General features: G+C 32.0%; 6 protein-coding genes, 1 long non-coding RNA gene and 1 pseudogene across 9 annotated transcripts in view; 6 read left to right on the top strand and 2 right to left on the bottom strand.

The window, feature by feature from the left end:
• Positions 1-52, top strand: part of LOC133784936 (rab GTPase-activating protein 22) — a 4,224-nt gene extending 4,172 nt beyond the window's left edge. For both annotated transcript variants that reach the window (XM_062224204.1, XM_062224212.1), the window contains exon 12: positions 1-52. This exon is cut by the window's left edge and continues 213 nt beyond it. The gene's annotated coding sequence lies outside the window, so the exon portion shown is untranslated.
• A 3,688-nt stretch (positions 53-3,740) lies between these two features.
• On the top strand, positions 3,741-6,154 carry LOC133784926 (trans-cinnamate:CoA ligase, peroxisomal-like). The gene is made up of 2 exons (XM_062224195.1): positions 3,741-4,041; positions 4,126-6,154. The coding sequence occupies exons 1-2, from the start codon at positions 3,844-3,846 to the stop codon at positions 5,623-5,625; spliced, it is 1,698 nt and encodes a 565-aa protein (XP_062080179.1). The 5' UTR covers positions 3,741-3,843; the 3' UTR covers positions 5,626-6,154.
• A 14,532-nt stretch (positions 6,155-20,686) lies between these two features.
• LOC133830768 (tyrosine/DOPA decarboxylase 2-like) lies at positions 20,687-22,242 on the bottom strand (annotated as a pseudogene).
• Positions 22,243-31,570: 9,328 nt separating this feature from the next.
• On the top strand, positions 31,571-32,558 carry LOC133830698 (CRIB domain-containing protein RIC7). The gene is made up of 3 exons (XM_062260773.1): positions 31,571-31,666; positions 31,844-31,946; positions 32,041-32,558. Exons 1-3 carry the CDS (start codon positions 31,586-31,588, stop codon positions 32,556-32,558), a joined length of 702 nt encoding a protein of 233 aa, XP_062116757.1. The 5' UTR covers positions 31,571-31,585.
• A 1,690-nt stretch (positions 32,559-34,248) lies between these two features.
• LOC133784854 (piriformospora indica-insensitive protein 2) lies at positions 34,249-36,057 on the bottom strand. Its single transcript, XM_062224130.1, has one exon. The coding sequence runs from the start codon at positions 35,832-35,834 to the stop codon at positions 34,458-34,460; it is 1,377 nt and encodes a 458-aa protein (XP_062080114.1). The 5' UTR covers positions 35,835-36,057; the 3' UTR covers positions 34,249-34,457.
• Positions 36,058-44,108: 8,051 nt separating this feature from the next.
• LOC133784845 (glutathione gamma-glutamylcysteinyltransferase 1-like) lies at positions 44,109-48,212 on the top strand. Of its 2 annotated transcripts, none has more exons than XM_062224119.1 (8): positions 44,109-44,391; positions 44,842-44,998; positions 45,192-45,430; positions 45,798-45,961; positions 46,217-46,268; positions 46,786-47,037; positions 47,190-47,699; positions 47,837-48,212. In XM_062224119.1, exons 1-8 carry the CDS (start codon positions 44,317-44,319, stop codon positions 47,921-47,923), a joined length of 1,536 nt encoding a protein of 511 aa, XP_062080103.1. In that variant the 5' UTR covers positions 44,109-44,316; the 3' UTR covers positions 47,924-48,212. The 2 variants fall into 2 exon arrangements, with proteins under 2 accessions (XP_062080103.1, XP_062080109.1); XM_062224125.1 differs by having other exon boundaries at positions 44,111-44,391; positions 46,810-47,037.
• Positions 48,213-50,383: 2,171 nt separating this feature from the next.
• On the top strand, positions 50,384-54,003 carry LOC133784838 (glutathione gamma-glutamylcysteinyltransferase 3-like). The gene is made up of 8 exons (XM_062224111.1): positions 50,384-50,573; positions 50,715-50,871; positions 51,037-51,275; positions 51,428-51,591; positions 51,670-51,721; positions 52,287-52,514; positions 52,671-53,183; positions 53,393-54,003. Exons 1-8 carry the CDS (start codon positions 50,499-50,501, stop codon positions 53,447-53,449), a joined length of 1,485 nt encoding a protein of 494 aa, XP_062080095.1. The 5' UTR covers positions 50,384-50,498; the 3' UTR covers positions 53,450-54,003.
• A 12,500-nt stretch (positions 54,004-66,503) lies between these two features.
• LOC133799689 (uncharacterized) lies at positions 66,504-67,060 on the top strand. Its single transcript, XR_009876436.1, has 2 exons — positions 66,504-66,773; positions 66,903-67,060. It is a non-coding gene; the product is annotated as an uncharacterized LOC133799689 (long non-coding RNA).
• The last annotated feature ends 5,029 nt before the right edge of the window (positions 67,061-72,089 follow it).

Genomic DNA, 72,089 nt, shown 5'->3' with positions numbered 1-72,089 from the left:
ATTTGTATAGATAATCTTAATTAAGATTAATTTGCAGCATTATTTTGATTGATTGATTGATTTGAAGTTGATAATCAGCAGCATTATTAGGTGCATCAATTAGTAAGTGAAGCCTTTATTTTTCTGTCTTTCTTTACAGTTATTTTTCTAATTGAATTTAATAACCAACTGTCCAAAGCCATTTCTGGGTTTAATTTAGTAAATGTTTTTAGTTATCTCTTTACCAACTTCATTTATTATATCAAAAGTGAGGCTTTTAGTTAAATCTATATGTTTATCATGATGATGTTAAAATGAAAAGACAAACTCAGATCAGTACAGTACAGGCTTCTATTAATTTTATCTAATTAGATAGTTAAAGAAAAGATATAAACTCTGATCTTACAGTATGGTTTGCCTGAATTGAGATTGTAATGGAATGAAGATTCTTATTTATATATGATTTGGTTTGATTTGGAGTTTGAAGCTTTGCTAATAATAGAATAGGTGAAAACTTAATATATAGCCTGTTGATATTTAAATTAATCATTTATACCCATATAAATAATTCTACCCATTTTTAGTATGAAACTGACTGAATTACCCTTTCTACATTCTTCATAATTCATCATTTTCTCATAAATACAAATAAAACAGATAAATTTTAAAGATTAATATAATGAAGAAAATAATTTTTATTTAGAAACAAAACAAAAATAAAATAAAATAATAAATTACGTAGAGGGCATAATAGGGATGTTAAACAAAAAAGTGGCTATTTTTATAATATTTTTGGACAGGAGTTATTCTTCAACTTGAAATCTAAAAATTGGGTATAGAATCTAATTTCCACAATGGAAGTCTATAAGAATAATAATTCCCAAATTTAGTGGAACTTTAATTTTACTCCGAAATCATTGGAAATTATTGATTGGGAAACTTTTCCAAAATAATAGTAGGAAGAAAAAAAGTGAAATGATCATTTTGATTTTGTTGCATATCTTTTTATTGAATATTTAAACAAAATAAAGTAGGGTTATTTATGTCAATGTACCACCTATTTTATTACATTCTTACGCCAAACCAAATAAAATCATTATAATTCCAATGTTCATTCCAAAACTAAACAAAACATCATAATATTATTCCTATTACCATTCCATAATCATTCTATTTCACCGAACCAAATACCACCATAACACACTAAAGAAAATGCGAAAGAGCATTTTAAGGTGCTCGACATTCTATAATTTTATTGATGCAAATAAATATCGAGTCCTGTACATTTTAATTTAAATTAAAATATACGTAATTCGCTACTAAATTACACGAAAAGAGCCTCGTAGCCCTACACATATTATATTACTGAATTGCTAGTTGCTAGGATGAAAGTTGTCAGCTAACCTATTTTAATACATCTAGGATGATTATAATTACCATAACAACTTGCCAAAAAAAAACATATTTTAAAGAAAAATATATCTTTTGCCAAAAAAATTTAGGTGACACTCCACCTTGAAAGAAGCATGGTACCTTCAAATGAGTTGGCAACTAAAGATTGACAACAACTATCTCAAATACCTTATGACAACAGTTCATGCCAAGAATATTTAAAACAGAGAACTTGGGATATATTTTTCCAAATTTATTTCATTAATTCATTAGTTACAAGAATTATGTGAAATGTATTTATTATAATTGATATATATGTAACAAGTTGAGTAATTATCCTTAATTTTAGAAATTTGATTAATGTTTTTTTTTTATTTATAACATACCAAAACTTTGCTGAATTGTGTACATAAATAAGATTGGAGAAGACGTTCCCATAAATAATATTATTATTTATTTTTATGTAGATGTAGAGTTCATTAACACCTGGAGACACGTTATTATTATTATTATTATTATTATTATTATTATTATTATTATTATTATTATTATTATTAGGGTTTATATTTTTATGGACTCTGTATTTTGTCTTATTAATTGTTTGGACCATGTATTTTGATAAATTACTTTTTGGATCCTATGTTTTGTAAAATGGTTAAAATAGAACCCTAAACTTAATTTTGATGAAGAAAAAATTGAATATAATAACACAGTTTTTAAGCAGAATAATTTTATTTTTGTTATAAATTGTTCGTTTGGTAAATTATTTGTAATTTTAAATGAGAAGACATTGACCAAAATTGAGTTTAGGGTTTTATTTTAACTATTTTATAAAATATAGAGTCTAAAAAATAATTTATCAAAACACAAAGTCTAAATAGATAGTGAGACAAAATACAGGATCTAAAAAAGTATAAACCCTTATTATTTGCTTTTATATTTCACTTTCTGATTTCTTCAAGTTTCCCCATAAAATTAAATTTTAAATAACAAATAAAAATTAATTGATTTTGGATTGTATTAATATTAAAGCTAATCACCATAATATACCCTATTGTTTGTGATGTGAAAAATTATTAATAGAATATATTTTCATAATTAACACATGTGAAAATTGCAAATCACTTACACGAGACTAAATTGTGTGACTATATTTATACATAGTATTATTGAGTAATAAACTTTTAGACACAAAATGCACACATAATATCCAAAATTTTAGTTAAGTGGGGGCTTGAAATAGAAAAAAATATACACTAGTTAGAATTAAGAACCAAAAAAATTACAATTGTCAACTTCAAACAAAAATTACAATTACTTTTAGTAAATTTATTTATTTATGTAGGGGCTTAATTGTTATAAAACATATTTGTGAGGGCCTTTTCTAGTATTTTGGTAAATAATTATCAATTTAAACTAAAATATATAAGCCCCCACTGAATGATCACTATAAGATCCACTGTGATAATAATGTGATACTCTTTTTAACCCCACAATTGATTAAAAGTGAGATTATATTATTTATAAGAAAATGGTCAATCATGACTCATTATTAACCCATAAAAAGCTCACCTTCTACAGTAATAGCTCCCTCTCACACACTCAGTGGTGACATTAAATTTGCTTCTTTTATTTTAGTAAAGTTTGGTGCACCATTGTGACTAGGAAGTTTTTAATGTTGTAGCATATGCTTTAATTAATTTATCATTCATTCGTACCTTCTTACTTCCTATCCATCTCACACCAATTCTTAATAAACAAAAGACAATTTCCTCGTTGGTTCGGTATCTTGTGTTTTGGCAATGTATCATTTTGATATTTTTTTTTTCAATAATACTTATATGATAGTTTATATTTTAAAATGAATAATGAATATGTGCACCCTAAATCTGCAACTAAACATTATACACAGTTACGTGATAGTATTTTTTAAAACAGTGAATCTCAATTTTAATAAATTTGATTGGCTAAACGAGTCTAACACGTTACTGTGTGTAATGGTTATGTATATATTTTGAGTGCACGTATCATTACTTTTTAAAAATTATACATTTTTGGTATCTCATACTCAAATTTAATTAAGAAAGTTTGATTAAATTGGGAAATTTTATTAATTAAACTTAAATTTAGATAACCAAATATATACGATTTTAAAATACAAATTACCAAATAAGCATTATTGTAAACACATACTACTAAAATAATAATTTACAAAAATAGCGATACCAAATGATTACTTAACCTAAACAAAAACACTTTTTCAAAAATAAAATAAGAAACCACTAGTTCAAGGATCCCAAAATATCTCACACACACTCATTTCAATTCCCATCTTTTTGTTAGTAGTTTTGCCATTACACACGTACAACTCATCTCATTACACACTTAAAACATTTCTCTCCACCCCTCCTACTATTATATAAACACAAAAATATTTTACCTAGCTAGTTAACCCCAAAACAATAGCTAGTAATGGATAAACTGCAGAAATGTGAGGCAAATTACTTGCCTCTAAGCCCTATAACGTTCTTAAAAAGAGCAGCAACCTCCTATTCCAACCGTACCTCTTTGATTTACGAAGGCACTCGCTTTACATGGCGCCAAACCTACCACCGCTGCCTCCGCCTAGCCTCCTCTCTTCGTTCACTTAACGTTGTCAAGAACAATGTCGTAAGTATTTTACTTTTTTTTTTTAACTATTTTTAGCTTCATACCATATGATGTGACATACGATAGTTGATGTAATTTATTCAGGTTTCGGTTTTAGCTCCGAACATTCCTGCCATGTACGAGATGCACTTTGCAGTCGCCATGGCAGGAGGTGTCATCAACACTATAAACACCCGTCTCGATGCCAAGAACATAGCTATGATTCTCAAGCATTCCGAGGCGAAGGTGTTCTTTGTCGATTACCAGTTCGTCCAGGTGGCGCATGAGGCTCTCCGGGCTATGGTGGAGGCCGATGAGCCGTCTAGTATGCCTTTGGTGGTTGTGATCGACGACATTGATGCCCCGAGCGGAACCCGCCTCGGCGAGCTCGAGTACGAGGAGTTAGTCCACAAGGGGAACCCTGAGTTCATCCCCGTCGAGGTGGACGACGAGTGGGACGCGATCGCGCTCAATTACACCTCCGGAACGACGTCGTCTCCCAAAGGAGTCGTTTACAGTCACAGAGGCGCGTATTTGAGCACTCTCAGCTTGGTACTCGGCTGGGAAATGAGGACTCACCCTGTTTACCTCTGGACCCTACCCATGTTCCACTGCAACGGGTGGACTTTCACCTGGGGTGTGGTGGCGCGTGGCGGAACCAACGTCTGCCTCCGTAACACAACCGCCTACGACATCTACCGAAACATCTCTCTCCACAACGTCACACACATGTGCTGTGCACCGATCATCTTCAACATTCTTCTCGAGGCCAAACCTGTAGAGCGTCGGAAAATATCTTACCCGGTGGAGATTCTCACCGGCGGCGCTCCTCCTCCGGCGATGTTGCTGGAGAAGATTGAGCCGCTCGGGTTCCACGTGACACACGCTTATGGCTTGACGGAGGCGACTGGGCCGGCTTTGGTGTGCGAGTGGCAGGCCCAATGGAACAGCCTCCCGAAAGAGGATCAGGCCCAAATCAAGGCCCGTCAAGGAATTGGAATTCTTGGCCTGGCTGACGTGGACGTGAAGGACTTGAGTACCATGCAAAGCGTGCCACGTGACGGGAAATCATTGGGGGAGATCGTACTGAGAGGAAGTACGATAATGAAAGGGTATTTGAAGGACCCCAAAACGACGTCGGAGGCGTTCAGAGACGGGTGGTTTCTGACCGGAGACGTCGGAGTAGTCCACTCCGATGGGTACTTGGAAATAAAGGACCGATCAAAGGACGTGATCATATCGGGGGGCGAGAACATCAGCAGCGTGGAGGTGGAGAGCGTGCTCTACAGACACCCAAAGATTTTGGAGGCGGCGGTGGTGGCGATGCCGCACCCCAAGTGGGGCGAGAGCCCCTGCGCTTTTGTGGCGGTGAACGGCGGCGGAGGCGATGCGACTGAGGCTGAGATCTTGAGCTATTGCCGGAGGAATATGCCGCACTATATGGTTCCGAAGAAGGTGGTGTTTGTGACGGAGCTACCCAAGACTTCAACCGGGAAGATTCAGAAGTTTGAGCTGAGAGCCATGGCCAAAACCTTTGCTGTTGTCACCGAGAAAGAGACTCGTCAAAACGACGACCTGCAAGTCATGGCCTTGTCCCGTTTATGAATATGTCTTTTTATGAAATATTAATATATAATTTATTATTTTGTTAATATAAACGGGGAACGACTACAAAATCATTTTTTTTTACAATGCATTATTTGGATTATATAATCCTAAATTTTTTTATACGACGGTATACATTATAGGCATTTAGAATATCCCGCAAATTTTCAAGAACTTCTGAATAGTTTACACAGCCAAAAACAGAGTTTAAACTGTCAAATTTTATACGCGTATACAAAAAAACAAGTACGCGTACAACAGACAGTTTAGACCCTGTTTCGGTACTATAATTTATTTAGAATTTTTTAAAAATTTGTAGGATGTTCTAGATATCTATAATGTACACCATCATATAAAAAAAATTATGATTATAACTATTCAGGTGCCGAAATAGAAAAAAAATGTACCGGTGTTGTAAAAAAAAGATATATTGTAATCGCTCCCTATATATATTATAAGGAAGATCAAGGAACATCCTTTATTTTTTGTTTTTTTTTTCTACGTACCAAACTGATGTTAATATTGTTAATTATTGTTATAATTGTAGTTTATTATTAGAAACAACTAAACTACTAGTTAGTTCTTCTGATCCATATGCATGGCTTATTTTACTGAAAAGGAAAATTAATTAAGAAAAAGAGTAAAAAAGAAAGTATACATTGTAACGGGGGACCAGAACGTGTGAAAAATATCTATAACAATGTAATTAATAAGTGTCCTGCTGAAGTAAATAACGGTGTCAGAGTATTAACTAACTAAGAGCATCTCCACCGCCTTTATGGTTTATGGTTGGTTACGATGTTAATATTGAAAAAATACAAAATCTAATATTTTATTTAATTAATATAATTTTTAATTAAAAATAACAAAAGAAAAACAAGGCAACGTTGCCGACAGAGGGTAACGTTGCCAAAATTTAAAGTTGAATATGCATTCTTTTGTTGACTGTAAGACCCACTTTAACATGAGCATCCTTTTTTGCTACGCCCATTAATGATGCTCTAAGGGGCTGATTGGCAAGGGATCCGATTGGATTTTATCATTTTGGAATCTTAAAGTTTGTGGATCCCACGTAAATAGCTGATTGGTAGCTTATTTTTCAAAACAAAATTAAAATCTGTTTCCAAATTCTCAGTTTTAAAATAGAAAACGATATAATGATGTTTTCTTTATTTTGTGATTTTTATTTCAAAAACCCAAAAAACTCTCTCCACATTCGTATCTCATTTTTTTTAACAGCTGACCATACCACAACCACACCACCACACCATTGTTGCATCTATCTGCAAAATCTCAGGTGAGCCATCTCTCTTTTTCTTCTTTTTCTCTCTCTGCCCTCTTTTACATCTTTGAAATTTTTTGGTTTGAATGCTTGATCTTGAAGATTTGGCTTTGAATATAGTTTTTGAAAGCATTGTTTCCAGTAGAAATCTCTCTGTCTTCTTATCTATCGTCATCGGTTTAGTCACAGAAGCTCTCTGTTTGGATTTTATTAGATCGTGGCTCTTTTAACTTAATAATTTAATTTTTTGCGAGTTTGTTGAAATTTTTTCTTTAGCATTCTCTGTCTTATTTTGTTGATTGTTTATCATGGTTTTGAATTTAAATCTGATTATTTTGAGTTATTTTTCTTCTTCTCGAACATGGAGTCGATCACTGTTTTTAGAAAACTCAAATCAATTATTGTAAATTACTCAGCTGAGTTTAATATTCTTTTGATCAATTGTTTTCCTTTCAGAGTGGCAGGTGGCTAGTTTTATTAGATGATTATATTAGATAGATAAGTCAGCTAGGGGTTAAGGTGTCACATGACTAACTAATGAGGGGTATTAGTGGGATGAGAAAGAAAGAGGGAGAGAGAAATGGGATAAGGGGTAATCAAACATTCTAAAAAAAAGAAGAGGGGGACTTGCACGTACAAGCTAAGCTAAGTTGAAGGTAAAGAAGGAAGTAAGTTTTTAGAGTTTGTGTGATTTAATGATTGTTCTTCTTAAGAAAGATAATGGATTAATATTATTTGTCTATGCTTGGGTATGTTTTGAAGGGCACACAAGGTTTGGAAGATATCAAGAGCTTAAGGAACACCATTCACAAAGTTTAAACATAATAAATAAAGGTATTAAGATATCATTTTAAGTTATGGAAAGTTTGAGTTTAAGGGTTGAGTTTATGTAATATTTCTTTGAGAGTTTGAGTATTTTAATCTGTTATAATCTTTTTGTAGTACTTGATGATGTATGCGTATGGTTAGAAACCCAAAGGGATGTGAGGAGGAACAAAATATTTCATAGCTTAGGATAAAGAAGGATCAATTTCATCATATGGTATCTATTATAATAAATAAGATATGTCTTAATTTTTTTTTTAGAAATTTTGATATATGGTTTTGAACTAATTAAATCGTTGTATAGATTAAAGTGATAAATGTAATCACAAATAGAGCTAAAATGGTTCCAATTGATGAACAAGGCAAAAACTAGGAATAGAAATTGTAAAGCAAATCTTTACGGTTGATAGAATTTACACAGAATGATTACACCACTTTAATTTCACTTCTTGTTCTTAAATATCCTTTTTAACTGTCTAGTAACGGTTGGTCCAAAATTTTCTTTCTGTTTTATCAGTTGCCAAGAAGATCAATTCCCTTATATAAAATCACAATGTTCAGAGAGTTCCCTTATATAATCTTTTAAGATTTTCTCTATGTCACTTTCTTTTAAGATTTCCTTGATGCCACTTTGGAAAGTTGAGAGAGTTCATAATAACAAGAGACAAGCTTTCAACAAATCCAGTAAAGACAACTTTCAGTACATACATCATCAATATGATCATACAGAAAATTCTTACCTATTTTCAATTTTGGATTAGATGGTATGTATTTCTTTCTTGTTCAATCCATTTTCAACTTTCTCTTGTTAGGCCAATTCATTTCAACTTTCTTTTTCTCTTATCTAGTAGTACTACTATACCCTTTTGTTTCAAGATTAATTAGAGTTTTGAGATACCTATGTAAACTTAATATCAGTCCCAATACTAAGAGTCTAGACTTATCAACACTGATAGATACAATAATAATAATAATGATTATGTAACTCTGAGTTTTTCAGGTGAAACTAACAGAAGTAAGAAGTTCTGTACATATATCCACTCTTATAATCTAAACTGATATAATATGTATTAATAATTAATTGTCTCTTGTTAGGTGAAGAGCAAAGGAAAAGAATCATTACAATGGGTGTGTGTGAAAGCAGCTTCATCATTAGATCAATGCTTTTAATTACTTGAAGTTATATTCTTGCTTTTGTATATGTTGGTTTGGTGGCAGGCATGGCAGGACTGGCTGCTGGAGTGTATTCAATTATACACGGTGCAGAAAAACAGTGCAGTTGTAGGAGCACTGACTGGGGTGGCGGTGGCAGTGGTGCTCATGGTGGAGGAGTCGTCACACGAGCAAGTAGTCCAATGTGCCATAACCGGAGCTGTTGTCTCTGCTGCTGCAAATCTGTCTGGCATCTTTTAATTCAAATTTGTGAGGAGCCTATATGCCTGCCTTCCTACTTGATTTTTCTTAGCTTAGAAAACATGCTTCTCTTTCAGTAGAGCAAGAAATGTTCTCAATACCTCTTTTGAATTTTGGATGATACGGTCTTTATTTCTTGTTCAATCCTCTCAGCTTTTGAAGATTTTCCTTGGTTTCTGGGGTATTTTCATAAAGAGAATCTTGAAGACTTTCCTCTTCCAAAGGGATTTTGAGAACTTTCCTGTAAAAGATCACTTATGTGTTGATATATCCAAGTTACATTCATTCATAATGCTGGGACCAAAATGAGTTAAGTCATAAATAGTTTGAAACCAAATCTATAGCCACATGCCTTGGCCAAGTACACAGAACTAAGCCAAGTGATTTAACATTGACATCTTACCATTGAGAGTTCAACTCTTTAAGATGACTCCTTTTAGACTCTTATCTTCTCCTCGAAAATTCAACAGAGTGCTGGTCATCAATTACCATGGTCGCAGCCGCCTTTGACAAGTCCAACTCTTCAACGAGATGCTCTAATTCTACAGTCACCTCCTCCAAGAAAATCATCAGTCTAAACCATCCACATTGACTATCCAAGCATTCTTAATTCTACACAAGCATACCTTAGAAGAAGCTAAGATCTTATCAGAAGCCGAGTGAGCTCGGTCCTCTCTTCCAATATCCAAAGCTTCTCCTTTCACAATATTCAGTTCATTTATGTTGAATTATCTAGTGCTGGAGCTAGCTATGCCATCAATGTCAACATCCCTGGACCTTCTGAAAGAGGCATCTAATCTAAAGCCTTTTGTTAAGATATTCTGCTGTTTTATTCAATTGAGGTTTAATTTTCTGATTATCAATATCCACTCCATTATCATCAGAATTCTCTATCAATGGAATTCTATCAATGCAAGTGTTTATATCACCAATTATTCCTCCACCAACTTTGGACGATTCAGAAAGCTTCTCCACCAAAACTCTAATCCTCTTCAATCATATGTAGCAAGTATAGATCCTTATTCAAATTATTCAAAGTTAATCAAAACAGATGTGTATATACATATATAGCAGTATCGACACTTATAAGGGTAAGAAAAGAAAGTCACATTTTTTGTAACAAAATTAATGACAATGCAATATTGTTATGAATTTAATCAATGTACTATTATTAAATTTTAATTTATTAATATAATTAAATTTGTCGATAAATCAAAATTTAATATTATACAACCTATGTATATAAAATATAAAAATAAAAATAATATTTAGATTCAGCTGAACCAATCACGTTTTCAGTTTCTGTTATATTTTCAAATTTAATACCAATCACAGATTCAGTTTTTTAAAACTCAAAAACAGTTTCCTGACATTGAACCAATCACATTTTCAGAAACATGTTTTTAGTCACTAAATTCAGATTTTCATTTCAGAATCTCACTTTTCAAAAATACAGTTTTCTAATCGCGAACCAATCAGACCCAACTAACTGAGGAGTCTTATAATTAAGGTTTAAGGTACTAAAATTCTATTAGAAGAGATTAGAAGACTAGTTTCCAATTGAGTAGAGTAATTGTTACTTATACAATTAGAAGAGATTGAAAAAGTATCATAATTATTCATCTTTAAATCCGATTGGAATTTTCTATCCCTATATTTATATAGAATTGTTAAGGGACATCACTAGTGTCCAACACACAAGAAAGTGACATACTGTTATTGGTGCAATTTAATATCGGTACCTATATATTTGAATTTAATAAGTATTCACTACAAAAAACAAGGCTTATACTGAGAACAAATGTCGTCGGCATAAGCCTGAATGTTCTCGGTATAGCTTCTACCGAGAATATGTTCTCGGCACTAAGTCTTCGGTACAGCCGCGTCGGTAGAGGTAAACTTCTACCAACGACATACAATATGTTCTCGGTATAAGTTGTACCGAGGACATGTCGTCGGCAGAGAGTGACCAATGTCCTCGGCACACCCAGCCCAAATTTTTCATATTGGTGGGCTATACCGAGGACAATGTCCTCAGTATAGAATTAACCAATAATTTTTTTTATATATTTGTAATGTTTATTCACTTATTTATTTATTTATTTAATTTGAATTAAATATAAAACAATAGAATCAAATTAAAACACTTATATTTAACATATAAATCAAAACATAAGAGTACATTTACTGAATCAAAATAAAGACTTGTCCTAAACATGAAAATGTAATAATCCATAGTAATAAAATTCACACATAAGTCCTACTGACTCGGTGCTCCAACATCGGGATCATCAGGTGGTGGTGGGGCACATTGAGATCCCAGGGTGATACACTGAGTCCGAATGTGCTTCTCTAATTGCCGAATACGCTCTCTCATCTCAGACATCTCTTCATCTCTAGTTTGTGGAGGATCAATAGTAAATGGAGTTCGATCCCTTATGTTAAGGATACGTCCATATCCTTTCTGATGGCCCCGTCATTTTCCAAAGACAATTTGTACCAAAGATATGTCTTCATCTTCAGGCGCACTCGAAACTGGTGTGGAACTCTCAGTATCAATTGTTTGTGTCTGCTGTGTGTCGCGATATGCACGCAATTCCTCCTATGATACAATATATAATGTAATTATGTATTGTAAACAAACAATTAAAATTTTGAAAAATGTTTAAAAAAACTTAACGTACCCAAGTATTTTTGGCTGTCTCTGTCACCCACCCTGTGCCTGATTTATGGTGAGTATCCATCCAGCTATCCGAGATGGGCTCAAGTTGCCCAGTCTCTAAATTGCGTTGTCACGTACATATATTTTTATAAAATTAATAATTAAACGTAAATAAGAAAAACAAACTAAAAAATAATTAATTAACTAACTTTTTTATAGCGCAGCGCTGGGATTGACTAAGAACCTCCATAGCTAAGCTCTTTTAGTTTCTTCCTATTTTCCTTGTTGACCACAGAACGTTTCTGCAAAAAGTTATCGTTAGTAATATATTTAATTAAGATAGTTAAGTTTAGCAAGAAATTAATACCGTAATTTCTGGGCGTCGGAAAAATTCAATGGCTTTTTGCCACTGCGTATCCGTGCAACCACCATAACGATTTTGTGGCCCATTAATCGTTAAATGCTCTTTAATATCGTACTTCCAGTCAGAATACTTTTTAGCACACGAAGTATCAATTCCTCTCAAGATCCCAGGCATGTGCCCTTGTCCATATCTAGTACGCCCAATATCAAACAAATCATCCTAATTTACAAACATTTATTAGTAAATATGATATATAACATAAAATGAGAATTAACATAAAAATACATAAACAATTTACCTCCAGATGTGCAAGTATTCTTTGTTTCGAGGCATTTGGTACTTTTGACCATTGAGGATAGTCTGGATCTGTGTACTGTCGAACAAGTAATCCGAGCTCTTTTGAGAAATTTGAGCTGTAATCTCCGATCTCTTTATATGTTCTCCCCCGCACATCCCACTCGAGAGGGAGAGGACGCCCCAACTGTTCCCTTTTTTCCCGCGTGTTCAATCCTTTATGGCATCCACGTTTGTTTGGAGGCGTTATTGTATGCAAATTCAATATTTTAAAATTAATATGGATTAATTGTTAAAATTTAAGGAGTATATCAATGTGTAAAGTATTACCTTGTTCACAATCCACTGGGATATCTGACGGTCCACGTGGAGGATCGCATCCTCCACCATCACCTCCGTGAGATCGAGTAATAACATCAGTCATATCTGTCAAATTAATCGATATTAAAATTACATTTATCGGTTAAAAATAACTATATAAAATTAATTATTGTTAAAAATAATTACTTCAACATATTATAAAATTACCACTTAATAATCACTATAATAATCTTCACTATCATCATCGGTTTCTATGTGTTCATCTTCCTCTTCATCATCTTCATATTCAACTTCCTCCTCCTCCTCCACTTCCTCTTCCTCCTCCTTCTCTTCCTCTTCCATTTCCTCCTCCCTCTCCTCCTCAATTGCAACATTATCTATCTCAACAAATTGTAATAGAGCCCTCGTACGTTCAAAGCTGATTTGTGGCAACGGTCCAAGATCAACGAATAATTGGAAATTAGAGGAACTAGTGTCGTGCATAACATCTACTTCTACATCCTCCGCTTGTTCTTCAACTAGTGGGATGTCCCACACATTTATGTGATGCACTTCTTGGACGACTTTCCAATGAGATTTATTTTTAAGGTCATCAATGTAGAAAACTTAGTTAGCATGAGTTGCTAAGATAAATTTATCATCTTTGAAGGCCTTTGAACTGGTTTTGATACTCGTTATGTTTTGCTCAAACTTTAATCCTGAAGACCGATAAGTGTCAAACCATTTGTACTTAAATAATACAACAGAACAACCAGAAAGATATGACATCACTAAAACTTCTTCCAACTGGCCGTAATACGTATTATTTTCGACTCCCGCTACAGAGACTCCACTATTTTGAGTTTTGCGATTCTTGTCCCTGTCATAACACAAAAATCTTACTCCATTTACGACACACCCAGGGTACGACGCAATGATAACTCTACAAAATAGAGTTATTTTACCACTTTTTATGTGCTAATTGTTGCTTAATTCTTGAGTTTTTAATTGATTTATTAAGTTTTAAAGTAATTTTGAATTTATTGGGTTTATTTTGATTTTATATATTTTTGTGTGTTTTTATAGTTATTTTGTTGTAAAATGTTATAGTTAATTATTTGAATTATTGTTGTTTAGTTTGAGGTAAAAAAAAAATGTTGTATTATTGAAATTAAATGTTAAATATAAATTAAGTTTTAATTAATATTTTCAAAGAATTAAATTGATTTATTTTATAGTTGAAAATATTTTATTATGATTTATTTTATATTTATTTTGTAGGGAATTTATGACACTTTTGTTCTTGAAAAGAAGCTAAAAAAGAGAAAGAAATTGTGGCATTTTTCAAAAGCCATAAGCCTCATGGGCCCTGCCACCTTCTAGGCCCAACAGCCACTTGGCCCACGAAGCACTCCATCAGCCACGTGAGGACCATTTCTCTCCTCCAATCTGCTCCATTTCACTGAGCACCAAAGCAATCACATATGATGCTCTCCCAGCTCCTTTCCACGTGACCCATCTGCAGCTGCCACCAGCCCAGCAGGCCCAACAGCCTCCTCACGCCAGTGCACACAACCAGCCGCCTGCCACACCTACCAAGCCACCAACATTTCTTCTCAAAAGTAGCTTGTCCCCTTGTCTATTTTGTTTAAAAATACCACATTTTTACCCCACTTTCTACACATTTTATCACAAAACATCATTATTACACCCTATAATTTACCCCTATTTATCATATTATAATCAATTAAATTAATTTAATCAATTTAATTAATTTTAAATTGATTATTTTAATACCTCTTTTTGGCTATAAATAAGGGATTTAGGGTGTCCATTTTAGGGAGAGGTTACCATACCAAAAACTCTACACATTTCAAAACATCTCTATTCTCTTCATCTTCTTCTTCTTTTTATTTTTTTTTTCTATGTATTTTTAGAGGAAAAATTTGGGGGTTCATCCTCCAAATTTTCCTATTTATGTTTGTAATTTTTAGTTTGTATTTGCTATTTTAGTAATGTGTTTCTAATCTTTTTAAGATTATTAAGGTGATGATGAAACATTATGTAACTAGATAGTATTTATTTTGTATGTTGATTTCCCATTTTGTGCAACAAAGTTTATGGAATTTTCTTCTTCAAATATCTTCTTTCATCTTAAATATCATGTATTTTGGATTGTTAGCACATATTTACACTTTTTTCTTCATTAGTGCAAAAACATAATATTCTTTGTGTAAGATGTGTCATTAAATTGTACACATCCATGCTTAGAACAAAAATATTATGTTTTGCCTTATAAATAATGTTCATTAATTTATTTGTTATTTCATTATATTGATTTACACTAAATGCTTTAAAATTATAATTTTGAAAAGTGAAGAAAAATCTTATCTTTTTAGAAGTAATTTGTGCTTAAAATTATAAATCTATTTGGAAAATGATAGTTTGATTTATTTTAACTATCACTAAAACTTGGGAATCAATGTACTTATAAATATTATTAAATTTATATTTTTTGGATTCTAATCCTTAATAATCTTATTTACTATCTTGAGTACAATTATTAATTTAGTAATATATATTGTCTTTAATTTCTTTATTATTATCTTTTATTTTATTTTTATTGTTACAAAAATCTCATCAATCTTGGAACTAGGTTAGAATTTATTAATTTTGGTTTAAAATAGTTTTCTCTTTTCGATTTTAGACAACTCCTTTGGGTTCGACATCCTTGCTTACACGATCACTATTCTATATGAACGATTCGTGCGCTTGCGATTTATAAATTTTTAAACATACCCGTTTTGGGTCCATCACGCAACGCGAGTTGAAGAACCGTTTGCTAAAGAGATTAATTTTTCATGTACTTCCCAGGAACCTGTTTGTCGAAGATGATAAATCTTATTATAAAACCAATTAGGAAATTCCTCTCTATGTAATTGGTCTAGGTTTTCAACACCTCTAGTCTGTAGAGTTTCCCTATGCTCTCTGCAACAAACAAAAACAACTAATTTAAGAGCTACTAATAAGTGTTATAATGAACATGCAATGAAATGATGAACTACTTTAATTACTTACTGAAGATATAGCAATATCTCATTGTAGTTGTTTAGAATATACTAATCTGCTGTTTTCTTCACTTCATCTTCCAAAATTGTCAAGGATTTCTTACCAATTGGCCGACCCTGAGATCGAAAGACCGACATCTTTTTAAGTGATGGACCAACATCTACATTTCGGTCTGGACGATTGAACTTTGTCTCAACACCTTTCAAGTACATGGAGCAAAATGTTAATGCCTCATCAACCACATATCTTTCTGCTATTGAACCCTTTGGACGTGCTTTATTACGGACATAATTCTTCAATTTTTTCATATACCTTTCAAAAGGATACATCTACTTCATGTGAACCGATCACCCATAATTATTTTAACTCATCAATCAATGGTCTTAAGAAAACATCAAAATCTTTTCCTGGCGAATGAGGTCCCGGAATTAATAAGCTCAACATGAAATTAGTTTCTCTCATGCACAACTATGGTGGCAAGTTATATGTCGTCAACACAACCGACCACATACTATAAGAAAGACTCATATTACCAAAGGGATTGAATCCATTTGCAGCCAATCTAAGCCGCACATTCCTGTGTTCCATTGCAAATGTTGGATTATTTCGGTCAAAGTCCTTCCAAGCTTTCCCATCAGCAGGATGACGCAATACACCATCTTCTTTTATACGTTTCTCGTGATGCCATCTCATATGTTGAGCAATGTGCCTCGATGCATATTTTTGCATTAACCTAGGGGTTAAAGGAAAATAACGCATCACTTTATGAGGCACTTTTTTTCCCTTGGTGTTCTTGTCCACCCATCGATCCACCCCACAAAAATGACATTTTTTTTTCCAGCATGTTCTTTCCAAAACAGTGCGCAACCATGCTTGCAGACATGGATTGACTCGTAGCCCAATCCAAGTTTCCGCAACAACCTTTTCGCTGCATAATGCGATTTTGGAAGCTTATTTGGGGTTGGAAATGCATCATGTAACAACTCCAGCATTCCATCAAATATTTTGTTGGGAATTTTTCCCAACACTTTGAAATGGATTAACTTCACTAGGAAATTCAATGATGTGTAATTTTGACACCCGGGGAATAATGGAGCCTCGATCTCAGCAAACAAATCGTTATAATGTTGCCCACCCCTGTAGTCTGTTGTAGGTATCTCTTGATCGCGTTCATTCTCTTCATATTTGTCATTGTCATTTTGCATAACATCATTGAGAACATCCATCATTTCATCTTCATCATTTTGATCTATCACTTTCCTCATTGGTATTATTTCATCCTCTCCATGCCAATGCCAATTTCCATAGAAAACCATTTACAAAGAGATGATTTTCTAATACATCAATCGTTTGAAATTCAACGTTGACACACCTCCTACACGGACATTTCACCAATCCCCTTGAGTCAACGCACTGCCGGGCTCTCTGGAGAAAATCCATCACACCAGCCTCATACTCATCGGATAATCGATCTGTTAAATTAATCCAGCTCTTGTCGATTGACATTGTATGAATGTAGCACTGCATGGAATACTAATCATCAAACTTACAATCAATTTGTGTGTGTGTGTCCTAATTCAGAGAGAGGCAAATTTAAGAGTCTTCAATGACTCACCCTCTCTGAACGGGTCTAAGGCTTCTTGTGATGAACACTAAAAAAATAAAAAATTATCACTAGGTGATAATAACACACTATCATATCTTTGGTAATAATTTCTTATTACCAAAGAAAAAAACAAATAAAATTAAATATTGTTTTTATAATGTCTTATGCTCTTTGAAGTTAATTATGATGTTTTATGATATCTAACTATAATATATTTGAGTGTAAATATTATTAAAATTATTTAAATTTGACATATTTTTTTCTAACTTCAAATATTAATTTTAATTTTAATAATGATTAAGATTATGTTTAAAATTGGTTTTCTAATAATATATTTGTTAATTTTATTTAATCAAAACTAACAAATATTTTTTTTTTACATATTAATTCAGTATTTATTAAATTACATATTTACTTATGCTTTATTGAATAGTTTTATTAATTTACACAAAATTTCTAAGATTTGTTTAAAAGTTATTTAATTACTTTAGGATTTAATTATTACTTAAAAAATATATTATTTTACTTATCAATTCACTATTTATTAAATTAGAAATTTTATTGAATACTTCTACTAATATTCACAATATCTCTAAATTTTACAATTCTATAAAAAATTCGGCAGCATAACGACTATATTTTCATCTATTCCAAAATTTAAAACCCTGCAAATAACACATAAAAAATATCCAGACCCAGAACAGTACACAGAACAGTGCAAAATATCGTAATTTCACTAAAAAATAACAACACCAAAAACAAAAACAAAGTATCAATATTTATCAACACTAAGATTAAAAAAATTAACAACAACAACAAATACCAATTTTATCAAAATAAAAAAAACCAATCTATTAATCTAACTTTATTAACCCAATCTCTATAGTAATGTAACACTCAAATTAATTATCCCAAACTAAAAAATTAACTCTCAAATATTATATTTTCATTTATAATTATACAGCACATTTTCATACATATTAATTAAACTCAAATCTGATTTTTTAATTAAATTATTTAAATAACAAATATATTTATATATATATATATACACATACACAAAAACAAAAATGGTGAAAAAAAAACCAAAAAAAAAAAAAAAATCGAAATCTTACCAATAGGAGCCGGGTCAATATTGGAATGGTTTTGTAGACACCAAATCAACCAAAAACACTTCATAAAAACAAAAAAATACACATAAATCTCGGATTCAAAATAACACAATAACAAAAAAAATTCAAAGAAAAACACAAATTTACCTTCAAATCTTGGAATGAAACTCAAAATCCAACCATAGGAGAGCCGAAATTGGGGATAAATTGGTTTTATAATGAGAGAGTGGGAGGTTTTTGAGAGAGAAAACGGAAAAAAAAAAAAGGGTTTGGGGGTTTTCGGGTTTCAGAGAAAATGACCTCTGCTCGGAGAAGAAGACAGTATATATAGGACCTATACCGAGAACATGTTCTCGGTATAGCAACTAAAATAAAAAAAATACCGCATACTCTTGGCGCGGTTCTGAAATGATTTTACCGAGAACCTGTTCTCGGTATAGGGTTCTCGGTAAAATCCATATTTTTTGTAGTGATTATAGAGTATTGCTAACCAATCAAAAAATATGTCATCTCATGCGGTGTTGTATAAGTTAAGTTGTCAAATAACAACACTCGTATATTTATACGTTTCCCCTTATTCCTAACAAAAAAAAATTGAGACAAACTTATTAATTAAAATATCATGTCACATTGTAATTGACTTGTTGTGTATTGAGATGACATTCTAATTGAGTTGTCTAATTTTTATTAATTGATGACATATATGGAACCATAAAAATGGGACTACAGTTAATTAGTCCTGTTAAACCATATTCCAACAGCAGCATATGAAAATTCCACTGTGTAGCCAAAAATTTTGAAAATAAAAATATTAAGAAAATCCTTATTTCTGTTAAAATTTATGTGTTTGGCCCTTCTCTATTTGGTTCTAAAATGATTTAGGATGACTAAATCTCATTAGAGACATATTAAATTATAGATTAATTAAGGCAAATATATATTCATTATTTTTGTGGGTTGATGAGAAATTAATTCAAATATTATTAGTTAGAGACAAGATATATATCATTCATGAAAACAAATGGCTTATATATGATTGTGCCATTATATCAATTGTAACATTTTCTACAACTTAAGTTGAATCTCAGTAAATTAGATACGAAACTAATAACACAAATCAGTAAAACTAATTATCAAACAGTTAAACAACTACATAAATCAATACACATATATATAATAGTTTAAAACAAGATTAATGCAATCTTGAATTTAATCTAGTTTTAGAAACTGTTTTCTCTTTTTTATTCAATCAACGAAATGAGTACAAAACTTCTATAGAACTTCTTGAAATAATCTTGGATTAAACACTCTAAACACTCGATCTCACAGTTGTTTTCCTCTTAATCCTTGAGCAAACACTTTTCCAACAGTTATGATTCTCAATACATCTCCCCAAACCCAACTTTGACACACTTTCTCTCAATACTTGATCTCCATACTTGAGCTCTTTCTTTTGATCTAGTGTGTTGTTCTAACGAGTGGAATGAAGTTATCATTTTATAGACAAAAACTAAATTAACACAAGTCAATGCGAATGTTAAGATCCTAAAAGCTCACTGATAGAATCAGTTGAGATTTGGAGGAAAGTACTACTCCCACATCAACTCACATTATTTCAAGTACTAATTAAGACTAATATCATTATGCCATTTTCAATAAAAAAAACAAACTAACTAATATTGGGCTTGTTCGGTAACCATTATTTAAACAGTTTTTTATTTTTATAATTAAAAATCTGACAATAAAATTGAAAAATTTGTTTGGTAAGTCTATTTTCATTTTTTACTTATTTTAATTTTTATTAAATATTATCAAATTTCGAAAACACATTTTTCTTACTACTTTTAATTATTTTTTAAACAATTTCTCATTTCTTTTTCTTTTCACCCAGGTAACTTTGGACATCTTTCCTCCCCGGCATTAATGACTTCCAAAACCATTTACCAAATTTATTTGGTAAGTTACCAAATGCATTTTTTATTTTTTTTATTTTAAAAATAAAAAACAAAAGTAGTTAAGAAACACATTTTTATTTTTAAAAAATCAAAAAACAAAAATGAAAACAATATTTCTATTATTATGTTTAAGAAAATAAAAAATAAAAACTTTTACCAAACTTTTACGAAACACAGCCTTATGTATAATTAGCTAATATTGCGTCTGCATGCTCTTTCAAGACACTCCAAGCCCTAACAATGTGAGACTCCTCGGTCAACGTTGACCCCACAGCCAACCGGAGCGCAAACACTCCACCCACAATGCAATGGCTCAAGTACACCCGACCCGACCCGTTTATCGACTCCAGCAACTCTTTGTTCACCTCGTTTGTGCATGAGTCCCTTAAATCTGCGTTACCATTAATAACATAACATTCTTTGTTCTTACGAACGACGCCGTTTCCCATCTTTAGATGATGGTGATGATTATTACAAATGAGTTTAACTTTAGTAATGGCAAACGGAGAAACCCTGAAACAGACCAATGAAAAGCTCCTCGGAACGACAACCTCAAACCTGTCGTCCGAGCTTCAAACTGCTTCGCCATCTTCACGTGGCTTCGGATAAACCCTTGGAGGCCCTCGATGCCGTAGCTACGAAGCACGAGCCAGAGTTTAAGGGATCGGAACCTCCGGCTCAGGGAAATCTGCCAGTCCTTGTAGTCAACCACCTTCTTTGACTCGGTGGCCTTGTTCTTCAAAAACTCCGGGCTGGTCGATAGCGATTTGGTCAGAGCATCCGGATCTTTGACCCACAAGCAGCAGCAGTCGAGTGTGGTGAAGAGCCACTTGTGCGCGTTGAAGCTGAACGAGTTCACGCCCTCAACGCCGTCGATGAAGTGCCGGAACTCCGGGCAAATGCAGGCGCCTCCGGCATAAGCAGCGTCGACGTGAACCCACATGTCGTAATCCTTCGCCACGTCAGATATCGGTCCTAGAGGATCAACGGCTGTGGTTGAAGTCGTTCCCACCGTGGCACAAACAAAGAGCGGCACTAACCCGGATTCCATGTCGGTGATAATCTTTCGTCGTAGAATCTTCGACGACATGGAAAAGGATGTATTTTTATTCGTCTCGACGATCCGGCAGTTACTCGGATGGATCCCAGCGATCGTGGAGGCCTTTTGAAATGCACTGTGGGTTTGATCCGACCCGTAAACAACAAGCTTTCCAATATTTTCTCGTCCGATAGCGCTAAGTTTTCGATCCCTCGCCGCTACGAGTGTGCAAATAATAGCCTCGCACGTGGTGCCCTGCAGAACGCCACCACCGGTGCCGGAGAAGAGGAAGGATTTAGGGAGTTTGAGCATGTGTCCGAGCCAGTCCATGACTGTGGTCTCCAGCTCAGTGGCGGTGGGAGAAGAGACCCAGTTAAGGCCGACGACGTTAAATCCGGCAGCTAGTGTTTCGCCAAGGAAGCCGGCTGTGCTGGCAGTGTTGGGGAAGAGTGCAAAGTGATTCGGGCTCTGCCAATGGGTTAAGCCCGGAATTATGTGTTGATTGATATCGTTGAGGATGGTTTCGATGGGTTCCGGGTTGTTTGGAGCGGATTCCGGTAAACGTGATCGGAGATAACCTGGTTCGACTTTGCTTAGAACAGGGTATGTTTCGATATGCTTGTAGTAATCTGCTATGAAGTCGACTACCATATGGCCTTGTCTTCTGAGCTCTTCGGAGTATAGAGGCTTATTCATGTTTATGTTTGGAATGTGATATTGTTTTGGAATTAGAGCATGGAGATTTGAACAAAATCTCTTTGCACTAATGTTGTTTTCTTTGATCTCTCTACACATATACTTGTATGTATATATATATATATATATATAAATTAAAGAGTGTCAAGTTCTACAATACTCTTATCACACACTCCCCAAGGTCATCTCTTTCATTTTAGTCTGTATTATTTTTCTTTTTTTTTTAGCCAATGGGTGATTTAGAAAATAATTCAATTTTTACGGTAATTAGAAATAATTACATTATTTCGGTTAACTCAGTTCCTTATCCCTGTCATGCACAACATGCCAATCAAAGCAAAGTCTCCACCTCCGTCTACAAAGGTGAATGGATTAGTTTGATAGGATATTTGTTTCTGCAATTATTATAAATCAGTTTCATCAATGAATTAGCATAGCGACAAATAAGATAAGATGTCATCTTAAAATATATACTAAAACAAAAAATTAAATAAATGGATAAAACTATATAAAAAAAATTATATTTTTATTGTAGTGTTCAAACATTATAATTTAGAGTTATAAATATAGTAAAATTTAGTTATTGGTTTAGTAATTATATTGTTACAATATAGTTAACGATGTTCACAATACAGTAAACAATAGTTACTGGTTTGGTATCCATATGTTACAATATGTGAGACAAACTTGTAAATGTGAGTTACAGCATATATATATATATATATATATGTAAATATGATTACTAATTTGGTAGTTATGAGTTATAATATAGCAAAACTTAGTTATTTGTTTAATAATTATATATTACAAAATAGTTAACGATGATTACAATCTGATAACATTGGTTATTAGTTTGGTATTTATATGCTACAATAGGTGTTACAAACTTAGTTATACATTTGTCAATGTTGTTTACATAAATATTTTTCAGGTTTTTGTAAATACTATTTACAAATTTATAACAGATGTTTACAAATAAACACAATTTATTGTCATTCCATATTTACACTTTTTTATTTTCGTGTTTTTCATAAAACTTCATATTTTTGTAATTTACCGTATTTTTCATATATTTTTTAAATGTTACTATATTTTTGTGAATTTTTCATATATAACGAATATTTATTTTTAAGTTGTTTTATATAACTATGAGGATTTTCGTAACTTTTGGTTACAATATTGTAATAATATAGAAAAGTAAATATTTTTCTGTAAACTTTGGTTACAATTTTGTAACTACACAGAAAAGTCTTACTATAAACTTTATATAATTTAAATATTTTTACAAGGAGGAGTTACTAACATTATAACAATGAGTTATGAGGCCGTAAAAATAAGTTCCAAATTAATGACAACGAGTTTCCAATTTCGTAACAATTAATTATAAGTTTGTAACAATGAGTTATCAATTTGGTAACAATGAGTTAAGCTTGTAATGATGAATTACCAAATGATTACTAAAATGTTAATTATGATTAGATTAGTTGCTAACAATTTTGTAAACATGAGTTATTAATAATTTTAAAGGGTTATTGAAGTAATCACTAATAATTTTGTGACATGTGTTATAAATATATTGCTCAATTACAAGATTAATTACTAGCAATTTTGTAAATTTAGGTTAGTAATACTTTTAAAATTTGATAGGATTTATTATCAACAATTATGTTATTGCTTGTTCATATTTTTGTAACTACTTATTTATAATTTGATTTTCCATTCATTTTGTTATATTTATTTTTTGTTACAACTTATTTCCATTTTAATTATTATCTTACAAAGTTTTTATTACTTTATATATAAGAAAATATTTATTATCATTAAATGGTTTTTTTTAAATATAACTAATTTCATAAAAAATTATTTAATTAATATATTTAAATTCATATCATTATATATTTACAATTTTTTTTATTAATGTTAGTAATTATATTTTATTGAAAAACAAAAATACATTTCTTTGTTTTTATTTTGTGTAGCAAGCTTGGAGTATATAGCCAATTAATGTAGAATTATTTTTCAGCTGAGCTACTTTTTTGGATTAACATCTCTTGTATGTACAATTTTCTACCGTATATATATAAATATTTTCATTCACCGTATTTTTTGAATTTTTTCCCGTATTGAGTATATAGTTGTAAGTTTCCCAATTATTAAGTCCAATTTAATTTCAAGTAACAAGTTAACTAATTAATTATATGGTGTCAGCTCATAATAGTATTGGGTACCTTAAGACGTGAAATAAAAACACTCTTATTTTAGTCTGTGAAACATATGCACCACTCACTCTATCTAAGGCTAAGTTAATTAATTAATGTGATATTTGTTGCGAAAGTACACAATTTATTATGTTTTTCAGCATTTTTTTAGCTGTGAAAGTACCTTTCATCTATGTTTTTGTGCAGTTTAGTACATTTGTCAATTCACACTGTTAAATTCGATTGTAACACGTAGTCAGAAGTACCAAATTAAATAGATATTTGCAGCAAAAATATATAATTAAAGAGATATATTTGTGGCGAAAGTTCCAAATTTAAGAAATATATTTGTGGTAAAAATACCAAAGTTATAAGTAAATTTCACGCTATGGTGGTAGACTTAACGACGAAACTAACGAATGTACTAAACTGCACCAAAACATGAACAGAAGTTATTTTCGTTGCCAAAAAATAACTTAGTTACTTAAGTGCTACAAACACAATAATTTAGTGAGGAATTTACATGAAATATGGGAAAATTTAATAAAATTTGATATATATGACTTTTTTTTTGTGTGCATTTTTTATGGCTTTTTTTGTTGTTTTCCTTTTTTATGGGTTTTGTTTTCCCATATTTATCAAAATATTTGTTTTATATCCCATATTTTTTTGTATAAGTTTATTTATTCTATATGGGCATTTTTGTGAGGGAATTTCTGTCTTTTTTATTATTATTATTTTTTATTATTTTGGTAAACATTTTTGTAAGAAAATTTTAATTCAGTAGTTTTTTATAATGCATTTATGTGAATTTTTGTGAGGGCTTTTCAGTCATTTTACGTATTATTATTATTATTATTATTATTTTTTTTTTAAATTTGTAAGAAAATCAATTCCCATTATGCATGCAGGTACTTGAGTACATATACTCTCTATCACATTTTTATCTGCATCACGTTTTAATTAAACTTAAAGCCTAAAATGAAAATCAATTTGTGATTCCTTTTCCACGTTTCTTTCTTGTACGCCTTTTCCTCCTCTTCTTCTTCTTCTTCTTCTTTTTCTTCTTCTTGCATCGTCAATATTGCAGCAAGCTCCAAGGCAGATGTTGATCTCCGTCGCTCAGGCATGGTCATGGTATCGTGATGCTCGCGATGCAAAAATCTGGGGAGGTTGGCGAAGGGCAAGGCTAGATCTGGGGCTGGAGCTTATCATATACCCAGAAAGAAGAACTTCACTGAGTACTGGAGACATCTTCAGCTACTGGTTTTGGTTGTTAGTAACATCTAGCTAAGATTAGATTAAATCTATCTGTGGAAAAAAATATATGTATATATATGTATATATTGAACTGAGTAAAAAGAAATGAATTTTAATGGAGGTTTTGTGAAGAGGATGGGGGATAAATTAAACTACTGAAGAATGAGGAGAAGAAAAAATGGCTGAGAGGCTCAAAGCTTAGTAGGAAGATATGGTAACTGGTTACAGCGAGGTTTGAAAAAAAAAATCAAATCTAAAAAAAAAACCAATTGCTATGGTACCTGGTTACTTAGTAAAGTGTAAAAACAAAATCAAATCTAAACAAAAGAATATAAATTAATCATTATCTTAACTGGTTACTCATAGGTCTAAAAAAAATCAGATATGAATAAAATGAATCAGGCGTCATGGTACCTGGTTATTTAAACAGATTTGGAAAAAAAAAACTGATATGAAAAAAAATAAACTAAATTGATCTTGAAAGTAACTGGTTACAACTAGGTCTGAAAAAAAAACAGAGACAGTTGCAATGGCAAACGATTACTTAGCCAGTCTTGGAAAAAATATAAGATTCAAACAAAAAATCTAAACTAATCATAATCGTAACTGGTTACAGCGAGGTTTGAAAAAAAAATCAAATCTAAAAAAAATAACCAATTGCTATGGTACCTGGTTACTTAGTCAGGTGTGAAAACAAAATCAAATCTAAACAAAAAATTCTAAATTAATTGCTACTGTAACTGGTTACACCTAGGTCTAAAAAAAATCTGATATGAATAAAATGATTCAGGCGTCATGGTACCTGGTTACTTAAACAGATTTGGAAAAAAAAAACCCAGAAAAATCAAAAGTTTTGTTTGCTTGTTTTTTTATTTCTTGTACTTGTATTCTGAATAAATTTTGTAAACCTATCGATACATTTTTTAAGCAAACGTTCTAGTTCTATTTCTTTAAATAATCAATAAACACATAAATATTTACGTTATAACCTTATTTGATGAATGTTTGGCTGCTAAACCTATTGATCTAAACATCACAGAGAATAACCTTTTGACAACTTTTGCCCTTTTCAACCAAAAAAACTAATGAGCTAACCTAACTTTTATATGTTAAAAGTACCTTAAAATATTCAACTACCTAGCTTCTTTTACTACCCTAGTCTACACTAAATAATAGCAGTCAACTTTTCTTAAGTACATTTCTTAAATCAAATCAAATATGAAGTCAAGTACCTGGTTACTTAAAAAGATTTAGAAAAAAAAAACCCAGAAAAATCAAATATGAAGTCAAGTACCTGGTTACTTAAACAGGTTTAGAAAAAAAAAAACCCAGAAAAATCAAATATGAAGTTCAAAATCAGATGTGAAAAAGAAGAAAACTAGATTTGAAGAAAGAAAAAGAAGAATAAGAAAGACCAAATAAGAAGAATAAGAAGAAGAATAAGAAGAAGAAAGAAAGAAGACGAAGAAAAAGAAGAAAGAAAGAAGAAGAAGAAGAAAATCAGTTCTTCGTCGTCTTCGTCGTCGGAGGCGGCAGTGGAGGTAGCAACGCCAGAAGAAATCTGAGATGGCCATTAAATTGAGGAAGAGAAAGAAAGAAATGAGAAGAGAGAAGAGAAGAAAAAACAAGAAAATTAAGTTTATGGTAATTTATTTACCATATTTTAAACTTTTTTTCCAAAACTTATCATATTTTGTACAATTATTTTTTTTCTCATAAATTTAAAAACTATATATATTTTTCCCATATTTATCTAAACTTCTCTAATTTAGTTAGTGTGACCCAAATATCCTTAATTAATTATAAGATTCTTTTATATAAAGTGCGGAGGAGCCAAATGTCCACTCAAATGATATCATAATAACTACACATGTACCATTGTAATATAATATTATCAGTACAGAGAGCATTCGCATTCAGATATGAAATTATTTTATTCTATTCTTTGTAGTTATATCGTCTCATTATCAATATTATATTGAATTTTATTTAATTATATTATGATTTACTTTATTTTGATTGTGTAATCGATTCTTTATAATATTCTCACTGAAAAAGTAAAATCAAGAAGAATAAACAGGTACAATTTTTTTCTTCTATCCCAGTCATCATTTTTGAAAATCACAACTAAGATTCTTAGACTTTATTATGATAACGTAACCAGTTACTTAATTGATTTTTCAAAGTTATGTAAAAAAAATCCTACAACTAGGTTAAATAACATTTATCCAGAGGAGTAACCAGTTATTTTTTACTTTTCACAGTTATGTAGAAAATAGTCTTAGAGGTTAAATAACATGTATCAAGAGGGGTAACCAGATATAGTGAGATTAGTAACTTACTGCCATAAGAGGGGTAACCAGTTACCATAAGAGGGGTGACGAGTCACTCATATTAGAAATGAAAAGAAACATCACATTTGAAGGAAAAAAAGAAGAAGAGTAAGTATGATTTAGTAACCAAGGTAACCAGTTACCATAAAGAACCCACAAATATACACACACATCAGAATGTGAAGGTAACCAATTACCTCCTGAAATATACACACAAATAACGTGAAGGTAACCAGTTACCACATATCTGAAGATAGAAAAAAAAAAAAAACAGATCTGACCACGAACCAACCTTCTCCCTCGCCTCCGACCACCACCAGAAACCCCCATCCCCTGCGCGCAAAACCCCGTCGCAAACCCAGCCATCCCTGTCGTTTTGCGCAGCTCTGAGCACCACGAATCGCACTCAGCCCAGGTGCCACCCTTCTTCCTCGCCTCCGACCACCACCAGCACATCCTTCTCCTCAGCCTATCCCCGTCGTTTTGGATTTGGGGGCTCGCAAATGGAATCGCGCAGAGATGCGCGGATTGAGGTTGTGTTCGTTGATGGTGCGACTGGGGTGTTCTTGGCTAGGTTTCACAGAGGTGCGCGCCTAAGGTGGTGAGGGTGGCTGGGTTTCACGGAGGTGCGGCTGGGGTGTTCTTAGCAAGTGGTGAGGGTGGGTGGGTGGGTGGCCGGAGATGATGGTGGAGATGGTGAGGCAGGCGAGTGGAGGACAGGGAGGTGGCAGCTAGGGCAAAATGAAAGAGGAGATGTGGCTTGGCTGAAGGAGTTTTGGCTATGTTAATTACCATAGTACCCCTCATTTTATTGATTTTTTTTGTTTAATTTTGATTTCCAATATGGGATTAGTTTTCCCATAAACTAAGTTTTTGTTAATTAAATTTTCCCATACAAATTAAGGAAAGTTTAACTCCCATATTTTTGCACATTGATGGCTAAAAAACCATATTTTTGAAAAATTCCCTAAAAAATAAAAGTATTAGAAATAGTCCCTCATGAAAATAATATGGAAAAACACATAATCTTATGTAGAAAAAAGGTTATTAATCTATTTATCATCAATTAGTTTTAATTGAAATCTCAATCTCATATTAAAAATACCTTCCCCTTTTAATTTGTAATAATAAGAATATGAATGAAAAATTTTCTCGTGGGAATGAGATCATGTGTGGTCCCGTTCTTAATGGAGTGAGAATTCCCTACGTAAACGAAAAATGGGGCAAGAAAGTGGACAATTTTCCATTTTTGAATTTTAATTAGGACGGGATGGGGATGTCACTACCCGCCCCTATGTGTTCCATTTAATTTTTTATTTGCTATATAATTATTTTTTTACATATTCTTTATGTGTTTTTGCATTATATTACTATTTTCTTAAAAAATTAATTTTATTTTAGACAATATTTAGTATTTTAAATTATTAATATAATATAATTTTTTTGTAATACAATGTTTTATTATTATTTTAATTTTTAAATAAATTGATTAACATAGGAATTATGTCCCTTCCTTAGTGAGGATTATGCAGAGACGTTAATTAACACTACTACAAAAAAGGGTAATTGTGTCAGTCAAACGCGTCAGTCAACGCAGTTGATTGACGCTGTTGATCAAGAATTAGCATTTGTGGCGGTTGGACACTGCCACAAATGAGGGCCCAATTGCGTTATAATGTACACTGACGCTGTTTAATGAGACCGTTTGTGTCAGTGGGGCACTGACGCAAACGGGCCGTTAACGGCGTCAGTGGCCCACTGACGGTAACAGAGCGTTTGCATCACTGGGGCATTGACGCAAATGAAAACCAAATAATAATAATAATTTATTACATTATTATTACAAAAGATGAATAATTACTTCTTGTCAAAATAATGAATAATTATTTTTGGTATAAGAGTTTCGGCCTTAACTAAATTTACATGTTAAATTGACTTATTCGTTATTTTTTCTAACGAGGACTATATAAGGGCAGTTGTCATTCACCGTATGAGTTCCTAAGTAATTTTTTGGGACCCAACCGAAGAAGGTTGCCCACTAAAGTTGCCAACTTTCTCTCCCTCTTTTTTTTTTTGTAAATAAAAAAAATATATTATAGAGAGAATCACTAACTAATCATAAAAAATCAACTAACTAATTATGTTAAATGATTGAAAAAAGAAAGCTAAATAAGCGAAATTCATTAAAAGACTGGCTCCTCCTCATTCGTTGGGAAGAGGATCCCACATCAAAAAAAAATGAATTAATAAAAAAGTGTCCAATAATAAATAATTATTACATCAAGTAAAAATTCAGTACTCATATCATTAATTGTTTTTATTTATTAATAATTCAAAATTCATTTTGTTTTTTCTTTTAATTATAATATCTTGTACGAAGAATGAGGATCAGTTACAACAATCTACAAACAAAATTAACATAATTATATATATATAAAAAAAACCTCATAATAAAATGACTCGTTAAAACTGCTCTATATTTAGACTATTATTGAATTTTCATACTTTGTTGAGACCGGTTTTATCGATGGGATTCATGGTTTTGGCTCATTGCTTAGACCAAAAAAACAAAGCATGGCCATTAGATTGACGAAATAAACGATTACACATCTTTAATTAAACACCAATTTTGTTTGTTAATTCTTCTTTTTCTTTTCACTTATCATCATTTTTGTCCAAAATCTCTCTCTCTTAAGTTTTTTATTTTTTATTTTTTTTATCAACCCCTTCATCTCATCATCATCTACTTTTTTTTCTTACTCTCTCAACTTTCCCATAATTTTTTTAATTTCCAGAGAAAAAAGAAAGTGAGATGAAATGAAATGCACACGAAAAAATTCAGTGCATGGGAATTCAGAAGAATTATTCTTTTCTGAATTCAACACAACACTACAAGAGTCTGTTATTATAAACTCCTATTTATCAAAGTATATTTATAACAAAATGACTCATCAGTAGAGAGATTTTTATTTTGATTTTTCTCTGTTCTCAGCTCCATAATAATTGTATATATATATATATATATATTAGTGATATATCACATATACCAGAGAAGAAGAAAAAATGTCGAACAACAATAAGATGAAGGGCTTGTTAAAAGGCTTAAGATACATCTCTCAAATATTTGGTACGTACATTATATATTCTATAAATATATATATATATATATATATATGTTTAGGGGTGTGAATTTTGTTCAAGGTACGATAACACGTTTGGGTGATACTTTTAATAATCGTGTTGTGTTTGTGTTTGAGTTTTTGACAAATTTAATAATTTGTGTTCATGTTTACCTTAATCGCTCGTATCGTGTCATAATTATGTTGACCCGTTTAATAATTATGTCATGTCATAATTGTGTCATAATCGTCATGATTTTTAATAGGTTTTATAATTTTTTTCATATAGTTATGATTAATCGTGTCATAATCGTTATGCTCCTTCTTGTCACGAATTGTGAGCCCTATATATATTGTATAATTTTTCTTTTTTGTTCTTAATTAATTAATTATTAAAATTTCAAATTGTGCAGATAATGAAAAAGAACCAGAAATGCAGATAGGGTTTCCCACTGATGTGAAGCATGTGGCCCATATAGGCTGGGATGGTCCCTCTGTAAATTCTCCCAGCTGGGTAAATTTTATTTTCTTTAATTTCAATTATTAATAAATAATAAATAAATAACAATAATATTCTTCATCATTATTATTATTTTTTTAAAATTTAATTACTAATTATGCATGTTCCATGCAAAGGAACTATTTTGAACATTATTCAAATGACAAGCCTCACTTAGGCCATATCCTGCAGATGAACGAGTTCAAATCTCCGACGGCTTTCGCTAACGGACCGCTGAGTCTCACCGGCGCCGACCTTAACAATGCTTCTTCTGTTAATAAATGGACCGGCGAAGGTGATTTTAGATTTTTCGACGTGAAAGAAGAAACATTTGTTTTTTTTTTCTTTTTTGTTTTGTTCTGGTTTATAGTGATTATGATTGGTTGTAGAAGCTAATCGGAGAAGTACACGAGTGCCGAATTCTCCGGCGAGGGACTTGCCTGAATTGCCAAAATCTTCTAGACGTGCGGGTGGCGTCGCCGCCGGGTCTCCGACGAGAGAAAAAACAGAGAAGACGAGGCACCGGCGTTCTTCAAAGAATAACATAACAGATAGTCCGAGGCAGAGTTGTAGATCCTCCGATTCGAGCTTAGCGATTGACTCTCCGGTGAGAAACTCGCCGGATATTCCCAAGAAAACTCGCCGGAAGAAATCCAAAGAATCTAATGCTACCAATCCTGGTGGTGGAGTAAGTGGGTCATCGAGGTTAAGATCGTCTAAAGCCCAAGCTAGTAGTCTTTCTCCGGCGGATCAATTCATGGCTACATTCTCGGATCCGGGACCCGGGTCCGGGTCTGGATCCGTACCCGAATTGATAGCCAAAGCCAAAGCCAAGGTGAAAAGTGATCGTAACCGAAAAAAACCAATATTCGATGAATCGGAGGAGATCAAAGGAATAATTACATGAGTGAACCTCTCTCCTAAAAAAATACTTGTGTTTTTTAATTGGTAGATTTTAGAAATTTCTTTGATTAATCATCAAGCCTTGTATTATTAACATTTTACTCTCTAATTTTTATCTTGTGGTAGAATATGTGGGATGGGATTTATTAGAAGGAAATGTGTATTAACTAAAATTAAGAAAAGAAAAGAAAAAAACAAATTTGGTATGTATGAATCAATTTTGGAATGGAGTGACATACTATTCCAATGTTTGGTTTTGACAATTTAAGTATAGAAAATAAGAATTTCACCACTAGTGGAAACTAAAACCAATGAATGTATTTCAATATTTCTATCTCTTTAAATTACTTTTATTTTTTCTAAAATAAATCACTAGAAAACAAAATTAATGAACCTATCAAATAAAATTATAATTAAGAATTTAATATAGAAATTAAAACTCATGCCATAAAATAGATAGATTAGACCATAAAAAAGAAGCAAAAAAAAAAAAAAGAACAAACCATCATCAAAAAAATTGATAATCTTATTATTGTTATTATTATTAATTAAAAAAAGTATTTATGTTATCACACTACTAATAGTTAATCACATAATAATTTTAAGAATTAATTAAAATAATTATTGAGTATATTATAAGATAAAAATAATTATAAGAATAAAGATATTTTGATCAATTTAACATTAATTCTATCCCATTCCTTTTTTAAAATCAAATATAGATAAGTCTTATTCTAATATTACCATTTTAATACCTATTATTATTTTGTTCCATTTCAACCAAAGGTAATTGAGTAGTGGATGGAAAGAGATTGAATTTTTTGTCAATATTAGGTGTGTCAAATCAACTATAATGTATAGAGATACTCACATACTCCTTTGAAGCTATCATAATGTCATTGTTGCTATCTTTTACCATAATTTGTCGAATACAAGGAGATACCACTCAATTATTAGTTAGCATTTTGCTTTTGCGATACTAAGTAATATTTATTAAATTTAAATAAGTAAAATTTGATATTTGAGTGTACTAATAGTGATATGCGAATCCATTGTGGTGTTGGGTAACAGTAATGTTCCTTACCAATTTTCTATTCTATAAAATAATAGAGTGTTGTTACTTGACACCTTAAACTGTGAACCAACAAATGAGGTGACACTCTATAATTGGTTAGCACGAAATTCGCGATATGCGAATTCCTTGTGGTATTAGGTAACAGTAGTGCTTCTTACCAATTTTATATTCTATAAAATAATAAGAGTGTTGTTACTTAACACTTTAAGTTGTGAACCAACAGATGAGGTGGCACCCTATAATTGGTTAGCGGTATCTCATAATAGTTATTGAGAACCGGAATTGTATTGCAACAATTATAGTATTCCATCTACTTGTGCTCTTAGCATTTCTCAAAATAATATTACTATGTTAGTAAAGTCTAGGCTAAAGAAAGCTATCCTATGTACATATATTAAACTATGCATATTATCCCAAAACAGAGCAAAAAAACAAAACATGCTTAAAGTTTGGCAATGGTGTTTATTTTTGGCAATGTTCACTTTTACCTTGCCAGAAGATTTTCGTGAATTCCCAGAACAGAGTCCATCTTTTATAATATTTAAGTGAACAGAAGAAAAAAAATGATTAAAAATGCAAAGAAATTGAACAGAGTTCTCACCTTGGAAGATGATACTCATTACTGTGAATGATTTGTATGATATTTCCATTGAAAAATAAGGCAATAATTACAGATTTAACACCATACTATTACTCCATCAACATCCAAAACGTATAATATTAAAACCTCTTCTCTTTTGTTAGACCTAATATACTCATCTTTTTTTTTAAGATTTTAAAACCATAGAAGAAGAAAAAAGTTTACTCCTAAAAATTAAGCTGAAAAAGTCACAAAATCAAAATCAATAAACCTATAAACATATTAATCACCATGGAAGGAAACACCTGAGTTGAGGAGTTTTCAACGAGGGCGACTGGATTGAGTCTCTGTTGTGTTTTCTTACACACCTTAAGCTTCCCTAAACTGCCATGGTGGTTCTTAGTAGAGCATAAACAGAGATTCGGGTTGCCTCCCAACTTGAGCTTGTGACCGATTCTAGACGAAAAGTTTGAAGGAAAAGAAATTTTACCACTCAAACTATTGTTCTCCAGATTGATTTCATTCACAAATTGCAAGAGCCCGAACTCCACTGGTACTGACCCTTCGAGCTTGTTATTGTCAAGACCCAGATAGCTCAGATTTCTTAGATGTACCGCCATTGAAGCCGGAATAGTACCTTCTAAACCCAGGTTCGAAAACCCCATTCGAAGAATTCCGCCGAGCTTTTTCCAGATGTTTGGAATCTGTCCTCCAAGTTGGTTACCGCTCAAGTAGACCTCTCTTAGTTCGGTCATTTCTGCTAAAAACAAAGGAACCCCGAAATTACCAAAATGGTTGAAGCTCAAGTCCAAGAACTCCAGCTTCTGCAGAGCTCTGAAGCTCTCGGGGAGTCTACCGTATAAGCTATTGGAACTCACATCGAGCTTCAGAAGCTCCGAGAGATTAGACATTGAAGATGGAATATCACCTTCAAATGAGTTTTGACTCAGATCAAGAATCTTCAGTTTTTTCAACTTGGCCAAATCTTGAGGCACTTTACCGCTGAGTCGATTTCTCGAGAGAGTTAACTCTTCCAGGCTGACCAAATCACCAACCCCAGATGGGATTTCTCCGAAAACGCCATTACCGGTCAGAACAACTCTCCTTAAGCTCGAGAAGTTGCGAAGAACGCTGCTGATGGACCCAACAAACGCCGGGTTATCAACGAACACGAGCTCTTCCAGGGTCGACCCAATGCTCGTTGCAACGTCCGGTACCGAAACAGGAGTGCTGTTAAAGCATTTGTAGAAGAAAAGCTTACGGAGATACTTGAACGACGTGAATAAAAGAGGACTGAGAGTCGAGTTTTCAGAGCAAGGTGGGTTCGGAGTGAAGTCCGAGACATACCCAAAACTGAGCTCGGTGATATGAACCGCATCGGGCGAAGAAGAAGCATTGTTGGACTCAGAAAAGTAGTCGCAAACGACGCCGTGCGGAGCAGAGATGCAGAGGTCATCGGCGAACAGAGAGCGCCAAGGAATGGCCGAGTTGATTGAGTCGAGCACCCGGTACACCGATTCTTGTTCAGCCGAGTTAAGGAAAGGTTGCTGGTGCGATATACCGAAGGTTGAGAAGAAAACGAAGAAGAAGAGAGCCAAACTTGAAAACGAACAAAACAGAGCCATGGTGCTTGAAATGAAAGTTGGTTTTGAGAAATAGAAAAAATATATATATATATATAAAAGGAAGAAGAAAATGTTGGTATATTAATGGAGATGCGAAGAAAATTATGAGATACAGTTTTTGTCAGACTAAAATGGTGAAAAAGAAAAAGAACGAGACATTTTGCTCAGAGCAAAAACCATGGCCAGAGTCATATTCATAACTCATATGACTCGACTCGTCTGGTGAAAAAAAAATTGAAGACTGTTCTTATCTGGTGTGTGGACCATTTTCAAACTACCTATCTTACCCTTTTACTTGCTACTTAATTTCCAATAAAACGAAGGGTATTATGGTCTTTACGGGTTGGACCATAAATGGTTCAGAACGAGAGTGGTGGAGCACAAAAATGTCGGGGCAACAGAGCAGTGGTCAGAGCTCAGACTAAACAGAGATGCAGCCACATTTTACCATAAACCTCGAACACGTTTAAGTCTCATCAACGGTTAAGATTCTATTATCATCGCCGAAAGCGTTCGAACTTTAACCGATGGAATTAATTGATTTTACTTAAAAAGAAAATTAAAGGCGTAAAAAGGTTGGACCGTTTTTGGCTTGGGAAAATGGGAAAGTAGCCGCCGGCGGAGCCGACAATAACCTGCGGAAAGACAGAGCCGGATGGAAGCCGACAAAAACGCGCCGCAGCCGCCGACTTGCTTTCAATTTTTCTTTCTTTTTTTTTTTTACAGCGCAGAGAAAGCGACTCAAAACTGATTCGAAGAAACGAAGAGGATTGGGACACGTGGAGGTTTGTACGGAAGATCGTTACCGAAAATGACAGAGCATGCGAATTTCATTTGTTGGTGGGTCCCTTTTTTTGTCCAATTGTAGTACGACATGTGGACCCTAAGTCTTTGGGTCGTACTGAGAGAGTGTGGACTTTTCTTTTTTTTTACCTTTTTAACCTTTGTTAAATTGTTTTTGTGTACAGTGCAGACCAAAAGACATTTATTGATAAAGGGATTATTGAGAAAGAAACGTTTGAAAAACCATGTAGAAGAAAAAGGAGGCAATAATGCTAGAATGTTACCTAACAAGGACCAATCATATCATAACCTCACTCTGGCTCCCTACAACACATCCCAATAATTTAATATTATCATAAATAAAAAAGTAAAAAAATTATTGGAAGGAAAAAGTAATAATAATAATAATAATTATTATTATTATTATTGGTAGGTTGTTGTTGTTGTCACTACAAGGGCTGCTGCATGACCGGACTAAACCCTTCAAAATATATTTTAGTTTTTCTTTTTTTTTAGCAAAACCCATAAATGCTAAGGGAAAGTACACAAACTAACTATTATTTTCTCTAATATTATAAGCATATATCTATCTCAAAGTTTTTTATAAATATAACATTTTACCGAGTTGAAAAGTCAAAAATACCCTTGGTGCTTCTCCTTTCTTTTCTCCTCTCTCCTCTCGCGATTTGTAGTCATACTCTCATGGATGGTTATGTTATTTCTTTCTTCTCATCTAATTTACATAGTTTCATCTTCATCTATTTTGAAATTCTATCTTCTCTCCATTAAAATCTAAGTTTCTCCCTAATTTTCATTCAAAAAAAGACCAAAGTTGAAGGAAAAAATTGTTTTTGATGATGGGTAAATGTTATTGGTGTTTATGGGTTATGGATTTGTTATATAATAGTTTGCAGTTGTTTTTCAAACTATTATGGGCTGAAAATATAACTAAAAAGTAAATTTTATGTTAACATCTCGTTTTTTTTGCAATTTATGTGTTTTAGGTTTTTTGGTTCGGACCAAGTTCGGACTTGGTTCAGACCTTGGTAGGACCAAGTTCAGACATAATTCGGACCTTGTTCAGACTTTATTTGGATTTGGTTCAGACCTTATTCTGACCAAGTTCAGACCAAATTCATACCAAGTTCAAACCTAATTCGGACCTTGTATAATTTTTTTTTGGCAGTTTTATCTAGTCACATTTTCTCATATGTTTTACAGATCAGTCTCAAATAAATATTGTTGTGTTATATGATGGAGAGTGGGAACACTTTGTCAATGAAGGTTGATCATTTAGTGTGAAACAAAACAAATGGATGAAGGTGCCAAAGACTATCACTTACAATAGTCTTGTTACCCTAAAAAATATTTGCTTGCTGACATGGCACGATCAGTGTGCACGTGGATAGCACGTGAATGTTTAGTGATGGTAGTTTGGTCGACCAACGACCGTAATAGAAGTTGCTTGATGGATTCAAAAAAGATGTTGAACAGTACGACAGAAGATGTACTGACATACGCAACCAGGTCTGATAGTAGTATTGAAGCTAGAGTTCAAATACAATTATAAATCGGATATTTTAAAGATATTTGACCCTATTTATGTGTAAAGATTATGATTTTTGTTATTATTGAAATATGTTTGCAACAAAGTTTAAACACGGCCCATCGGCCCACGTGTACATCCTTGAGACTATAAATAGGACTCATGGGTTTCATTTAAGATAGGCAATAAATGGTTATCAGAGAGAACTAGTGTTTTTTATACACGACTTTTGTATCCTTTTTTGGAACTTGTGAAACTCAATGAACCATAGTTTGTTGATCGCATGTTTTATAGTACATCAATAGAAACATTAAGTGGATGTAGGTCATTACCAATATCTGGGGCCAAACCACTATAAATCCTTGTGTTGTTTAGTTCTTTCATTCAGCTTATAAATCTTTATCGTTTTAGTGACTCCGGGTCGTTGGCTAAATCATCAGTTAACATATACTTTAATTGGAGCTGAGAAATCTGGTAGTGCTCTTGAGTTAAAGGTGATTTATCAGTTTGGAAGTAAAGATATCCTCCATCTTTGATTTCTAATGACGATTATGTTGCATTATTTCTTGATGAGATATCAACATCTATCAATCATCGCACACATTTGTGTGTATCCATTATAAAGAGGAGAAGTAATGTTCAATTAGCTATTGAAATGCCTAAGTTGTATGCAAATCCTCATATGGAAACAAATGAGAATGATCATGTTGATGTAGACGAGGCCACTGAGGTGGTGGAGACAATGTTGATGATGATGATGATGATGATGAGGAGGAGGGGAAGGAGGAGTCAGGCTCAGATGATAATGAGAATATTGATAGCCCTTCATCCAATTTACCTCAATCAACTTCCAATGGTGTCTTTAAGAATCATGGTTCCTAAAACAATAGAGATCATAAGGTAAGAGATGTTGGTGAAGATAACATATGAAATACTCCATTATTGACCGAGGAAGTGGAAGGAAGCACTCCTATAGACTTGATGGCTGAATTATTGACATCTTCAATGAATATAAATTTGTGGGAAATAAAAAATGGTCAAATATTTGAAAACAATCAAGAGTTGAAGATGAATTGCATCTTTATGCATTAAAGAAAAACTTTGAGTTTAAAGTAAACAAGTGCGAAAAATATATGGTGTACAAGATGTGTTGATCCTATATGCAATTGGAGGTTGAGGGCTAGAAAATTACAAAATTCTTTTATGTTTGAGGTTCATAAATTTGTAGTTGAACCCACTTGCTCATTAGATGTGCGACATAAAGATCACCGTCAAGAAGCTCCATGGCTTATTGGACACGTGATAAAGAGAAAATATGTGGGTGACGATATTAACTACAAGCCACACTCAATTGCGAAATATATGAGTTTGGCATATGGAGTTCATATGAGCTATGCCAAAGCTTGGGGGTGTCGAGAGTAGGCATTCGCTTACATTAGAGGTACACCAGAATCATCATTTCTACACAGGATGGAGAAAAAAAAATTATGGGATATGTGTCATTTGCAGATGAACAATGAAGGTCATTTCAAATACTGTTTCATGGCATTAGGTGCTTCTATAAAAGGATTTAAAACATCTATTTGACCAGTCATATGTGTAGATGGAACCTTCTTCACAACTATGTGTGGAGGCACTTTGTTATGCGCCACGGGACAAGATGCTAATAAGCAAATTTATCTCATTGCATTCCCAGTGGTTGATTAAGAGAAAAATGACTCGTGGTTGTACTTTATAGTGAGGCTGAAGGAAGCAATCGGTGAAGTAGATAATCTAGTTTTTGTCTCTGATAGACATACTAGTATTGTAAGTGCGTTATCTATAGTTTTTCCAAAGGCACATCACAGTGCTTGTATACATCATATTTTCATGAATATCACTGCAAAGTTCAAGACTAATCATTGCCATGAAGAATACTTCCTTGTAGCAAAAGCTTACATTGAGCGTGTGTTTTTACGCCATTTTGAGAAAATTAAGTTGAAAGATCCTGCTATTGCTTAGTATTTACAGAACCAAGTTGGTTTTGAAAAGTTGGCCCGCGCTTTCTTTCAAGGTACGCGATATAATTTAATGACCACATGTGTTGGTGAATGAACAATGTGATTGGCATATTACTACTCTTATGGAATTCATGAGGCATACTTTACAAAAATAGTTTTTTGACCGTCGAACTGCAACATCAAAGGTTGCAGGTCCCCTTGCTACATTCGTTGAAAAAGACTTATGAAATTTAGCAGACAAGTATACATCCAATGCAACCCTGCAAAAATGGTTGGGGAAAAGATGTCATCTACATCTTTCCAACTCCTTTTATCCTCTCATCATCACCAATCAAGTATCCAATAACTTATTCGGGCCAATTTTTTTTTCTTATTAAATTGTTCCCAATGTGATGTGAAGTACTGTTTTATAAGCCCTAATTTTTTAAATCAAAATTTCTCCCTCCTTCATTGTTTTTCTTGGTTTAGTATCAAGGATACTTGATTGGGTTTGATTTAGGTGGACGAGGGTTCTGATTATTTTTGTTTACCGAGTTTTTCAAAAGCTAGAATTATAAAAGATAAGAGAGCTTAAGAAGAAAAGATTAGAGATAATCACACAAGGGATTTTACGTGGTTTGGGTGTTAAAAAGTCTTAGTCCACGAGTCTGTTGTATTAGAGCTTAAGGAGCTTTAGTAATGTAGTTTTCTCTAAATTTGAGCAGAGTGTAGGCTTACAAGAGAAAAATCGGATCCCTTCTACAGTGCACAACTGTTAATATTTATAGGCAGTTGAGTACTCTGGGTTTGGGCCGGACTAATCCCGGCCCAATAAGGTATAAACATTATTTGCTCACTGATGGAGGCTTAACACAAAAGATTTTATTAAATAAAATACATTAATCATGGCCCATTGGGCTGGCTTGAGCATAACCATGTTGTAAGACTGACAACAGCATGCAGCTTCAGTCTGGTTCGCGTGGGCTTCTAAGGAGATCCGAGGGAGAGGATCCGTTAGATTAGTGGTGGTACTGTTCTGAAATAACGACATACATTCTGTATGTAACCTCTTCTGCAGGTTAGTTGTGGAGACAAAACTCCGTGTTTCTCGGGGTGATGTTAGTGTCGGAAACAGTTTGTCACGCCCAACTCGGTCACCTAATCCGGGTTCGTTTACCAGAGCCCAGGTTCATCCATTATCGTCCCGGTCCATTTTTAGACTTGGAGAAAACATCATCCTTATCGCCCCCCGAACGACACCTTACAAGGGTCCGGGAAGATGAAAACGTGCCAACTTCGTGGTCCCGGCTTACACTCCGGGACAATATTGGGCTTACTGATATTTGGGCCACCCGGACTCACTTCTTCCCCGTCTATTGGGCTTGGTCTAGGCCTTGGGTCCCTTCAGGATAACCCATGGACCTTATGTACGGGGCCGCGAGTACGGGGATGAAACGGGGATAACAATTTTAAATGGGTTAGCCATCGTTTTTGTGAATGTGGAATGTGAGTGTTGCCAAAAATAGATTCTTAAATTTCTTGAGATCTACAACTTCAAGATTATGTTCAGATAATGAGAAACAACAAAGCTATGGTGCTCAAATAACAAATGCGAGGGTGGGTGAGAGCATGTGGTTGAGCACACTAAGGGCTAACAACTTGAAACAATCATGATTTACGTAGTTGTGATTTATTTTCTTTATTGGTGATAATATGAATTTAGTTTGCGATTTTGTGTACTTATTAATGAATCATGTTTTACCAATTTGCGTTGTCAATCTTGAATGTGATTATATAGTTGACTGTTTTGATAAAGAAATGAATGAAATACAACAAAAGAAAAAGATTGAATATGAAGTACAACATTTTGAAAATATTGAATATATTTACTGTAATTTTTTTTTATAAAAGCACAATATTTTAGAAACAATTATTATTTACTTTAAAAATTACTTACCCAAATTTGACAAAAAAAAGAGAGAGAAATTTACATTTTGTATTGTTTTTTATAATTGAGTTACAAAATTACCTACAAAATTTTATTTACAAAAATACATTGCCACGCCATAAAAAATTATTGAATTCTAAAAGTAATATACCTGAATTTAAAACTTTTCCGAAATCTCATTTTTCTGGGTTTAAAAAAGTAACATTTTGATTATTTAAAATGTTAATAAGTTACCAATTAGTTACTTTTTTCATGAAATTTTTTATTTTTATAGCATATTATTTTATATACATTTTGATTACCTCCAATACTTCTTTTTTGAAACTTTTTTATCTTAAGACACTAATTAGTCATTTTGAAGTTATATTATGGTGTCTTATTACTTAAAATACTTATTCATTGCCGATTAGTCATTTTGTAGAAACTAATTAGTTACAATAAAATATGAAAAATTACTATATAGCTTATTATTAAAAGTTACTTTTTGTATACTATACAATAATTTTTTTATATTCTATTTAAAAGTTACCAAACAATATCCTAAAGAATCTATTTTAAAAAAGTTACTTTGAATATTTTTAAATAAATTTAAGTTGTTTAGAATACAATATAATATCTTTTAAATGTAAAATAAGAATACAAATTTTAGTATATTAAATTTTGATCAAGTTTAAAATTTAGTTATTTTTTAGTCAACACAATATAAAAAATAAACTAAAATGTTGCTTTTTATTCTGGTCGTCTTCTCCGGCGACCGCCAAAAAAAATCTGCTTTCCACATATCAAAATGATCACCTTGAAGAGTAGGTCGCGATGGTACAACTTTTGAGCCCAACCGACTAGCCGTGTGGTCGAATTTAAAAAAAAAAATTAAAGATAAGATAGAATGTAAAAAATTAATAAAAAAAGTATAGTGGAGAGAGAGAGAGAGGGGGCCCGTACCATGAAAAAAAAACAAAAAGAAAATAAAAATAAAGTTGAAAAAAGCATTATAAAAAACCGTAAAAAAAGTAGCTAATTGTTAACTCATTAACATTTTAAGTAATGAAATTGTTACTTTTTTAAACTTAGAAAAACGAGAAAAATAGGATTTCAGGAAAGTTTCAAATACATGTATATTACTTTTAGAATTAGATATTTTTGATGATGTGATAATATATTTTTGTAGATAATTTTTGTAATTATTTTATATTATAGGTATGTAATTGTAAAGATACCAAAGATAAAAGCTAATGTGAAACCACAAAGTCAAAAACTAACGTACTTAAAGCCCAAATTAACACAAACAAAAAAGCAAGGCAAAACAAAATTATCATATTCATAACTAATATTCTATCAATACTAATTTTAACAACATATTAAGTTTTCAATCATGTAGCTAGCTAATTCAAAAAAAAAAAAAACTATAATGTTGTAAGTTCATTTACAATATATAAAACACCATCAAAGAAAACAATATTCAACATTAAAAAAAAATTATTTTCATATATTTATGATTATTCACATTGGTTCGAAAATCTTAAATGGAATTATTTCATTAAAAAAAAAATATATGCAACATCTCATTTTAAGCAATAAGGTGGATAGATATCTTAATGTTAGCAACTTGGATTTTTCACTCCCTTGTTTAAAAATTGGAAAGACTCTAATTGAACAAAATACAAATAATAATCTTAATTTAAGGTGTAATAAGTGTAATGGGTGAAAATGATCAATTTTTTTAAGTTATTTTGTACTTTGACTTAATTTTTGATAATTTTTTATAAAATGACATCTATTTAAAATTTCAATAAATTATCTAACAAATTTTGACCAGTTATCTGAAAAATTTCGACCAGCTAAAATGTCGAATTCTGGATTTGAGACTATTTCGTAAAAAAATATTAAAACGAGGTTAGAGCAAAATAACTTCAAAAAATTCATATTATAATTTTAATTTTTTTATTAAAATAAAAAAGTTTGCATAATTATATATTGTTATTATTTGGGCTTGTTGTGTACTTATTTTTTTTGAAACGGTTAAGTTACCCGCCGTTATGAACAACGCCTATTTTTGTTTGATTTGTATTATCAGATTCAATTGGAAAACAAATTCGGTTGAAATCTAAAACCCTAAATTTACAGATTCCAGTTCACTGACACAACCCGCCAATTTCGAATATTTTCTTTTGTCTTCGAATCAATTCTACCATAAATTGACCTTTTTTATTTAATTAGTTATCAAAAATGGCCATGGCTGGCCTGTACAGACGACTCCTTCCTTCTCCTCCTGCAATCGACTTCGCTTCCTCCCAAGGAAAGGTACGCACGCTTTTCTTTATCTCTTTCTCTTTCAACTTCTAAATCGATTTCTTTTATAAAAAAAAAAATTATATTATTCGTTTTTGCTTTTCTGTATCATATATTTCCTTTATCTTTATTTTCAGTTGATTAAATTGTCCTAGATAAAAAAAAATTGAGTGTAAAGTACGTGTTCTGCAGCTGTGAAATCGCAGGCTAGAATATGATTCTATCTTTGTTTTTTTTTTGGTAACTATTAATATGTTAATATGAATAACAGTGATCATAAATGTAGGTTGTATATCTTAGAATACAATGTGGATTTTGGAAATTTTGAATTTGGAAAGGAGAAATAATGACCATTTGGTTCAGGCAGCAAAACCCTTTTACTTTTTGTAATTATTTTCTGTTCACAAAATTTCCATAGTGTGGATCACTCACTAACCCTTGTTTTGTTTTTGAGTTTTGCAGCAACTTTTTATGGAAGCAATTCATAGTGGAACCATGGAGAACTTTTATAGATTGATTTCTTATTTTCAGACACAGTCAGAACCGGCCTATTGTGGATTGGCCAGCCTGTCCATGGTGTTGAATGCCCTAGCTATTGATCCTGGAAGAAAATGGAAAGGTTTGGTTTTCAATATTCACTTTTAGTAGAGTTCAATGTTTCCTTAAAATTGACTAGTAATTTATTAAGCGACAATGGAAATTAATCAAATTTTGAATCCATGTTCCGAGATCCAATGTTTATTTTTCTGCTTTATTTTTATTTTTATTGGAGAACTCTGTAAATGGGTGTAGCTGGTTGTGTTATATCATAGGACCTTGGAGATGGTTTGATGAGTCTATGTTAGATTGCTGTGAACCTTTGGAAAAAGTTAAAGCTCAAGGCATCTCATTTGGGAAGCTTGCATGCTTGGCTCAGTGTGCTGGAGCCAAAGTTCAAGCTTTCCGTACAAATCACTGCAGCATTAGCGATTTCCGTAAGTATGTCATGGAATGTTCCACTTCAGATGAATGTCATTTGATCTCATCATACAATAGAGCAGCTCTGAAACAGGTAATTTTTTTATAACTCTTCTTCTGTGTATGTGTGTTTATTTCAATGGGTAGAAAAACAAATTTGCAGTGTTTGCGAGTGTGTTCTCTTCAATGCTAAATTGTTTAAAATAGAAGACAGCAAGTAAATTTTCCATAATCAACTTCCAATGTTAGATTAACATGGTACTACAATAATTGCATTAAGAGGTTCTTGCGTCTTTGTGTGTATTCATATATGTGCATGAATGTAGACGTATGCTAGATATAGAAGCACTGAACATTGCATTTTTTTCCGTATTAATGTTGAGTCTGGGAACTTTATCGTACTTTATGCTAGATGTACTGGTAGTTTGTAGTTGTAAGTATCAATTAAATTTTTGTTGCAGACAGGAACTGGTCATTTTTCTCCTATTGGTGGTTATCATGCTGGAAAGGACATGGCACTTATCTTGGATGTTGCACGTTTCAAATATCCTCCCCATTGGGTTCCGTTAACAATTCTATGGGACGCCATGGATAATGTTGATGAAACTACCGGACAACGTAGAGGGTAAGAGTTTTCTAAAAAAAAGAAACTGTTTTCTACTGATATATCTGTGTTTCAAGTGCTTGTTTTTACAAATTTACATTCCATTCCCAATGAAACTATATTTTCTATTTTCTTCTTTAATAAAAAACTAACCAACAATTTTAGATTAGGGTACTCATTTGCTACCACTTTTTTTATTTAATATTTATTTACTTTTAATTTAAAAGATCTTTTCATCTCTATTTGTATTTATACCGTTAATCATACTTTTCTCAGGTTCATGCTTGTATCTAGGCCTCACAGGGAGCCTGGACTGCTGTATACCCTGGTACGATGCACGTCTAGAATTTTAGTGTAAATATAAGACATGTTAAAATTAAATTAAATTTATTTTGGATGTTGAATTGCTGAATCTTCCATGGATTATCTTATCTTAGAAGTTAGTTCATTCATTTCTGTTCTTTTTCTCGGGTTTCTTAATAACTTATCTATAATTTTGAAAAAATATCTTAATTGTTGTATTTTGTTGCTCCTCTGTTACTTTGTACATTATGGAGATGAGTAGAGCTCGTGAAATTTATTTTGTTTACTGTTCTTTATAATTATGATAATTGGAAATAGCTCAAAGTTTGTCTGTATTAATTAGAGTGCCCAAGTTGCTGACTATAGAGACATAAGAGTCCAATAGTTTTTTTTTTTTTCATCGTCGGAAGTTCTTTGTTTGCATACTTGGGATATTGCTTTTATTGAACTTATTGTGCTGCTTCTCTATGTCCTTGTCAAATATACGTATATTTCAACTTATCTGAAAGCTTGAATGGCTTATCTCTTATGTGCCGATTAAGATTTCATTCTTGGGCTTCTGGCAGAGCTGCAAACATGAGAGTTGGATTGGTATTGCCAAATACCTAATGGACGATGTCCCTCTTCTCTTGAAATCAGAAAGTGTGAAGGACATTCAGAAAGTTATCTCTATTATTTTTACTTCTCTCCCATCTAATTTTGAGGAGTTCATTAAGTGGGTTGCAGAAGTTCGAAGGCGGGAGGATGGTAGCCAAGGTGTTAGCCCAGAGGAGAAGGCTAGACTTTCTGTCAAGGTGATGTAAAGCTTTAAATTATAATTTTAAGACTCTTTTCTAACCCCTTCTATTTATGCTCAAAGCTTCCTCCTTCCTCCTTGACAAATGAAATGTTTTGCAGTTTATTGATCACCGATCCAAGTATTCACTTTCTATGTTTTCTTGTACAGGAGGAAGTATTGAGACAGGTTCAAGGTACAGGCCTTTATAAACATGTAACGGCATTTCTGTCATCCACAAATTCTTGTCGCAGAAACTCAGTAATCTCTGACAGTGGAGAAAATTTACCGGACATAGCTGCAAGTGTCTGTTGCCAAGGGGCAGAAATTTTATCCGGTAAGTCTGGTTCACAGGGCTACTGCTGTCAGGAAACATGTGTTAAGTGCTTGCAAGCTAACGGCAGCAAGCCAATCACAGTAGTATGTGGGACTGTGGTAAATGGCAACTCCGAACAGGGGGTTGACATGCTAGTACCTTCCTCCCAGTCAAGCTCAATGTGCCACTGCTCTGGCTCTAAAGATCACATTTGGTTTCAGCACCCAGCCGGAAATGATGTTTTAACAGCACTTCTTCTGGCATTGCCTCCTGAGACATGGTCTGGGATCAAAGAAGAGAACCTTTTGCAGGAAATATATAGCCTTGTGTCAACTGAGAATCTTCCCAATTTGCTGCAAGAAGAGGTAAATTGGATGCTGAATGTGTTTTAGTCAGATACATGATTTCTCATAGAAGTGGCTAATCAACTTGTTTGACAGCTAATTTGTTTGATTTTCATTTATTTGTTAGAAGTTTCTCAACTTTGAATATGATATGGCAGGCATTGCACTTGCGTCGTCAGCTTCACCTTTTGAAAAGATGCCAAGAAAATAAGGTGGATGAGGTTCTTTCTGCACCTCTCTTTTAGTACCCAATTTTTTTTTTTCTTTATATATGCAAATAGGGTATCACTAAGGAGGTTGTAGAATAAGAAGTTTAGACCACATGAAGGCCATTCCTGTAGATTAGATTAGTCATATCAAAATGGGCAAGCATTTAATGTAGGCAAGACTCTCATTATATGGACTGTTGTATTGTGTATCATAGATTAAGTTGACATTTTTCTTTTTTAGAGTTTAGAGAGTTTGACAAGTACAGGTTTTCTCCTCAAAAACACACAAGTTTGTATTCTCATCTATCTTTGTCACCTTATTCTATTCTCATCCTACGGATTAGCAAGATTGAATATAATAACTTAGCGAAAATAAGAAAATGAATTTATTTTTTTCTTTGAATCGTTCTAATGACATAGAATAAGTATTATATTGATACAAAAAGAGAAAATTAAGTTTCAAATATATTACTTAAAAAGATTCGGACAATTCTTGTATAGGGTTTCACTTTAAACCCTATCGATGGGACTCTCAGTATTCTTGATCTTTAAATAATTTTCGGTGCGATTTTTTTATGACTGTGTATATTGTAGTTATTTAGTGTATCGGTGCGATTTTTAGAAAATTCTAAATAATTTATACTACCAAAAACTAGTTTTAAACATGTTGCACACGTGATTAATTTTTTTTATGTACGTAGAAAATAACATATTTGAATATAGTTTTCGGTATTGGAAATTATTCGAAATTTTCTGAAAATTTGCAGGATGCTCTAAATAAATACAATATACATAGTCATAAAAAAAAATCACGCCGAAAATTGTTCACGGGTCAAGAATATTGAAAATTCAATCCGCACTTTTGTCTAAAATATAAAGGAAAATGAGCTTTGCCATGTCATTGCATATGTATTGCTAGAGGATTTTACAATTTATGACAAGTCAAACGGATTAGAGAAAGTCTAAAATGAAAATGATAATTTAATATTGCACATTTTACCAAGAATAAAATTTTAATTCATATAGTTTGGGGCCATGTGAGTCACTCATTGTTGTTAACTATGGCATATTATTAGTGAACGAGCAATTCAATGCTCTTCATTGTTACGATGAATACTTTATTTATTTGTATTTTTTAAATGAATAATTAATTTATTCGAAAAATATGCTTATTACATACGTTAAAATGTGACTTGTTGTCTTAATTCGCACTATATTTAATTAATTTTGAACTTGACTCGTATGGTTTCTTTTACTAATTATTTAAAAATATTGATATGATTTTAATATAAACATATTTAAAAATAAATATTTTTTGTACTTATTTATCATATCGCTAGACATATACATATACAATTATAATTGTTCTTCTACTACCGCAACTCCGACTTCGTATTTTATATTTTCACATGAAAATATGTCAAATTTTAAGTTTTAGGGATTAAAACAATTTTTTTAACCATTTGTAATAAAAAAAAATACACCTTTATTATTTAGTTAATAATAAAATATTTGACAAATCAGTATAAACATATCCAGTGAGAAAAAATTTCATACCAAAGTATTTTAATTTAAATTACATAATATGCCTGATATAATATAATTAAATTATAATATTCATTTTAAAAAAAATTAAAATTAAAGTTCAAAATTAAAAATTAAAAATAATCTTAATTAACTATAAATTAAAAAAATTATCATTAATTTAATTAATTAAAAATCTAATAAAAAAAAGAACAAAATTAATTAAATTTTTATTTAGAATAAAATTTATTAAATAATTTTAAAACTGATTTGGCAATCTTTAATATTCCCATGTTTTGGTATGAAACTTTTTCTTTCTTTTAAGTATTGGAAAATTACTTTACAAAAATGTAGTTTCTAAATAATCATAATACAATATAATATACTTATTATTAATTTTCAATTAATTTTTCAAAGTAATATATAAAATTTATGGAACAAACAATGTAATTCAATTGACACGAATGTAACGATTATATTCTCATTTTTAATATTCTAATCAATCAAATGTAGTTTCTAAACATTCTCATAATTCATAATATAATATATTCTACCTATTATTAATTTATAAAATTTATGTGCATAACCAAACAATATAATTCAATTTTCAAGAATTTAACAATTATATTTTCATCTTTAATATTCTAATAAATCAAATTATTTTGAAATGCTCCCATAATATATCATTTAAAGAAGGGTATTTTGTGAAAATGGCCTACTTTTTAAAGTCATTTTGCTTTTTAGTTTAGTTTTAATTTTTTTTTTCAAAATGACTTGTCAAATTTTAAAAAGACAATATTTTGCAAAAAAAAAATATCCAAAATAAGCCAGAATATAAAATAAATAAAAAATCAATTTTCACATGAATAAAAGTAAACAAAGTGGGTGGAATATTTTCTCAAAGCTAGTCTTGGCAAAAGAGTCCAAATTCCAATATATCTGAACACGAATAAACCCGCCAGTAAGAAAAACTGTCAACGGTCAACTAACTACCCCTTATACTATATATACATAAACATATCAAATTCCTCAATTCCATAGATTTTGAAATAAGAAAAAGAAGAAAGATTCGTCATTTCTCACAGCAATGGCAATTGCAGGTCTCTACCGCAGAGTCCTTCCCTCCCCTCCTGCGATTGAATTTTCTTCCCCCGAAGGAAAGGTACCAAACCCTAAACTTTCTCTTTCGAAATTCCTTATTCGTGCGATTGATTTCTCATTCTGTATTTGGTTTGGTCCGAGGGATCGTCTTCTGGGTATTTGTGAATATGTGCTTGTGAGTGATGAATATGTATATTTGCAGACGCTTTTCGCCGAGGCTTTAGGAGATGGAACCATGGAAGGGTTTTTCAAGCTTATTTCTTACTACCAAACGCAATCGGAGCCTGCGTATTGCGGACTCGCCACCCTTTCTATGGTCCTCAATGCACTTGCTATTGATCCAGGAAGAAAATGGAAAGGTATTTTCGGTTTCAATTCCTTCTTTGGGCGAATCTGGATATGGGTTAATTTTTTCTTTTGGATGATTTAAACTCCAATGGTAATGTAATTAACTAATAAAGGGATAGTTTAGTGTGCCATGCTTGTTAATTTGCTTGCTTGTGTTTGCCCTTCTGTGGGTTTAGGCCCTTGGCGATGGTTTGATGATTCAATGCTTGATTGCTGCGAACCATTGGATAAGATTAAATCTGAAGGGATTACATTTGGCAAAGTGGCTTGTTTGGCGCATTGCAATGGAGCTAAAGTTGAGGCTTTTAGAACGAATGAGAGCTCAGTCGAAGAGTTCCGCAAACGTGTAATCTCGTGTTCTTCTTCAGAGGATTGCCATTTGATCACTTCATACCATAGAGGAGTTTTTAAGCAGGTATGGTGATTTTGTTTCATTTACGATTTGGCACATGTTATCTTTACTTCTTGATAGTATGTTGTTAATTGGATGTGTATAGCATTGTTATTTAATGTACAGAACATTTGGTGTAAAAAATTATGGAAATTCATGTTACTATCTGTTTGCAGACTGGAAGTGGTCATTTTTCACCAATTGGAGGCTACCATGCTGGAAGAGATTTGGTTCTCATATTAGATGTTGCTCGGTTTAAATACCCTCCTCATTGGGTTCCTCTTACACTTATGTGGGACGCAATGAGCACTACCGATAAAGCGACAGGGCACCCTAGGGGGTAAGCTAGCCTCTTTCTTACATTCTCCGAAACAGCTTTTTTCATTGCAATTGACATCTGTATATTTGTTACTTACAGGTACATGATTATTTCAAGGATTGAGCGAGCCCCATCTATTCTTTATACTGTGGTACTGCTCTTGTGGTTGACCTGTTTTTTTTTTACTGTGGTAGTTCACATCAAATTACAATATCAAGATATACTTTCTAATGGATCACTCAATGTTTAAGAAATTTTTTATTAAGTTTATGCTCTTGGTCACATGTAAAATTTAATTCCTTTTAAATTTTATTGTCTGACATAGCAATATTCTAAATGACCCACACAGAAACATGCTTTGAATTTCAGAAAATTTGGACCCGAGGGAAAATGGGAATGAGGTTGAATTAATGTTAGGATCTCTGAACTAGGCTGTGGGATATATCTAGGTATAAGTAGAAGCCAGATCCATCGTGAATTTCTTATGGCTCGGGCATAGGTGGAGGACATTAAGAAGGATTGGGATAGATCTTGAATTTGGCCTTGTATAGCATCATATAATCCTTGATTATTCTGTTGCATGTGCTCTTTATCTTTTATGGTTTTGTTTTTTCATGAACTTGTAATTATTTTGATTATTGATTTCTTCTGGACTATAATTCTGCATATGCTCCCAACCAACTTTAGCACTGCATTTAATTGCATGTTTCCTGCAGAGTTGCAGACATGAAAGTTGGGGCAGTGTTGCAAAGTACTTAACCGAAGATGTTCCTCTCCTCGTGAAGTTGGAGGATCTAAAAGATATTCAACACGTACTTTCTGTAGTTTTCATATCACCACCTGCTGATTTGAGAGAGTTCATCAAGTGGATTGCAGAAATTCGTAGACCAGAGGATGGAAATTTAAATTTGAGTGAAGAAGAAAAAGAAAGGCTAACCGTAAAGGTTTGTTTTGGATTTGATCTGTTTTTGCATTCCTATTCTGCTGTGCTTGTGTTTTTGCACAACCCATGTTTTCTTAGATTTTTGTCTTTCTTCTGTTTTATTTTTACTTGATAAAATGGCAAAGTCTGATTCCGATGATTAACTTTTGAATTTCAGGAAGAGGTATTGAAACTAGTAAGAGAGACTGAACTTTTCAAACACGTATCCAGATGGTTGGCTTCTGAAAGTTCCCTCTGCAAAGAAAACAAATCTTCTGGGGACGACAACACATTACCTGAGATTGCTGCAAAGGTTTGCTGCCAAGGAGCACAAATTTTGGCGGGGAAACTTTGTTCAGTTAATGAAATGTGCTGTAGACAAACTGATGTTAAACTTTTAAAGAGTGATGGCGAAAGACCTGTAACAGTTGTATCAGGGAGTGTATTGACAAATGGAACCGAACAAGGTGTTGACATGCTGGTACCCTCATGCCGAACAGGGCGAAGTAGTTTGTGTGCATTTGAACAAGGCAGTTGCAGAGGTATGCACCCTTCAACTGGTGATGTCCTTACAATACTTCTATTGGCCCTGCCCGGACAAACATGGTCTGGCATAAAAGGCGAGAAGCTTCGGGAAGATATTACTGGTCTTATAACAACCGAATGTCTCCCGACATTGCTCCAAGAAGAGGTAAGGTTTCTTAGACATTTAAGATCATATTTATCTCCTTGCATTTGGTCATTGTTTGAAAATTCTAGCTATTTCCTTTTGCTTTTGCTTGTCTAGATATATAGGAATATAGTTCGCCACTCGTGTTGGTCATTGCTTCTGTATAATCATTTGATGAAAAAATACTTCGAAGAAACCATTAATTTTGTGTTCTCTAATTCTGTTGACAGGTTCTGTACTTGCGCCGACAAATCCATTTCCTCATGACTGACATTGCAGCCTCTTGATCAGCCTATATTTGCTCCTCTGCAGAATCTTCCATTCCAAACTGCATAGTGCATACATTAAGTTGAGACAAGAGAAAATTGACACTTTATTCAAGGCTTGGTGAAACAAAAGTTGAAAGGCTATAACAAACAACAATGCTTGTGAACTCTTAAAAACTACATCACAGCCAAATAACATAAAAACTTTTAACTTCATATTGTTCCTTGGAGAATTACCACTGCATTATTGGCATACGATTCAAGAGTAAATGCTTTAACCAACTTTTGTATTTTACCCCTTCAACTCAAATAATGAACTCATTATTATGAGCTATCTGTACTTGTCAAATTGCGTGAAAAAGAAGAATTGTCATCGTCAGTTTTTTTCATTTCGAAGAAAAAAATAAAGTGGCTTATCCTTATTGGAGGAGAAATCCAAAGGAAAGAGCCAAGCTGTACGACTGTTGCAGCATTGTCCCCAACGAAACCTTTATATGACTTGTTGAGCATGTACTCATGTGGGTTCCACTAATGAAAATATAATAAAATGGTACCATATTACCACTGTTTGATTATGAAGAGTACTAAGTGTCAAGTGTTGGAGATAATATTATGGTCTCAATGGAAATAAAAATAAAAAAGACAAGTACAACTTTAGACAAAAAGGTACAATTCACTTATGATTTTTGTCCCCAACTATCATATATACATTATTGTGTCTCAAGCCGTTAAAAATTACTATGTGAGATTTCTGTTAATTTTTATCATATGTGGATAATGGGTTGCTGACGTAGCTATTTGGTCAATGACCTGTTATTGTCACATCAACGCTATGTGTACAATTTTAAATAAAATATATATTTCTTATAAAAAATTAAAATTAAAAATAATTCAATTTTTTTTTTTAAATATTGTTCCTGTTTAATTCTTAAAAGATTAATTTTTTTAATAAATTCTTAAAAACCCTTATGACAATATTTTACTAATTAGTTTAGTTTTTCCATTACCACTGTTTGATTATGAATAGTACTAAGAAAACTCTCCCTCGTACAAGTATGACATATGGATATAAAACCCATATGACAATATTTTACTAGTTAGTTTAGTTTTTCCATTTAAAACCCACAAGTAAGTCAATTTCTTGTAACATTTTTCTTTGCTATACATAGTATTTTATCTTATTTTTATATTGGACTACGTGGATACACTTGTATAAGTTGCTTGTATTTTATCAAAATAAGTTTCTAAGTGTACGTGGTGTGGCGTTTCACCATGAAATTTAGTCACTACAATAAATGTTCTACATTAATTGTGCTTAAATTAAACGTAGATAATTTAGGTCATTGACTACAAATATTGTGTTGCTTTGCATGCGCTCAACACTCAAGTAGTGTCGTGCAACAAAGTACATGATAAAAGAAATGCTAAGAACGGTTTAGTGTGTAACTCGTGAAAAGTGTGTGAGCGTATTCAACAATATATAAGAGCACGAGTTACTTTACTCGTCACCAATTGGTTTTGAGATGAAACCCCGTATTATTTAGCCATTTCACCCCTACGCTTATACTTTCTACAATTAATATCCACATCTACTGTCTAAACAATTTTATATCTTACTATTTAAAGTACATCTCATTATACATTCTTACAAGAGGCAGTATGAAAATGACATATTGATATTAGTGCAATTTAATATTGGGGCTCACATAATTTAATGTATAATTAAAATAGAGTATCGCTAACTAATCGTAGGGAGCCAACTCATGTAATGTTGGGTACCTTAAAATGTCAAATAGCAATACTCATATGATAATTGAGTACCAATAACAAGAGCAATATTGTTAAAGGGCACCAGTGGTATCCAACACCACAAAGAGGTGGTATACATATTTTAATCTAATAAATATTATGAAGTATCGATAATCAACTTTAGAGTGATACCTATTAGATATCCTGATGTGCCAAATAACAACAGTCTAACAAAAATTAATAAAATATGACTATTCTCATCAACAATAAATACATTTGTGGGCCAATAATTTAATTCAATAAATTGTACAATTTGCCTTCTTTACTCACTAGGTCCCTATTTCTAGTGGTGTTGAACATGAGGGTGTCTTATATCAATATATTTTTTAAGACTTTTTAAAGTATCGTTCAAATTGTGCAAGCCAACTAGCTTTGTTTAGACTTTAGATGGATATGGCCACGTGTGTGTGGTCAATTGACAAAAGTGGATATCCCTTTGGAGCTTTGCTCTCAAAGTTCTAGTTTAAAAATAATGTGACTCTCAATACTAAGAAAATTAAAGGACATTTTTCATTTTTTAACTAGGAAATAGAACTATGTTATATATATATATATTTTTAAAAATAATATATATTTAAAATAAAAAAAAATAAAAAGGAAAAAATATCAATACAATAAATATACTAACTAAAAAAATAATAAGAAATAATTTCATTATTTAGAAACAATTAAGTAACATTATTATATATATATATATTTAAAAAAAAGTGATTAAATTACCCTGAGATTTGAAAAAAGAAACAAAGTAGTGAAAGAATTACATCCATCCAAAAAAAAAAATTATTTAGCCAAAGAAAATACAAAATCAAAATATGAGTTACTAAAAATTAAGTTATTTAAGTAACATTATTTGATTGGCATTATATTATCATTATTATTATGCAATAAGAGATAAATATAATAAAAATAATATTTACAATACAAAAAAAGTTATTAATAGAATAAATATAAATGGATATTTGGCGAAAATACCTAAATTTATTTATTTTATAACACTTAAATACCTAAGTTTTTTTTTTTTTGCAGCTAAAATACATTCGGTCAACATTTCTTAATAGTCATAGGTACATCACCGTTAACTACCAAGTAAGCTCATAAATGGCAGCCTTTGATTGGTCCACGTTATTTATTATTTATTTTTATTTAAAGAAATCATTTAAATTATGATTGGTCGCGGCAGGCCTGAGGCGGAAACAATGGAAGATGGTGATGTTAGGGGCGGGCTTGGAAGAGGCCAGGCGAGGTGAGGCAAGGAGAAGCGATGGGTTGGGTTCTACTATTTAGATCAGGTTTGTTTTTCCTTCGAGATTTCTCTATACACGAATTTTGGATTATTGTTGGTAATGTCAAATCTAGTTTGTTTTCCATTCATATTTGGGTCGTGTCATGGCCGGGGGTTTCCAGAGCTTGAGTTGTAGCCAGAGGTTGTTGAAGCTTGGGTCGTGGTCGGAGGTTGTCAAAGTAGGGTGTTTGTGGGTCTGGGTGTTTGAAGGTGCACAATGGGAGATGAACACAAGCCCTTTTTTTTTTTTTTCCGGACAAACAAAAATCCAACTGATGTAAGTCTAGTGTTTGAAGGTGCACATTGTTGCTCTCATTGTCACATGAATAATGACAACTTGCTGCTCTCATTGTCATATGAATAACGACAACCACCTATTGTGAAATATTGAAATATTTTTGTTTGAGTTTTTTGCTTTAGATTTATATTTTGTTTTCAAGAATGGATGAGTAATCTTTGAATCCCAATTTTGTGTTATTTACTTCGTAATTTTTTATGGTATTATTTGATTGATGATATGTATTTATTTGCAATAAAAGTTTAAAAATGAAAATATGTCATTGATGAACAATACTATTTTTATATTTGTGTTTGGAGGAATAACCATAAAGATGAACGATAAATCTCGAACATGATTAATTTTTAAGTTAATTTAATTTGTATTTTGTTTAAATTTTAATTCAATTTAAATTTAATTTAGGTATTAAGTTTTTAAATTACTTTTTAATTTTTAAAATCATTTTTAATTTTTTATGATATTTTTAATAATTTTTATTTAATTTTTAAATGTTTAGATGGTTTTTTAAATAATAATAAATAATAAATAATGTGGACCAATCAAAAGCTGCCATGTACGTGCTTTTCTGGTTGTTAACAACAGGTACCTACAACAACACAAGACTTAGATATTTAAGTATTATAAAATGAAAAACTTAAGAATTTTAGCCTCAAATATCTTAAATATAAATAATCTAAGAACATAAATAGCCCCAATTATAATCCTTGTTTTGTATAAATATATACCATATGGTATTGTATAATATTATATTGGAATATATTAATATTAATTTGTATTTACATATATTAATATACAAAATTTTAATAAAAGTCATGTTACTGTATAAAAATATGATATTCAATATAATACAAAGTAAAAAATTCACATAAAAGTATGAAATGATTCTCTAGCTAGGTGGAGTGATTATATTACATGTGTAAATTGCCCAAAACTACTTTTACGGCCATCGATCATGATCATATTAATTGTTTAATAAGCTTATTAGGGCATCTACAACGGTGGTAGCCACAGAAGTGGCTTCACCATATATGTCAGATAAAATGCCAACATGGCATTATCAAGTGAGACTTTTATATGTTGTGGCCAAAGATGTAGCCATTGCAGGCCAACGTTGCCCATTGTGCTTTTAAAAAATTAATAATATTTTAATATAATTTATGTACTTTGGCAACAAAAAAGATGGCTACCACTGCTGATGCTCTTACAGGTAAGGATATTATAATAAGTGAAAACTATATAGATTCCATATAATAAGCGTGTAGATAATAAAATATTGGTTTCAACCGTTTTTTTTTAACTTTAACAAAATATTCTAACTATTTAGCAAAATATACTTTTAAAACTAACTTAAAAATATATATTTATCAATTATATCAATATAAATTCATAACTATTATATTATAACTAACTTAAATATATATATCAAATATTATAACTATTATAAAACTACATATATAATAATTATATTAATATAAATTCAAATTCAAACGTTATAAAATATCATTATTATAATAATACTAAATACAAGCAACGTGCAATATGCACGTTTGTTTAGTTTTATTTATAGAATTTATTAATTATTTTTATTAAATTTATATTAATGTCATATAATTTTCAAATAAATATTTTATTTTAATTAAATAATTTATTTATTTTTGTTTAAGTTTATGTTTGTTTTAGTTTTTGAATTTGGGAGTGACAACAAAAGATTATATATTATATGTTTAATGTAATATTAAATATTATGCGTAGATTTTAAATTTAAGTTTCTTGCTAGTTTTAAAAAAAAAAAATACAATTTGTTGCTAATTGATAATCGATTATATTATATGTTTAATATGATATTATTCTAAGGGTTTATACATTTTTGGACCTTGTGTTTTGTCCCATTACCTGTTTGGACCCTGTATTTTAACAAATTACTTTTTGGACCATATGTTTTGTAAAATGGTTAAAATAGAACCCTAAATCCGATTTTGGTTAATGATTTCTCAACTAAAATCATAAATAATTTACCAAACTAACAATTCAGAAGAAAAATAAAATCATTCTGCTTAAAAACTGTGTTGTTATATTCAATTTTTTCTTCATCAAAATTGAGTTTAGAGTTCTATTTTAACCATTTTACAAAACATAGGGTCCAAAAAGTAATTTATCAAAACACAGGGTCCAAACAGGTAATGAGACAAAACACATGGTCCAAACAGGTATAAACCCTTATTCTAATAAGTGAGTTTAAGTTTAATTAAATTTTTATTTAAGTTATAAAACATATGATTTTATTATTTTTAAATAATTATCATTGTGAAATATCTAAAAGATATCATATTTTAATTTATTTAATTATTTATTATTTTTAAATAATTATCATTGTAAAATATCTCAAAAATATCATATTTTAATTTTTGAGATAATTTATTTTATTTAAGTTTAAATGATGTTTACAAACTACCGTTAAATATAAGAATATTTTGTTAAATATAAGAATATGTCGTTAAAATTAATATTAAAAAAATAAAAAATCGTTAAAACCAAGAATTTCCATTATTTACACACTTATTATATAGAAGAGATATAATACAAAATTAAATATTTAATAACTATATTAATATAAATTTAAATGTTATAAAATATTATTATGATAATAAAATATAATCCTATTTTTTTTAAGTAATATTATATTAATTTGAATTCAAATATTATTATAATAGTATTTAATACAAGAATCATTATAATAATATATAATACATAATCTTAATTTTTATTAAAAAAATTATCATTTATGTTTAAAAATGTTATCATATTATATATATATTAAAAAAAACATAAATAGTGTTTTTGTTTAGTTTTTCATTTAATATGTTTATGTCATTATTTTTTATATAATTATTTATTTATTTGAAATTTATATGACAATGTTAATAAATATGATTAATAAATTATATAAATAAAACTAAGTAAATGTGCATTGAATATTGCTTGTATCTAGTATATATATACATTAGGTAGAAGCAATGTGCTTAGTTTTAAAGTTGTAAACATTGTCTATAATTTTAATAAAACTTGGTTCACTGTGTTTAATATATATATATATATATAATAGAATGAGTTATTGTTCTATAGTTTACATAAATATTTATATCAATAATTTTTACATATATGACATCTAAACACAACGTTGACATAGATATATATTTGCATGGCTACATGACATATATAAAATATAATAATATTTAAAAAGAAATTAATAATAGAAAAAGTTATAGTGTAGGCAACAGTATACATACATCAACTATTTTTAGTTTCTAATATATGTCACAATGTCTTTTGGTGAATTTGATGAAAAAATGAGCTACAATCACTTGATAAAAAATAAACTATCTCAAATTTATAAAATAAAAAAATGATATGTATACATTTATTATTTTTAAATAAAAATGAGTTAATTATTTAAACTACGATAAAATATCTTAAAAATATCATATTTTAATTAACTAATTAATTTATTTTTGTTTAAGTTTATATTTGTTCTAATTTTTTAATTTGATAGTTACAACAAAATATTATATATTATATGTTTAATATAATATTAAGTTTAATTAAACTTTATTTAAGTTATAAAATATATAATTTTATTATTTTTAAATAATTATCATTGTAAAATATTTTAAAAATATTTTATTTTAATTTGTTCAATTATTTATTTATTTAAGTTTAAGTTATATTTACAATACCTTATTAAATATAAAAATATTTTATTAAATATAAGAATATTTCGTTAAAATTAACAAAAATAAAATTTCTTTAAAACTAACAATCTCGAGTATCTACAAATTTTTTATATAAAAGAGATATATACCTAAACAATTATGCATTTATTATAAGCTTTTATGAGCTTGAGTACTCTAGGCCCGAAACTCCTCAACTGTCTCTAATACTAATAATTGGTAGGGATTTGACTTTTTGAATGGATCATCCATGACCTACGTGACATTTTTTATGAGAGAACAAGAAAAATAGCAATTTGATCACATAAAAATCCAATTCAAGTACACTTGAGAAGGAGGTTAATTAGTATCTTACCCATAAATTTTGGAGTATTGTTATTTGACACCTTAAGTTATTCAACACCACATAAAATAATACTTCATAATTAATTAGCCATACTTCATAATTTCTATGTTAATCACAAATTTTGGTCCGAATAATATTTATTGATATGATAAGATATAATTAGTGTAAATAATATCATTTAAGATTTAACTATATACTCTTTATAACTAATGCACTCCTTTTGGTGTATAATAAAATAATGTAACAAAAACTGAAACTTTTTTATTTTTTTAATGCGATATAAGAAATGAATAAAATGTGGTGGAAAGTTTTTAATATTAATAATAATTTTTTAAATGTAGGGATTACTGAATGACACACTACATTACCATTTAATAGTTAATTTTTGCATAAACTTTTTATTTTGCATGAATATTGAGCATATTAGTATAGGTATTAGCTACATAAGAAGTTTCATTCTGCTAAGTGACTTTTGAGAGTTTGTTAAGTGAGAAAATTAAAGTACAACATAACGAAAACATATATTTTAGTGTAAGTTTGTATAGTTTTTTTTTCAATTAAGTTTCAATGCTTTGGTTTTTTTTTTTGAAGTCCTTTCTCTTCTAGTATTGGATGACTTCATAACCGACGTCTAATTATGTGTGACAATATTTAAATAAAATAATACTAGTACTATAGCACTTTGCTTGTGTTTTTTTTATTGGAAACAGAGAATAGTGATAACATTTGGAGAGATAATGGTTGTAAAAATAAGGGTTTTTACCGGCGAAAATACCCAATATTTTCACGTGTTCCACTTTTACACCCAATCTTTTAGTTCATGTGGGTTTAGGTATATTCACCGTGAAAAATAAAGATTGGGTGTAAAAGTGAAACAATGTGAAAATATTGGGTATTTTCACCGGTAAAAACCCTAAAAATTATAACTAATGCACTCCTTTTGGTTCAGCTGAAATGTATAGTGAGATATGTGAGTTAAAGTGCACACCACATTTGGTGGCTTAGCTGATGAGGAAATTATTAAAAAAATATGAAGAACTCACGAATGGGTGTAAAGAAATGGTAGCTAGTTAAAGAGTAAAATATTAGGGTATTTTTGTCTTTTTGTACCATTAGCCTTTAATTGAAATCTAGTCATTAAACCTAAAAGGTATACACATCGGATGATCCAAAAATATTGAAGGACTAATGTAATGCCCCGGATTCCCTAATATGGTTTAATGGCTGGATTAGTAGGCCGGGAGGGCCATAACTGTTTAATTATGCTATTAAATGAATTTATGCATGTTTATGAGAATTATATTATAATATGATGTTAAATGCATGCATGTGGGTCCACATTTGGTTACAGGGGTGTTTTGGTAATTTGGCCCGTTGAGGGCATAATTGTATATATTTGTTTGCATGTCAATGATATATTGTGAGGCCACATTATAATGTGGATTGATTCGAGTTGTTTGGCATGAGACGATCTTTAAGTATAATTTATCGGTTTGGTCATAACAGGTTTAAGCTCGGGGTGAGTCTCGGGGTGTTTTTAATGATTAGAGCGTTACCGGGAATTATAGGGTAACGAGATATGAATTATTGGTGTTTGATATTGTTGAGGTTAGCGGGAATTGGAGAGCGTTAATTATGATTAACGGTATAGGTTCGAAAGTACCAATTTTGCCCTTGGGAAGGCTTTAGAAACTTTTAATGACTTAGGGGCATTTAGGTCATTTGGTTGGATGTATATGACCTTTAGATGGCTGTAGAAAAAACAGAGCAAAAACAAGGTTTTACTTCTCCTTCCCGTACATCACTCTTCCATTTCCTCTTTGGAGTTTTTGAGCTATAAGTGGGTTTCAAGCTAGGAAATCAAGGGGCTGGGTTTGTAGACTTGGTTCAGTCATTGAAGGAGGTTTAATCTCGGATTTGAGGTGAGTTTTAGCCATTGGTTTCTGGTTTGGTTTGAGTGTTTGGAACTGGTTTGAAGGTTGGGTTCTAAGGGAAAACGCAGGAGAAGTTGAGCTAGTGCGTGCTGGTTTTTGGCTGATTTGCGTAATGAGCCGCGGCATGGCTGTGGTGCGCTGCGGCCCATGGTGCTTGACAGGAAAGGACCGCCTCTGTTTGAGGGGGGCGCCGCGGCGCAGCTAGGGAGGGTCGCGGCCCTTAGGGCAAAGTTTGGCCAGAATTGTGTTTTTAGCTTGGGGATTCAAGCCTTAGGCCTCGGGATCGATCCTACTACCCGGTTTAGTGGGATTCGATGTCTCGGAGGCTAGGTTTTGGTTTGGGAACCCTTTGTTATCATTTTCATTGATGAATCCTATATTTTGGTTATGACCAGGTGACCGTCAAGGAATTAAAAGATTGATCGTTCTCAGGGGTCGTTCTTATAATAATTTTCACTCGAACCAGAGGTAAGAAGACAGTGTATAAGTACAGTTGCACCCTGTATATGTATATGACATGCGTGGCTTGTTATTGAAGCATGTTGGTTGATAAATGTGGACATGGATTGCATATTAAATGCTAGTGGATGTTGATTACTTGTGTATGGCACTGACTAGTCATGGACACTGACCTAAAGGTCAGAAACGGCATAAGCACTCTAAATGCAGGGCCGAATGAAGATTAGATCTAATCGATATCAGCATTGAATGGCTCTATGGCATTAATGCTAGACCGACTCTAAGGTCGATGAACTTATAAGCGCTTGGCTAGTCTAAGACTAGTACTCAGAGCCAGGGCATAAGGCCCCGGTGACTGTTGTCACATGGCTAGGGAACGATGTTCCAAGGTTATGACTCTATGGTCATGAGGAAGGTTATGTTGGTGACCATTCACCATACACCTATCCTGATCAAACTTATGAAATGATAAATTATCAGTTAAGCCCTGGTGACCCTATCGTCACATGGCAAAAGGGAGTTGTGCCCACTTTTATGACTTTTGCTACTGTCACCTATCTGTTTTGGACAGATAGTCCTGGATAATTATTATGATCATTGTTGATATTGTATCATGCTTTATTGGGTTTTCTTGCTGGGTCTTGGCTCATGGGTGCTATGTGGTGCAGGTAAAGGGAAAGAGAAGCTCACCCAACCTTGAGTGGAGAGCTTAGGTGGTGTTGTGTACATATTTGGCCGCATGACCACCACGGCCAAGGAGTTCTCAGAGGGACTAGGGGTTTACCCTATTTTTGCCACTTAGGTCGGCGGGGATTGTAAATTTGAAGCAATAGCGACCATTTTGTATTATAAACAACTTGTAAACGTTTTGAGTGGCTCATGAGCAGTTTATTTACTTAATGAAATGTATCATTTCCTTTTTACTAGTTTTTCACCTTAACCTGATAATAACACTTAGATCACGTTTTTTAACCAAAAGACTTGGGTAGCGGGTCAAATTTCCGGTTTACTGTTCACCATAACTGTTCTGGAGTAACCAGAGCGTTACAACTAAGTCATTCAATACTAAGTGAGGAACGCGAGAATGCCCCAAGATATATATACCTAAACAATTATGCATTTATTATAAGCTTTTATGACCTTGAGTACTCTAGGCCCGAAACTCCTCAACTCTCTCTAATGGTAATAATTGGTAGGGATTTGACTTTTTGAGTGGATCATCCACGACATACGTGACATATTTTTATGAGAGGAACAAGAAAAAGAGCAATTTGATCACATAAAAATCCAATACAAGTACGAGAAGGTGGTTAATTAGTATCTTATCCGTAAATTTTAGAGTTTTAGAGTGTTGTTATTTGATATTTTAAGATATCCAACACCACATAAAGTGATATCTCATAATAATTAGCGATACCTCATCATTTCTATGTTAATAAAAAATTTTGATCCGAATAATATTTATTGATATATAAGATATAATTAGTGTAAACAATATCATTTAAGATTTAACTATGTACTCTTTATTAAAGGGTTTTTCGTTTATTTGTGTTTCTCTGGTGGAAAAATAACAAGTTAATCATCACATCATCATCAGCAATTATTTAGTATGACTTTTAAGATGTAATTATTTGTTTGCTTATTATAAAAACTTGTATTATTGAGAACTTAATTAAAAAGTAGGGAACGAAAAAAAAAAAAGCAAGAAATCCTATTCACACCTAGTTCAACATAGTAATATTACAAAAAATATCTGATATAAATATTGAAAAAAATGATAATATTGTATGCTTTTTTATCTTATTAGTAAAGTGCGATTATGTTTCAGGTAAGTAAATTAATTATAATTTTAATTTTTTTACGATGATATTTATTGTAGTCATAATAGATTTTTGGTAAGTATTGAATAATTCATATTAAAATTATAATTCAAACATTTTGTTGCACGCGTGTATTTTTTTTATATCCGTAAAAAATAATTTTTTTGAATATTGATTTCAATATTATAAATTATTTAAATTTTTTTAAAAAAAGATTTGCTAATAATGTATATATTATTCAATTATATTATTATTTTTAAGAGCCAGTAAAACTAGGAGTTAATGTTATTGAATGAGTTTTTACATATGAATAAGTTTTTACATGTGAGTTGAGTTGAATAACAGTGTCCCACATATCTTAAGGGTACTGATATGTGCACTAAAATTATGTACTAAAATATTACACTAACGTGTGAAAGTTTCATTTAACCAATTAAATTAATTTCAGGTGAGATCCACTATTTCACGTTATTTGTTATAATGTTTTTGTGGATAATTTTAGTGTACATATCATTATTCTGTAACTTAATATTCAATCCATTTTTTTTATTAGTTGAATGAATTAAAATAGAATATTGCCAATTTGACATGTGATACTTAATGATGGCAACACATAATTCGTCTTAAATTTAATATTGATTAAAACTCAACATTAAAGTTAATAATTCCCCATGTAAACATATGTTAGGCAGTATTAGTACTCAATAACAATAATGTTAATAACATGAAATTTAGTCAGGTTACAAAAATAATAATTGAAAAAAACATTAAAATTATAGGTTCAAAAGTTATAATTTGACTAGAGTTCAATATTTAACACTGGACATGAGCCTCAAACGGTGTTGTGTTTCCCCATTTGTATGTTGTTTCACTTTGTCTTAAACTGATAGTTTGAAAAATAAGTTGGTAAGAATTGAGAATTACTAATAAAAAATATGACATACTGTTATTAGTGTAATCCAATATCAAATTTCGTACGTTTTAATTTAATAACTATTACGAGATATCGCTATTCAATTATAGAATATTACCTCATATAGTGGTGGACACCTTAAAATGTCGAATAACAACACTCTTAATAATTATTAAGACGGCTTGCTCTCAATCCTTTTAAACCTTTCATTTTCTATTTTGTAATCTTTACACTTAAAATCATAAATGAATTGCCGTATAGGGACATCAAAAACATTATAAATCACACAACACAACAAACCCCCCACCAAACCAACAATACACTAAACCTATTCTAATAAATAAAACAATAAAATCTGCCCCAACAATTTATTATTTTATATATATACAAATTATTTGAGAACCAATAGATAAATAAAATCACTCTGATATAAAAAAAATTAAATATTATTTTTTGTTGTTGGAAAATTGAAAGAATAGATGAAAATCCACCAAACACCAAGAATCATTTCAATTTAAAAAAGGTCGATTGAGGTAATAATTTCAAATTTACTAAGCAGACGAAAATCGATTCGTAGATAACTCAAATGAAAGGCTTGGTACCATCGTCCATAGTAAAAAACTCTCAATATTAATGCAATTTGGAGAAACAAAAATTAAATTAAATCGTCAGAGGTCGGCTGGTCGCGACAGGCCTGAGGTTGGAAACAATGGAAGATGGTGATGTTAGAGGTGGGCTTGGACGAGCCCAGGTGAGGTGAGGCAAGGAGAAACGATGGGTTGGGTTCTACTATTCAATTCTAGTTTGTTTTTCCTTCGAGATTTCTTTATACACGAATTTTGGATTATTGTTGGTAATGTCAAATCTGGTTTGTTTGCCATTCAGATCTAGGTCGTGTCATGGCCGGAGGTTTCAAGAGCTTGAGTTGTAGCCAGAGGTTGTTGAAGCTTGGGTCGTGGTCGGAGGTTGTCGAAGTTGGGTGTTTGTGGGTCTGGGTGTTTGAAGGTGCACAATGGAAGATGAACACAAGCCAATTTTTTTTTTCAAACAAACAAAAATCCAACTGATGTAGGTCTGGTGTTTGAAGGTGCACATTGTCACATGAATAACGACAACTTGTTGCTCTCATTGTCATGTGAATAATGACAAACACCTATTGTGAAATATTGACCGATTTTTGTTTGAGTTTTTTGCTTTAGATTTGTATTTTTGTTTTCAAGAATGGATGAGTGATCTTTGAATCCCAATTCTATGTTATTAACTTCATGATTTTTTATGGTATTATTTGATTGATAATATGTATTTGGCAATAAGAGTTTAAAAATGAAAATATGTTATTGATGAACAATATTATTTTTATATTTGTGTTTGGAAGAATAACCATAAAGATGAACGATAAATCTCGAACATGATTAATTTTTAAGTTAATTTAATTTGTATTTTGTTTAAATTTTAATTCAATTTAAATTTAATTTAGGTATTAAGTTTTTAAATTACTTTTTAATTTTTAAAATCATTTTTAATTCTTTATGATATTTTTAATAATTTTTATTTAATTTTTAAATGTTTAGATGGTTTTTTAAATAATAATATATAACGTAGACCAATTAAAGGCTGCCACGTATACGCTTATCTGGTTGTTAACGATTAGGTACCTAGAACAACAAAAAACTTAGGTATTTAAGTATTATAAAGTGAAAAAGTTAAGTATTTTAGCCGTAAATATCCTAAATATAAATAATCTAAGAACATAAATAACGCCAATAATTGTAACGCCCTGGATGGTCAAGACCGCTACACTGTGTGTTTATAAAAGTGTGAGACTTGCTAATCAAGTCGTTTAATCAAAACGTGTCATTAGTTAAAGTGTTCTAGGGCTAAAAGACATTTTGGCCACAAAAGATGCATTTTATAAAATATAAACAATTTACAGAAGGGATCCCCAAACAGAACAATGTTTAAAAGTTGGTTTACAAAATTCAACAGTTAATAGTACACGTTAGCCATACTAAGGCAAAACACAAGGTTCTGGTCCTCTCGTCCCTGTAATCTCCTCAACCATGGTGGTTGAGTGGCCTGACATGTACATTCACCCTGCAGAGCTCTCCAATCAAGGTTAATCGATCTTGCCCTTGCCTTTACCTGCACCACGCAGCACCCATGAGCCAAGGCCCAGCAAGAAAACAACATACACAGCATAAACAATATTATCAGACAGATATTCCAATAAGCATGTTCAGATATTCAATCCACAGCATATAAGCACACTTCAAGGTACAGGTAACCTCATCTATACTCAGATTATTCAACAATCTCATTAATCACATTCATAGCGAAGTATAACAATCAATTAACACAAATACTAGGGTCGACACCTTAGGTCGCACCCTCTGTTTAACCTACTGACTCCGACCCGCTTAAACCGAGCTCAGTGCATAATAAGCTGTCATCGGATACCAGTGTCCGAGTCGTGCCAATTGCACAAGTTAACCGTGGCACGTTCAGGCCATTGGTTACAATTTACATGGCATAATACCATTCTTTCAATCATATATATCAGGGAGCCCTTAGTCCCGTTCAAATATTCAACCGGGTGTAGTTTTCTTACCTTTAGCTTCTAGATGAATTAGCTACGGGCGATACTCCTTGAGCGTGATCCGATCCCCGAGCCCTAGCTTAACACCTAGTCACAACCATGATGAAAGATACCATTAACAATCTTAAATGAGTTTCCAAACTAAGCTCTAGTCCCCGGAACATTGAACTTCACCAAATATGGTAAAAGATTCAATCCCGAGCACCCTAGGATAAATTCCCAAGCCTAAAATCTCAAAATCCCAAAATCCCTTAAGCGCCCTGACATAGGCCACCCATGCCGCGGCATGGCCCCCAAACAGAACCACCTAGGGCACAAAAACAGGTAAGGGCCGCGGCCCGCCCTCCTTCAGCATGCAACAGCCTCGAAGGGTCGCGGCTCACCAAGAACCATGCGGCGGCCCGACCCTCCGAACCCATAAAAAACCACAATTTTCAATCTCTAAACCTCACCTTAAGCCATCCCAAAGCCCCCAGATCAAAACCAATTAATAATAACAACATTAGAATGATTTAAACAACACAACTCCACCAAAAATCCAGCCTAACACTCACCAAAATCCCAATTCCAATTTCTGAGATTTCGAACCCACAGAACTCAAAACCAGCCATGAAAACTCTCAAATTCAACCATCAAACTTTTAATTAAACCTTACCTCAGCTATAGATTCGTTTCTCCAAGAGTCCCCTGACCTATCTTCAAAGTTTCAAGCCTCAATTTTCCATCTTAAATGCCAAAACCACAGATATTTAAAACTCAGCCATTTCTCTAAATTCCTAACCTCAGAAACGAAAATTCAAAGCTTACCTTGGCTCTATCTCAGACCTTGATCAGTTCCTGGGCTAATCCTCCAGATTATTCCCTTCAATTCCCAAGTATTCAACTTGATTCTCTTGAAAATTCAGAGTTTTTCCTTTGCTAAGAGAGAGAAGAGAGAGAAGGAGAGATAGGGTCGGTTTACACTTTCTGTCTAATATTTTCTAAGTCTTCCAAGTATATCCTTAGATGATTAAACTAATCCCAAAGCTCGGGGTGCCGGAAACGTCCCCGAGGGCAAAACGGTAAAATCCCCCAATAATCCCGCCTAGACATCTGATAACTCTAGGATTTAGAGTTATTTTTATAATCTTTGAACTTGCTTTTCAAAATTAAAAAGAGTAATGAACCCTTATTTCTTATAATTTTGTCAGTTTTAGTGTGTTATTCTAGGTAGTGAGTTTGGGTAAAAGTTAGGTTTGTATTGTAATATTTTTTTTTAGTGTTTTTATGTAAATTACTGTGTTGTGTTAATCAGGAAGGGAAGCTTACAAAACAGGAGCTGAGGGAACTGTAAATCAGAGGGAAATGTTGCTGAAAAGGGGAGGATGCTAACTCAACAATGCTGTAGCAGTCAGTCTTAGCAATTAAACTGAAGCTAGAGAAAAAGGACTTCGTGAAAACAATGCTCCAGCTGGATTAAATGAAGTAGAAAGGTGGCAAGTGTACTGAGTACTGAGTCAGCTGAGTATGTGGGACAAAGTACATGTAGGCAAATGATCTGGATTGTCCAATTAGGGTAAAGGAAAGTACCCTAGAATTAAAGGAGGAGCCGTATTATTCTGGAATTGAACCATTTTAGAAGGAGAGAGAACTTCTGGCTAAGTACAGAGGAGGTTTCAGGGAGAAGATTTGAGAAGAGTACGACCAAAAGAGAAGAAAGAAGGCTGATGCCATAAGGGGGATTTGAGCTCACAACTCATTCGTCCTACACCATCTCTTTCTTTTTGTATTAATTTCATCTAATTTCTGCAAACTCCATGGATTACTTCTGTATTATTTTCATGTTTAAGTTTGCAACTATGAACTAATTTCTTAAGGGTTAGGGTGATTATGAACCCTCAAGTGTGAACTCAATATACAAATGCAATGGCTAAGTGATTATGTCTTTGTTCAATTTAATGTGCTTTACTGTTATTGAATGTTAATTATTGGCCATTTTTAGCATGTGCTAAGCTAGATCTAACTTGGAAGAGGGAAGTCTAGCTGAACCCATTCAATTGATGCAAGAGATTCATCTAGTTTTAGGTGATTGTGAGTAGTAGAATAGGAATGTTTTGCTACCTTGCATAACGTCAGATTTGATGCTTAATTGAATGTTTATAATCTGGTTTCATGCAGGAATGTATAGAAGGGGAGTATAGACATTAGATTGCACGTTTTGGGAAAAACTTGCTGGGTTTTACGAAATTTGTTAACACTGTCATAATTGCTAACCCATTGCTGTAACAACTGGAACGAACCGAGGGGAATTAATCACCCGAACCCATTTTTCTTATATCTGAAAACCACCCAGTATTTTGTCATTTTAATCTCTAATTTTTGGTTTAATTCCTTTGTTTGTCTAAATTTATTTTCAGAGTTAATTACCCACTCTTTCCTTTGTTTTGGTTACTATTTTATAAGTTGTTTTTGGTTGATTTTACATTAATTTAGTTGAAAAGTCCCTGTGGAGACGAACTTTGATACATTATCACTGTATTACTTGTTGTCGATTGTGTATACTTGCGCATATTTTAATCGTTAGAAAATTCACAACAACATCCTAACCTCAAATATATCTCCAATTATTTATTTTCATCACCCGATAGTTTGAATCACTACCCGATACCTAAAATACTCCTTGACTTGTCCAAAGTCAATTATAATGCCCCGTTGTGACTTTTCCCGCTATCTAGCCCTAGGATCGCCTCGAGTCGCCGGCTGCAGAGTTATCCACATAATAATGTGGTTCTCACATACACAACATGTCTATTTCATATTATCACATAATATCATCAATTATCATAAACACACTATTAATCATATAATTACACATTTAAATCAATAACATTCATTCTAATCCCAATTATGCCATCCCGGCACACTAATCAAGGCCCTTAAGCCTTATTAGCAAATTTGGGTCGTTACAATAATAATCCTCGTTTTGTATAAATATATACTATATGGTATTTTATAGTATTATATTTATATTAATATTGATTTGTATTTACATACAAATATACAAAATTTTAATAAAAGTCATGTTACTATATAAAAATGTGATATTCAATATAATACAAAGTAACACATTCACATATGTAAAATCCTTTTTTGGCTAAACTTTAATTTAGACAAAATATTTTAAATGTTTAAAGAAAAATTAGTAGCATATCTCCATATTGATTTTCGGATTAATTAGCAATATTTTCAGTTGATTTTGTAATGTGAAAATATCTTTAAGTGTGAATATATTTGTTGCCTTATTTATCACAAATAATCAATTTTTGGTTAAAATATATTGTGCAAATATCTTGAGATTATTTTCAGGGATTATGTCTATTCTGGAATTAAGTTGGTGTCGAAAATGAACATGGTCAAAAGAAATGACCATGTTTGTTCTGCCAGATGAGACTGACTACGTTGCTGACTCATCAGTTTCCTTTTCTGTCGACACAGAA

The sequence above is a fragment of the Humulus lupulus genome, chromosome 1 (genome assembly GCF_963169125.1).
Source record: "Humulus lupulus chromosome 1, drHumLupu1.1, whole genome shotgun sequence".
NCBI lineage: Eukaryota > Viridiplantae > Streptophyta > Magnoliopsida > Rosales > Cannabaceae > Humulus > Humulus lupulus.
The sequence above is the reverse complement of the archived record's forward strand: the minus strand, read 5'-3'. Positions and strand labels throughout refer to the sequence as shown.

Coding starts and splice junctions, on each gene's coding strand:
- LOC133784926 (XM_062224195.1), top strand. CDS start 3,844: ATGGATAAACTGCAGAAATGTGAGGCAAATTACTTGCCTCTAAGCCCT. Junction 4,042..4,125: donor ACGTTGTCAAGAACAATGTC/GTAAGTATTTTA, acceptor TAATTTATTCAG/GTTTCGGTTTTAGCTCCGAA.
- LOC133830698 (XM_062260773.1), top strand. CDS start 31,586: ATGCAGATAGGGTTTCCCACTGATGTGAAGCATGTGGCCCATATAGGC. Junction 31,667..31,843: donor CTGTAAATTCTCCCAGCTGG/GTAAATTTTATT, acceptor CATATCCTGCAG/ATGAACGAGTTCAAATCTCC. Junction 31,947..32,040: donor TAATAAATGGACCGGCGAAG/GTGATTTTAGAT, acceptor GATTGGTTGTAG/AAGCTAATCGGAGAAGTACA.
- LOC133784854 (XM_062224130.1), bottom strand. CDS start 35,834: ATGGCTCTGTTTTGTTCGTTTTCAAGTTTGGCTCTCTTCTTCTTCGTT.
- LOC133784845 (XM_062224119.1), top strand. CDS start 44,317: ATGGCCATGGCTGGCCTGTACAGACGACTCCTTCCTTCTCCTCCTGCA. Junction 44,392..44,841: donor TCGCTTCCTCCCAAGGAAAG/GTACGCACGCTT, acceptor TGAGTTTTGCAG/CAACTTTTTATGGAAGCAAT. Junction 47,038..47,189: donor AGGCTAGACTTTCTGTCAAG/GTGATGTAAAGC, acceptor TTTCTTGTACAG/GAGGAAGTATTGAGACAGGT.
- LOC133784838 (XM_062224111.1), top strand. CDS start 50,499: ATGGCAATTGCAGGTCTCTACCGCAGAGTCCTTCCCTCCCCTCCTGCG. Junction 50,574..50,714: donor TTTCTTCCCCCGAAGGAAAG/GTACCAAACCCT, acceptor GTATATTTGCAG/ACGCTTTTCGCCGAGGCTTT. Junction 53,184..53,392: donor CGACATTGCTCCAAGAAGAG/GTAAGGTTTCTT, acceptor TTCTGTTGACAG/GTTCTGTACTTGCGCCGACA.